Consider the following 58,428-nt stretch of genomic DNA (forward strand, 5'->3'; position numbering starts at 1 on the left):
TGTGTGTGGGGGGGGTCTCTGTGAGCCTGGGTGTGTATGTGTGTGGCTGGGTGACAGGGGGTCAGGTTGGAGAGAGTAATCTCCCCAGGATTAAGAGTGCTGCTCCTGTGTTAATGTGACTGTCAATGAGAATTAAGTCCCTGGACCGATCCTCTCCACCCGGCTCTCCTCTCCCTCTCTCACCTCTCCTGTCCGCCCTGTCACACTAATGACGCCACTCTCTGTGGAGTGCTAGTGCGGCGTGCTAAAAACAATGGGGAAATAATTACACTCTTTCAGTACAGTACAAATTGCAGAGCTGAGCCGCAGGACAAGGAGAGATATAAGCAAGGGAGAGGGATGGGGGGGAATGAGGGGATGGGAGAGGGAGAGGGAGGGGTTGAGACAAGGATGACTAACAATTACAACACGATAGGGGTTGGGTCTCATTACTGCGCCCATTAACATGCACCAAGTCATTTTCCCCCACCACTTTGTGTGTGTGCGCATGTGAAAAGAGAGAGAGAGAGAGAGAGAGAGAGAGAGAGAGAGAGAGAGAGAGAGAGAGAGAGAGAGAGAGAGAGAGAGAGAGAGAGAGTGTGTGTGTGCCCAGTAGTGTGTGCCCATTAGGTTCTGCAACACACCTCTCTGCCTCCGTGCGCAATCTGCCCAGAGAGCCCGGCGGCACCTCATTTCTCCCCCATATGTCTGAGTTCCGCGCGCGCTCCTCTCCTCTCTCCATTCCCAGTCGATCACGATCCATGCAAAAGCGATTAGAAAGGCGCGTGAAAAGAGCCCGGTCAGCAGATCAGCCTCGCAGATCACTCAATAGGTACTAAGCAGAGCCGAGCTTCGACCGATCGCTTATTTAACCTCACAGCGGTAAAAACACTGCATCAATCTCACCTCAATCTCCCTTGCGCTAACCGACAGCACGCGCGAGACACGGTCAGCGGGAATTGACGGACGTTTGAATCGGCACATCATGTGGTACATTTTTACGCATGACAATCACGCGCCGTGGGACCGCGGTCAATTGGAGATCGTTGATGAAGGTTTTTATTGGAAATCCTGATACTTTTCTTTAAGAAATCGTTCCTCAGCAAACATGTTTGCTGCGCTCTGAGCCAAGAACATCAAAGTTGCTTTCAGCTCGCAATTTAGTGAGTCAGACAATCACCAACCCTTTATCTCCATGCTGCTCATGGAACTAAAATGTTCCACATATCTACAGACAAAGTCTCCCTCTGACCCCATCCTCGTTTCATTAGCCTATTGACCGTGCGCCATGAAAAGGCACAGGGAATTCAAATGTGAATCTATACTCATTTAATTTAAATAAAAAACACCACCTTACCCAAATCTATAAACTCGATGGCATGATCACAGAGAATTGTAAAGGATCCAGGTGAGAGAGTATAGAGCGCTTTGTCACTTTCTGCTTCAACTCCACTGGTTTTGTTTTCCACTAAACGGGGCAATCCTTTTGAGCCTCCTGTCCAGTTCCGGGAGCCCGCGCACAAACACACCGAAGCAGGGGGTGAGGAGGGCTACTGCAACGCCAGAGTACCAGCCCTCCGGAGCCGGGTGAGAAAACAGAGCTCGCGCAATAGCGATGTGCTCCAATGTGCCATGACGGTGCCGCGTCCCATCTCAAAACCACACTGAGGAGAAAGTCATCAAAAGTGCGTAATTCCCCCAAAGAGACACCGGGCTGTCTCTTGCGGCCACTCCACACAAGTTCATCCCCCTTGCGCGCGACTGTCACACGGAGGCGTTGAAGTCGCCGGAGAGCCACTGATGGGAGCAATGGTATAGTGATGCAAGAGTGATAGTTGCGCTCCCGTCGCTCCTCCCGAGCAGGGATCGATTGGACATGAGAAATGCGATGCGAGCGCGTCTTCCCCATTCAGAACACGTGCAACAGCGCCCGCCCAGTTCACCAGCTCCCAAGTACACCCCCTTTTCCTCACTGATGTCATGTAGTTTACAAGTAGCACGGACCGATGAGGGGTGGGCCGTGGGGGTCATCTTAACAAGTCGTGTTTTGTCATTGTGGAATACTTGACATGTCCGTTTTTAGTTTTTTCTTTATAGTTTTTGTAATATATTGTATGGTTTGTATCATCTTAAAACGTATAGCAGGTTCAACAGATCGGGGGAAACAAGATTGCAGGGGGAGTATTTTGGATGCACAACTGGCCATGCACCGTTTAACATTGTCATACATTTTACAAGATATATTATCTTCCGAAGTGAATATATTTTTTGGTCGGAGTTTGCTTAATTGTGAAAGTGTTGACACTTCACCACTCCATTACTTGTGTATCACTTGTGTGTGTTGAGTTGAGGAGGGGTCTGGTGACTGACAGCTGCTCGATGTGCGCGAGTCGATGACCCCTGCTCATCACATAATAGTCCACCTCGCCTCCACACTTCGATCATGTTACAGATGGTGTCTGGATATCAATACTTGCGTCTGTACTTGGCTAATACGCGCGGACGGTGTAAATCTACTACCCCCCCTCCCCATCCACACACACACACACACACACACACACACACACACACACACACACACACACACACACACACACACACACACACACACACACACACACACACCGCCATGTTAAACAGAATTTAATCACCGCCGCCTCTCCGTTACGCACCAGGAGACAGCCTATCAATTATTCCATCCCCAGAATATTCTGGTGTGTTGATGGCGATTGATTGCTTTGCGCTGTATTTGCAGTCGTTAAGACTTAGAGGAGGTCGATGTCTGCTAACGACCCAAGGTGAGGAGTATCCAATACGTTCAGATGTCTTCCTTGTTTTCTTGTTGCCAGCAATGCTGGGCCATACTGCGAGGACTGTGAAGGTATTTGTTTGTTGGGATTTGTTTAAAGATGCGCAACTTTAAGTTATCGAAGCAAGACACATGAAATGTAACGAATTTCAAGACTGAAACATGGAGCACTGGCATTGATCTTACAGTATCTTGTCTGGCACTGTGCTTCCCTTATGACCATTTGCTATGATTAGTGAGTTCACCAGGACTGAGGTACAAGCAGCCTTCTAGTCGCCGGATTCAGGTACAAAAAAAACATTAAACTGAAGTAAAGATCCTAGTTTCAGCACCATGGACAGGGCCAGACGCGTTGCATATAAATAAATCCAGGGCGTTGGACAGCTCCAGACTGTCTTGTCGCCGCGCTTTCCTTTTTAGCTTACTCTGCTGTCAAGTAGCTAATCCGACAAAATAAACAAAAGCAGATGAACTGTGTCGAGTGAGCGTGAAGGGGGGGGGACACCAGAAACTTGCTAAAGCATAATATATTTGTTTGCAGAGGCAGGTGGTTGTGTCTACTGAACCCGCATGTCACAGTGGGATCTGAGGCCTTTTATCTTAAAGTGAGGCAGCTAATGGATACAACAGCCCAGAGCACTTATCTCATCTATCCATTCTCAGAGGGGCCAGGTAGTATCAGAGGAAACCACATCATGTGACGTAAACACGGACTTGAAAGTGCGAGGTTGAGCGGGGTGAAATCTAATTTACGTATACTTCCCGTCACAGTTGTGAAGTGTTACAGAGCCATCGGTTTACTTAACATGTTTCACAGCACATATCCATTTCAGCGCAAGTCAAAGGTTGCAGCCTCATCCCCTATATGTTGTGGCAAGGGTAAAAGTAGGCCGAAGTCTTCTTGGCGTGTCATGTATCAGAGGAGCAGGGTTATAGGATCTCCTCTGGGATTGTTCCTCCCAATAACCATCACCAAGGGGGAAAAAAAGAAAACACTAAGGAAATATCTGCTCACAAAATGAGCCATATTTCTTCCTCCTATATCGATATTCCTACATTTATCCCTCAGAGAGATGCAGTTTTCCTGGTTTGGTGACACCTGGAAAAGTGGGCACGGTAAAATGACCGGGTTGTGATTGATTCGTCTTCAGCGGTGACAAATGTTTGTCTTTTGAGATCAATTTAAATTGTTCTAATGATCACTTTGTAAAACGCAAAGATAAATTATCTTTGGGCAATAATACAAATAAATGGAGCCAAGAAACGCTGGCGTGGACGGAGCAGTAAGCTCAGAATATAACTGCAGATGTCAGACAAACTAAAATAGGGCAACAACAGTTAGCAGCTATGAGACGTCTCAATGAAACCGAACAACAACAACAAATCCTATTCTAAAGTGTGAATCACGGCTGAGACGTGATAATGACTTTACTCACAGCTTCCACCTCGGTGATTAAACCTCGGCCCTTTCTTGCAATCAGCTCTGCTGTCCCAACGCGTCGGCAGCCCACTTTTCTCTGCACAGGGTCTACATTAAGGGCGACAGAGATAAGCAACTCAACATTTCTGGAGGACAACACGCGATTACCCACGGCGAAACTAAACGAGGCCACCCCAGACACGGCCGTGGTGGAACTCTGGGAGGTAAACTTCCAGCGGCCCGAAGCCACGCACGTGGGGCCCATTGTGGTCCTTGGACACCACCAAGTAATTCCACCTGCGTACGTGGCTATAAGGTTATACTGTGGTTATACTGGTTATACTGTGTTGGTTATGCGCACAGCGACCGCACACAGAGGAGAGGATTTTGCTCTGAAGACTCTGTGTTTTCCTCAGGCTTCGCACTTGAAATCGAAAGGTGGGTGAGGTGATCCGATGCGTTTATTGCATCTTCTCTTCCACTCAAGTGCTCCATTTTTGGGTACAGGCAGGCTTTGCGCTGTAAAACAGGAGTTGGTCATCGATTCAGGAGCTGCCATGAAGGTTAATGAGAACAGACAGACATCTTGGTTCCTCTGCTTTTGATTGCCGTCCCCCCTGCATGAAGATTCTTCATTTCTTTACGAGGTCACTGGCAGTAACCTGAGCAGGGCCATAAATAGTGCTCACCCCAGACAGGCCCGGTGTCTGTCAATACCCCGAAATTTCAGACACAACATCCGCAAAAAAGCAGACAGGAGCACGCCTGCTGAGATCAAACATGTGAAATTGGAGCAAACACTTAAACAAACAGTGACTTCTTCATACCCAATGGATCTATTCTGGAATACATTGTTCTCACCCTCTACACTGTTTGGAACAAGTCTGCCAGGGACTATCACACTGCGCAGGGTGCCGATTTGGTCTCATGTGTGATGTTATACTGCCCCCGTGTGGCTCAGACGCGTCACTGTTCACTTAGTAGTTTTTGAGGTCATCCAGATTTATTACAGTGACAGTAAAAACTGGACTAGTGCCCTTTTGCAAAGAGCCATCTCCCTCCTCACACCTGAACTCACTAAAATAATGAAACCCACAGCAGAGAGCAGTCTGGTGTCAGCAAGAACCGGCCTTCAGTTTTTCCCCTCCAAGGTCAGCCTTCAAAGGATGATTGATTAAATTAAGATGAATTAAATTTCTGATGCCAAATACGGCCAGCAAAGACAGGAAGACATGCTTCAGCATTTTTAAGAATCATTTATTTCATAATATTACACAGCTTTTGAATATGAAATCGCCCACGAGTCAAGCAAAGCCCCGACCAAAAAGTTCTGACTGAGTTCAACTCGGTTTCATTGATAAATAAAACATCACGCTCACGGAGTGGCCAGGTAACACGAACATTATCTGATCGCTCAAACATACTCCTGTGCATTGATTGCCTCAGACTGCATGCAAATTGTGCTCATTCCATTTTAGTTGAATTTACCTTTAAATAAAAAACAACATTAAAGAATTTAGAAAAGGTAATGTCACCAGCAGCACCCTCATCATTTGACCATATTGACAATGCATCAAGCCAACAAACATACACAGGTTTAAATAAGGAATAATAAAGAAGAAGACCATGTCAACTGTTAAGAAAGACACAAGAATAAAAGGTAGATTTTAAAAGTCTCCCAGATATTTCTGATATTTCGCTGACATGACATTTTTCATCATGAATGGAGTGTTGAATTTTACTGACAAATACTTGGATGTTTGTTTTCACAGTGCTTACTACCAATGTGTTGTACAAACACTAATACTGATATAAAAGAAATCCCTCTTGGCAGTATAGGAGTGTCTCAGTTACCGTCTGTCTATCCCTTTTAGAGATATTTCGATGAGCAAAACTTAAATTTATATGTCAAACTAAATGCAAAAAACGGAATGCGGTAACCCAGCACGTGAATACTGCACATCATATCAGAATGAAGTACGCTGGATGTGCTCAGAGACTCTGGTAGGATTGTCAACAGCACTGAGGAGGCTGGCATCAAGGTGACACTGATGAAATGTGACAAGATGTCGCGTGTGAAGGGACGCCATAACAGCTGCTCATTAGCTAACTTTGTCGGCGTGGAATGAAGTAGACGCAGCAGCGGTAATGAAGAAACATAGGACACATCTTATCGCTCTCCAGATGCCACGACTGCACACGCCTCGCCTTTAACTGATTTGACACTAATAAGAGCTGGTGGAGGCTATTCAACCCTGAGGCGTCCGCCATATTACTCATCCAGACCTATCAAAGCAGCGGACAGGAAGTGACAAATACTCTCCCAGAATCACTGATGGAGGAGGCAACCTTTTTTTTTTTACATATTTAAAATGACTTAAAAGTTCTTCAGTGTCCGGATGTCTGTGTCCCACACTCACAGAGGCTCTAGAGTTCATCATGAAGGGTAGGACGCTGCCATTTGGGATGGTGCGTGACGTAATCAGCTGCCTCCAGCACAAGGCGCATGAACTCCCCCACATCAAATGAGTAGTTGGTAAACTTCGGATGGTCCCCGAGGGTTGGATGGTGACCCTGAGGGGATAGAGAAACATGTGTACATTAAATGCACATATAAAAGCCTTCAAATGTGTGTTTGTGTTGTTATGGTGTCCTTGCAATTAGGTGACAAGGGATATACCACACGTGAGAAAGGAAGTCTGTGTGTTGTTTTACATCGCTCCAATTGCCCATAATGAAATGAGTGCGTGATAGTGTAAGTGTGTGATATGTGAGATACATTGAGAAGGCTCACACTGAGGTGCTTGAGAGCTAATGACTGGTACGGGAGTTTCCCCTACCTTGTCTTGTGGGTGTACTTTGTCCATTTTCTGCCAAGTCACGTATCGAATGCCTCGTAGCCGAGCCAAATCTCGATAGCAGCTCTCATCCTGACAATTATATCTGGGAGGGACAGATGCACACACTTCATCTTTTGCTCTCCTCGGTCTGCCTCACTTTCACTCTTTCGTGCTCAATCTTTCTCTCTCTCTCTCTCTCTCTCTCTCTCTCTCTCTCTCTCTCTCTCTCTCCCTCTGTATGCACACTGTGGTTCTCGCACTGTGTCACTCACCAAAAGTGCACACAAAATACTTCCACCCATGCTCTCTCTCTCTCTCTCTCTCTCTCTCTCTCTCTCTCTCTCTCTCTCTCTCTCTCTCTCTCTCTCTCTCTCTCTCTCTCTCTCTCTCTTTCTCTCTCTCTCACACAAACACACACACTCCAAAAAGCTATTCTACCCAGGGTAGCCAGGTGTGATGAATGCCTGGTTAATTAGACAGCATTTCAAAGTCATACACCAAGTGTCTGAGGGCTACTTTGGGCGCAGCACGCTGCCATCGCTCTCCCTGCTCCCCTCTCTGCCGCTTACTGTCTTTCACTCAAACACACACTCACAGGCAGACAAAAAATGTCACTCACAGCTCAAAGATTACAGCCCAGTCTGGGAGGAAGAGGAGGTGCGTGAGACCCGCCCCGTGCATCCCGATAAAGATGTCAGAGTTGCTGGTGATCCTCAACTGGACCAGGAATGGAACATCCCTGAAAGACAGTCGGGGAGTCACACATCAATCATCTTTGTTGTGTAAAGACCGTTGCTATTACAAAAACTAAAAAGCTTAACATTGACATATTCATGTACAGCACTGTTACATTGCTGACCAATGCTAAGGAGCACTGAATACCACTGTAGTACTGTGACAAGCACTCTATAACTCACTTGTATTTGTAGTCCACCACGTTGACCTCCAGTAAAGGCACAGTCTTGAGGGCATTTACCAGCTGTAACAACAACAGAGGGACGTGTTCTCTGATCAATGAGAGAGCAAACAAATATAGGCAGAGACCATATAAATCACAAGCCTTTTTTACTCGTACTGTTTATAGCAAATACAATTTTAAATAGGCACTTAACAGATGTGGGCAGTAAATCAATGGTGGAAAGGAGGGTCTGAAGGCGTGAGAGAGTTGTGCAGCGAGAAGAAAGAGAAGGAGACAAAGAGAGAGAAAGCGAAAGACAGAGCAGGGAGAAAAAGGAGAACAGGATGGAGGGGAAAAGAGCAAGTGCAAAAAAGTTACGAGACAGAAAGGTGGAGGCAGGGTGGTGCTTCACTCACCTCCACTTGGTTTAATATCCGTCTGTATTCTGTGCTGCGTGCCAGCAGGGTGACGCGAACACGCCCCTCCTGAAAACAGCAATGTGCCCAATAATCAATCAGCCAAGGACAGAAAAGATAGGCGGCTGGCAAAAGCCTCTATTTAAAATGTGCCTTTTGTCCAGCACAGAGGAGACGACACGTCAGATACAATCCCACTACAAAGTATTTTTCAAAGTGGAACCAAAGGTTTTCTTTTCTGCTGTGCTCTTATTAGTTTATACAGCGTGTAGATGTAATATATTCTTCTACTGCCACCTTGTGCTCTGCAAGAGAATGAGACAACATGTATAACATATGGGAATAAACAATAATGATCATAACTTCATTATCTTCAAATCAAAGTTATGACACCAACAGCTTGACTTGCAACCTATTAAAACTGCTGTACACATAAAGCAGCCAAACTATGACACCTCACTTTAGGCAGTGGACATATATGTATTCAACACAGACCCCATTTATTCTCTTCTATTTAAATATGATTAAAAGTACTGAAAAATATGCCATTCTAAGAAAGTGAGCAAGTTATGACAAGGGGGCGATGGGAGGAGAGGGGCGGTGGAGGCGGATGCATGGGACACAATAGAGGAGAGCAGCAGTGTGAGTCTCTGGCGGTGCCATTAATCTGGGGATGAAAGGAGGAGGGTCAGGGCAGAGAGGACCTCTCATTCAGTCGCAGCCCTGCTATCGCCAGCAGCCCCGTGTCTCGCAGAAATGCCTTTTAGCATATTTCCAGTGAAGGCCTATGAATACCCAATGAGCTGCTCTACAGGAAGGAAGAAGTTATTGGGTCTCGCTGGTCATAAGGACACATTCAAGTGCTTCAAACCTGGGATCATAAAGCACCTGTGAAAAGTGTCGAAGAGTTATAGATGTAGGATGAATGAGGAGGTGGCTGCGGCAGTATTCAAGTGCGCACATCCATCTTTCAGAAACTAGAAGGCTACAGTCAGTGAGGAGCTCTTTCCCTGTTTATCGTAGTAATGAAATCACCTCCAGTGAAGTCTGATTGCAGTGCGTGGTAGTGACTTGGGGTCAACATAAAATAAATAACATAAATGTTTTTAAGAATCTGATCTTTGCTTAAAAACTGTCAGCAAAGATACAAATATTCTGAGATCATAGAGGGGTTGGAGCATTACAATAGTATAATGTGTTATTTCTGTTGAAACATACCAAAGCAGCAGGGATTGGACACTGATTTTAGACCATTCAAAACCTTTCACTAGGCCTGATGGCCCAGGATGGCTTTTTGTATATATTCACTGCTCAGTTACTGAAAATGTAATTTACAAATTACTACTAAGGTGTAAAATGTCTTAACAGCTCACCTCAACTGATTATCTATTCACCATTTTCTGTCATTCTCGAAAAGGGAAAAGGGAAAAGGGAATACTCTTCCTCGGACCTAAACCTTACCCTCTCGTGTGTGTTAGACCACTCCATATCTTGTCAACTGCATCACAATGTATTTCGATTTAGGAGAAATATTGTTACTTTCACAAAGTAGGAAACAGAGGTGCAAGAAAGACGAGATAAAAGTTGGTTATATTCAACAGTGACAGAAAGTCGGTGGTGGAAGGAATCAAACATTTTTTGTTAAACACTGAGCCGTTATTTGAACTTGCTAAAGACTTGTAACTTGAGATCTATCACAGCAAACAACTTACAACGTTGCCTAACAAAGTTCTGTTCTTAGCCAGTTGCTCCTTTCACTCGTGCTATTTTGGTCCAGGTGTAAAAGGACACCAAATCAGCAAACAGTCTGCTGATCTAGTGCTTTGGTTTTGGTGCTTTTACTGATCACGTTGGGTGTAATGTGACAAGGAATTTATCAAGATGGACAAAAAGGAAGTGTTCCCTGACCGGGAATCGAACCCGGGCCGCGGCGGTGAGAGCGCCGAATCCTGACCACTAGACCACCAGGGACCTGAAAAGCTATGGTAATCTAACTGTGCCATTATTAGATTAGATTAGGATGGAGGGGAATTAGATTTGATTTTTAATAAAAGGACATAAAAATAACAGGAAAATCGCATTTCAAATTTTCATTTGGATAATGGCAAGATTCGCCCAACCTGTCTTTGAAAAATCTGTGAGGTCAGTTGTTCCTCAAAGCCAGTAGAAGAACATAACATTCACTTTGCTGAAAAAGACACTATTAGCAATACTAACAGATTTCTGTCCATATGAGCCGTGTCTCTGGGGATAACTTTAAATTAACAGCAGTCTGGTTGCAGATTAGGGCTCATCTATGCTCTGTTTGGGTTTGTTCTTATCTGACTGATTGATGGCTGACACACAGAAATGTTGTTACTTTCACTGTAAGCATTGCCCTTACTATTGTTTTGTGACTTACAAACAGAACAATGATTATGCTGAATGCTTTATTTCAAGGTGAATGTAATCCATCAAAATGGACACTCGCACTACCAAAAGTCATACGATTGCAAGAGAACCTTAAGTGTAAGACTGCCTACTATATATAAAATGTTTAGAAAGGTTAGAAATTAGCATTCTAAAAACCAACAGTGGAAAGTGTCCTCGGACCCGGGCGGTGAGAGGGACAAATCCTGACCACTAGACCATCAACTTTTCGTTCTATTCACAGTGGGTCTGTTCATGTGTCTGTGGCAGGGAGTAGCTTGTGTTCTGGTGAGCACTGAGAGATTTGCAGGTGGGCTGACATGCATTTATTTAGTCTTTTCGGCATGAAGACTTTATTTATCCACGGCACCCAGGTCACGGCGGGGAAAGCCCCAAATCTGTAACACTAGACCACAAAGGGAACTGAGTTACTAAAACAACAAGCCTTCTGTGTGAAACAACATCAAATATGGTCCTTCATGGATAAACACGTGAACTAGAACCCGACTAATGGTTTTACATGTTAAAGCTAATTGACCAGAAAGTGCACACACTTTATGTTACTGCACACAATGTCCCAGTCCTGTGATTTCTTCCCTTCCAGGCATCCAGTGGTTTCCACAAAAACAGCCGGCTGTGACAATCAACTTGGAGAGACTTGAAGCTTTAGATCACAGTCTTGATTTCTTTGTCTGCGATGAGACGGAGTGAACAGCCCTGTGCTCCCTCCACAGCACTCGGTATCACCAGCCTTTTTATTTTCAGTGAAGAGCTGTTCACCATTCACCATGGCCGTGGATGTAACATCGTCAAATGAATATCACTCTGCCTTTTAGATTGTTTAACAGCATGTTAAATAAAGTTCAGTCGTTAGTTTTTTGTTGGTTGCTAAGTAAAATTCTGACCTGTAATAAACTAAACCAGGATAAATGGTGAAGATTAGCTGAGATGTGGGTGGGTGACCCGTTTATTAGTTAATCAAACAGGTTATCCTGCCCAAGTGTGTGGGGCTGAATATGTTGCTGTACTGTTTACGATTGCAACTAACGAAAGAGCTCCCTGGTGGTCTAGTGGCTAGGATTCGGCGCTCTCACCGCCGCGGCCCGGGTTCGATTCCCGGTCAGGGAAAGCCTCCTGTATGAAAGCTGCTTGACCATGAAAACTAATAAGCTTGATTTAACAACAGTCTGTGTACCACAATCTGAATTGATTGCGGTGGAATCTTCCCTCGGATCATATTTGTTACTACCTATATTATTGTGTTGGATTATAAATGTGTTCATGAAACTGGGTCCATCCCATGTATGCAAACAAGAAAAAACTGATTCCTAGAAGATGTTTTCCCTACCTTTGGCCCGTCTCGCGGGATATTCAGTCGATGAAGGACGTGCTGGGAGAACGCCCGAAACATCCCTTCACTGTAGCAGTCTGAGATCTGCCATCAACACACCACAGAAAGTGTCAAATTCACTCACATATGCAATTTATTTTTCATCCATCCCTTCAATTCAAAATAATGTATTTAAATTATGACTTTGGTTGTATATAGTCGTGCAAAAGTCAAAGAAAATTGACTCTGGTTTGAAATGAATTGAATCAGGCTACACTGCTGAATTTCACCGGGTTGAGATGAAAAACATGTAACACGCTGAGGCTCTGACAATTGTACACATATTTCTAACCCCCCTGGGATTGATATTTTATGAGCCTATGCATATCTCAAGTCCGAGACTCCTTCACATACACTGCTGCACTGCAGTTGTAAATGTGAGCGCATGAATGTAAACATGCCATGTGCTGCTGCAGTGGCAATCAAAAGCAGCAGCTTGAGGCTGAGCTATCAATATTTCACACCCCAAGGCTGGAACCACAGGACAACACATATTTACATGGTATCATCTTTATAGCAATCTCCTTGGAATTCTCATTTAAATAGCGTAAGCACTTGCTGAGCTTTTGAATGCATCACATAAATATTTGACCTGGACTGGAATGTTTGCGATTAAACCGGATATCATTGTGCATTTGGGAAAGACCAATAAATGAATTCTAGAAAGTCACAAAACGTGAGATAAAAACCTATAAATGGAAACACAAACAAGGCAATATTGAATGGGACAATTTGTTGAAAGCAAATACATGTAAAGTACATCTGGTTAGTGGCAACACACACACACACACACACACACACACACACCAATACACAAAAGGAAAACTTACAAGAGGCGTGTTGTAAAAAAGGCCATATCTCATTCTTGGGAGGAGGGAGAAGAAGGCATCTTTAAAACACACCTGTGGACAGGAGTGGACACTGAGCATACGACATGGCACAAAATCTGTTTGTGTATATGTCACACAAACATAAAAAACAACTAAAATATTGAAATGATGATGGGGGTGAACATGGACAATCAGGCAATATACAATATACAAAGCATTGTTGTTACCTGGTTTGATGGCACATCATGTTTGTTGGATTTTATATGGATGGTAATTGACTGTCTGAAGGAGGTTCTTATCAGTTCAGCCATGGTTGGTCATACTAACTTCACAGTGTCTTACATGTATATTTCATCAAGACCCTTGTTGCTGCTTGTGGATACACAAAACACAATATTTCCTGTATGCCAGAGGATTCTTCCTGTAAACAACCAACCTAGTCCCACTGGTCCGTGGCAACACTCTCAAGGCTATAATTAGCTTTCAAAGACGAAGACTACCAACCCATTATACTTGAGTAAGTGATGAGTTCAAGACTTTTATAAAAAAAAGAAGCATACAATGACCACACAGAAGTGACCATTCACCTACTCTTTTCGAGTCGTAGGTCTTCAAGTGGATGATGTCATCTTCGGAGAAGGCCCTCCATGTTTCACCGAACAGATCACCATAACCGTAAAAACTCTGGGAAAAGACATAAAAAAGAAAGAAACAAATGTTAATCAAATTAATGTTACATCTGAAATGAAAAACAAACCCATAAAATTAGAATCAACTACAGCCTTAAGCGGTGCCAGGGTCTGTCATCTGTTTTTTAAACTCTGCTGGTTGTGTTTCTCTGAAGCTGTGGTTTTATACAAAATCTGTTATCACACTATTATCTGACAGCCTGCCACTGTTTGGATGAAAGTGTTCGGTTTGTACTGAAAGGTCACTGCTTTCCTTCTCCCTGTCAGCTTTCTCTCGTTCCATGTTCCTCTTTCCCTCTGTGCACAGTTCGGGGAACAATGGACCGGATGAAGCGGTCTGTAAAGCATTCTGTTATTCAAACTGGTTTTTCCCCCTGATGTCTACATCGGGCACTGACTTATTTAACAAAAACTGTGACTGAAGTACACTGCAGACAAAATAACCGCTGGGTTATAGAACTCAAATACAATCTCACTTTTTCAGACCCTTTCTTTTCTGTTCTGTCTTGGACACAAAACTCTTTCAATTTGTATGACTCTGTGTTTTCATGTTACTTTGAACAAAAACATCAGAGAGGGTGTTTTACAGAGGGAGGAAAATATACGCCTGCATCTGACAAAATAATCTTAATAAAATTAGCCTATGCATCAGCATTTCGAGGTCTTGAGTTGTATCGCTGTGACCCAAGAACAGATCCAATGTGTGACTCTTCGTGTATTTCTTATGTTGCTAAAAGAAGGCGTCACTAATTCACTAGAAGCAGCAGGAAAAATGTAAAATCCTCCCTTGTATTTTGACAACGTACAGTATGTGCTGGTTTACCTTAAATAGAAACAACTAATTAAGAAATATCTAGGTTAGACATCGGGTACTCACCGTGTCCCACATGATGATGTTGATATCTGAGCTGAAGGAGTTGTTTATGTGCTGGGAAATGTAGAGGTTGACAAAGTCACAGAAATGGTGGTACATGTTCACCCCTGTTAGGAAAACACATAAGTATTATTTTAAGTATCAGTTTGTTTTTAGCCTTGCATCTAAAAGAAGAAAAATACTCAATCTCTCAATCCATTACTGTGATATTCCAACAAAGTTTTTAGAAAGGTGGAAACCTTGCTCTCCCATATTGTACATAAGAGCATGTGTATTGTTCTTTTTCCCGAAGATACAACTAGAGTAAAGGTTTTAGCTACTTGTTTAGGCTTCAGGACTGTAAATTAAAGGGGGGCGTATCAGTACTTGTGCACATTTATTTGGGTATCTGGAGTGCCTTCCAATCAATAAACTGTGAAATAAGACAAACCGGACAGTTTTTTGTTGGCTGCCTACATCAGAAAACATGTGATTCAACAAGCCATTCAGATTTTACTCACCTGCAGGCACATGAGAATATACCGCCACCCATCTGAGTATCTCAACACACGGCTTGGGGTGCAACGGATCACGAAACTCATGGTTCGGATCATATCCCGAATCGGCATCACGGATCACAGATTGGATCGGCACAAAATAACTAATACCAACTGCCAATCATTGATGATCCATATTGGCAGATAAGGATCCTTTTGGTTACTTTGTTTTGTTATAGCAGCTGGTCTACAACGCTCCAGATTTTTCTTTTCGCCACCATTCCAAAAATCATTTCAAACTGAAGTCGGTGTAAGTCATCAAAAACTGTAAATGCTATCCTTCTACTTTGTTAAGTAATTTATAGTGGATTTAATGATGGTCAAAATTCAAATGATCGGGAAATTAACGTTTTTTATTGATAAAAGGTAATAGTTCATCTCTAATATCTATTTATTGTCAGGGATCAGCGAATAGAAAGCATAAATGTGGATTGCCTGATGGCATATTTTTACTGAATATCGGCCAATAACGATTATCAATCAAACGTTATTTGTAATAGTTAAACTGTGTAATTAATCCGCGGTTTACATGCGTGGCGAACTGTGAGGGGGAGATCCAGACGGATTATACCACAAACTTTAAGATGCACCATATGTTAAAGTACGGGTAAATACAAGTGTATTCAGACAGACAGGATGAGAACAATACGTTAAAAAAAAATGGATCAAGTAAACATGTTCCAGTAGAAACCCAAAAATACAAGAATGAACCTGAAAATTAGCATGATATGTGACCTTTAAGTCATGTAAATGTGTATTACCTACCAGCATCCAGTTTCATGAAAACAGAGGGCTTTTCAATGACAACATCACAGTGTCCATCCTGTATGGGATGAAAGTCCAGCTCGGTGTATGTCTGCAGCTCAGCATACCTAAAAAAAAAGAACTTGTTTAAAGGTTAAAGCCTGGTCCAGCATACTGCAAAATCAATCGATTCATAAGTTCGGACACAGCATGCAGTATGTACTGTATGCTGCATACGGCCTTCATCCGTAATATTTAGAAGACAGTTTGGAAGACTGCCAATTGCTTAAAACCACAGACTGCATATAAGAAGTGGACGTAGTCACCGTGACCCGTTGGTTTGTGGACTGCCGTTATGAAGCCCGACATATGGGCTATATTCCATGTATGATGCATACAAGTCTTTTTTCTGTGTATTACCATCTGATGTTATTCTGTGTTTTGATTATTTTCAATGTGTTTGACCTGCCATTGAATTACATCATAAGAGATTATGAACTGCTATATTACGTTCACATTAAGAGCAGCTGGAAAACATTTAACGAGCCAGCCAGGAGTCGAACCTAGAATCTTCTGATCCGTAGTCAGACGCGTTATCCATTGCGCCACTGGCCCGTATGACACCCTCCATGCCGGACAGAAAAGAGAAGAATGGAGCTGACCCCACCCCCACATTCCTGACTGTCCCCATGTCCCCCTAAGGACTGCTTCATCCAGCTTCTTCAATGCATTCACTTAAGTCTCTAAGGCAGTGGAATGGGGGAGGCTACTACTCCTGCTGGGATCACACCAGATGCTTTGTGTCTTTAACTGATTTAACAGCTGTTTATCTACACTGTCCTCCCCGAGCGGTAGCTGGAGCTGGCCTGACTCAAAGTGCACACATACTATAACTACTAATTCCCCAGGCAGGACATTAACTGCCTCTAAGCTGTACAGAAGAGTAACACCTAAAGAGTCCTGTTCAGCAAAATGCTGGCAATACAGTGCACAGAGCACCAGCTAGTGGCAGTCTGTGTTACTACATTAAAAAAATCCCATACTGCCGCGTGTCACACATGCTATTCGATCCACAAAGGCATTTCCCTAGGGGTCTAGTTCTTAGGATTTGACGCTCTCACCACTGTTGCCCCGGTAAGGTTCCCAATCAGGGAACATGATGTTGGCCTTTTTTAGTAACTACAAGTCAAAAGTACATTCCTTTTGACTGTCTGATCAAACCGGTATTCAGTTGAAGAAGACGGTGCAGGAAGAGGAAGAGGATGGAATGATCTCCAGTAAAAACCACGGAAAACCTCTCTGGCTAAAGCCAACTTTATGGATGCTGTGTCCAAAGCATTCATGGCAGACGAAAAATGAATACAGAAATGAATAAACACAGAAAGAAATAAACAAATTAATAGGAAATACATTTGGAAATTAATTTGTAAATACATTAATAAATGCATAAAAACATAAATAAAATTGGATCATTAAACAGGACATAAATAAAAAAATGTTTTTCCTACATTTTTATACTACAAAATGTATTTATTTATGTATTTCTGTGTCTTTACCTTAATGAGGTAGGAGACCCTAACCTCTGTCTAAAGCAGAATCGGTCAATCAGACGAGCCAGACAGACGTGAACTATACCTGGTGAATGTGTGCGATGCTCCGGTCAATAGACATCATTCATTTCTATAACTGATTATAGCATATTCATGTCAATAAAGGGTGTAACGAGTGGACAATTATGTCTGATTGAGGGACATTTTTGCTGTTATTTTATGCATATTTATTTTTTCTCCGAGGGACACCGACATTAATGAATAGGTGAAGTCAAATGCTTAAATTAATTTAAGATATAATATAGATGAGGGAACATGCTTTTAGCCTCTTTTAGTGACTATAAACCTGTTTCTTTCTATTTCCAAGAGCTCATACCAACTTCACTGGATTAAGCTCAGTAACTGAGTGTGTGAATGTGTATGTCCTGCCTCACCAAGATTGCAAGGGGCTCTTGTGCTCTCCCTCGGCAGCAAGTGACCGCCTGTTCAGTCTGCAACAACCACCAATCTCACCCGTCTGAATGAAGTCCTCTTTGTATCTGCAACATAAACCAGGATAAGTCAGTGTCTGTTTCATGTTTTTTTCATGTACTTTCAAATATACTGACCTCTCATGACCTCTGCGCGGCTTTCGGAGGTCCAGGTAAAGGTTAGTTGCCTTACAGAAGCGAGTGTGGCTACTACATCTCAATGATGAGTCCCCCTAGAAAAATATTAGGAGTAAAAGATATTTAGTATTCAAGTGATATTAACTCTGGACCTTAGAGATTGTGAAAGCATTCTCTGTACTATACTTCCTCGACATTCTGCTTTTAAACAGCTAATTATGTTCAAGTCTATTGTCTGTGGATTCTTTTGAACACAGTGTCTGCCTGTTGTTTCTTCCTGTGGACTCGGTAGGCCCGTGGGAACTAAGGAAATGAGCAGACTTACAGGCTTGCTGGCCTTGCAGAGTGTTTTGAGCTCAGAGAGGCGTTCCTTGACGTAGCCAAAGTCCGCCTGCTTCCAGAAAAGCTCCTGGGCTGCCTCCAGAGAACGGGCCCTGACAGATCAGAGATTTAGGCAGATCAGCAAAGCCAAAAAACATAATGGTTCATCAATAATGCAAGCTATGAATAATTACACTTTTACTTTGGAAAAACAATGGCGACTGTGGTTCAGTAAATTCAATACATATGAATAAAAGATTACTATTATTTGTTAAACTTAAGATTACTGAACACCTGACACATCCTGACTGACTGCAAGAAAAATGTGGAAAGTAAATTATGTAACATGCATTATCTGAAAAGGACAAAGTAAGAACATAAAGTGCGGATATTATGCTAGGAACAGTACCATCCAGAGTCAGCTTTAGTACAGACTGGATAGCTGAAGCGTTTCCCTGGATCACAGTTCTTCTCGTAGCCCCAACAGGCAGGCAGATCCTGCAGTGCATCCTGTTGTAAAAACAAGGGTATGAAGTGTGAATACATACATGTGTGTGCATATGTAGGTATCTTAAACATGCATTTCTATAATACCGTTCTTACTACAATTGTAATTGCGACTGTAAAGAGTAAAGCCCACTCATCCAGTGCCTCAGTTTGGTTAAAACTAAATAGTAAGTTTCATGTTATGAGTCACGATCTAAATCTTAAGGCACTTGGCAGTCATAGAGCTTTTTTAGATATTTTTCTCACAGAACAGCAACACTACTCTACACTGAGAAAATATTTGAACAGTGAAAAAGTTGACAGAGTGCATATCTTACTTTAAAAGGACAGAGTGGGTCCAGGCGACATTGCTTGGCGATCCTCTTGTTGTTGTAGAGGAAGTAGGGTACGTGCTCTGGCGGCAGGGAGATTCTGCTGTGGTTGAGCGGCGGTGCTGGTGGTTCGCGGTTAATGTTCTCAGCCTTCTCGATGGTGGCCAAAGTGAAAGAAGAAATGATTCCCAGCGCTACCAAGAGCAGCATAGTCAGAATTACACAGACATGTGAAATAGCTGCTGCTCCTCTTCACAGCACTCTGAGGAGTAAAAAAAAAAGAATTAAAAAAAAAAGAAGGAGGCGAGACACAGACTCAGACGTGCACTCTGTAATCCTGGTTGAAATCTCAACACCAGTTTACAAGCATGCAGCCACAAGCAAGTGTGTGGGAACGTAGCTGCAGGGGATCTGAGCGCAAATGAGGAAAAGGTCCTGTTGCAGGATGTGTTACTGACCTTTTTCCGACTGTTGTCTGAGCAATCATGATTGAGACTGAAGGAACAAATGAAAACTGCTGGCTGGTAACAATGTGACCTGTGCAGTTCCAGGTGGCCAATAAAGTATGATTAAGTATCCATGACCCATGCAATGGACGTATCCAGTCTGCATGAGCTCACACAGCCCAGGGCCAGTTACATTATTCAATATTACAGTGACTACTGTTACTGCAGTTGCCACACTGTATGTGCGTTATAACAATGGCTCCCACACCTGTGCACACCTAAAAGGAGCTGAGGACTGGCGTTGCTGTATATAACTGTAAAACATGTATCACTATAACACTGTCTAAACAGTGGGGTTTGCCAACAAGTAGTTATTTTAATTACACATGTTTTCAAGGAGTTACTTGTCATTCTTAACGTACTTACATATAAGTTAAGTAACGGGATGTCTGTGAGATAACTTACCTCAGGAGTAAAAGCACGAGGCTGCCTCCTTATTTCAGGTTTAACATGTCGTGTTGAGTTCTTTAATATCCCTTGTCGAACTAGTTATATATATATATATATATATATATATATATATATATATATATATATATATATATATATATATATATATATAAAAGTTTATTTCCTCCCATTTTTTGTTGTCGTTCGTCGTCTCTTAGAGATGCAAACATGCTGCTATCAAACTTTAAGCTAGCGTCAATTAACGTCCGTCAACTCGTCTTTAATAAGATGACGTCAACGTTGCGACCCGTCAGCGCGAGCCGGAGACTTGATGGCCACGTGAGATAACAGTTAGTTACATCCCAAGACGCGCGGGGATAATAACGCATTACTTACTATTTCTTTCTTTCTCAGGGGGAAACGTATGCTCATACTTTATTGGAGGCTAATGTCTGAAATGTGTACGTGGCGGCTAACATGCCACGGCAGCGTTAGTTCTTGACAAAGCCAAGACCCCTGCCCGTTGATTCAAGCTGTGTTACCGATGTGGGGGCTGCGAAAGAACGGAGCAGGGGTTAAAATATGTAACGTTTCCTCGGTTTAAAGACACGTGACGGGCACGTATCTCACGACCAGTGGTCCTCTGAATGTGGTTCGCTTCAGTTGCGAGTGAAAGGAGGTTTACCTGAACGCATCGCCTGCAATTCTCCAGACTGAAGCGAGGATGTTGCCGGTGGTCGCCATAACACCGGAAACCTGATGGCGGGCTGTAATACGTAGCGACGGACGCAGGGTGGCGCTGTGTACGACACTTTGTCCTGAGAGTGCTCTTCAACCTAACAGCTAAAAGAACTCTCCAAACTATCTTTTAAGGACTAATTTAAATGATATCTAAACCCAGATGAATCGTCTATTATTAAGGTGGATAAAAGGCTGAACTCGGAAATTGGAAAACAAACTCTTTAAAAGGGTAACCGCTATTATTACAGTTTGACAAACCTTTGTTCAAAGTTACATTATTGTATCGAAATATAAATGATTAAATGTTCTCCCTCACAAAAAGTACATCAACAAAAAGTACATCAATCAATATATACTTGTCGTATATATATGTTGCACATAATAAATAAAAATGTGCATCAGTCACACCATTACAAATATGGCTACTCCTGTGTGAAACATATTGATTGGACGTCTCTATGGAACTGTTCAGAACATGGAGATGTGTGAATGTAATGAAAATGCAGACTTCTAAAGTGTGAATCCACATAATTAAAATCAAGAATCATATTATTTCTCACCACCCAAATAAATGTTTATTAATTTACATATTTATAGGGTTTAAAATCCAATCTTTCTCCCTCTGGATTTCCATCACAGACTACTCTTACGTCTACACCACATGTTGTGATTTGTAAGGGGAAAAGAACAATACATAAAATTCTCTGTACAATATTGTTTTATATATTTCTTAAACCATTCTGATTATGCATTAAGAAATGAACAATGATGAATCTGTATTGTGCAAAAAAACATGACCATCTCCCAACAGTTGTAAACTGTTTATACTATACTACTTTCATAATACTATGAAAAGGTTTAAACATGAGAAATTACAACAAAAGAAAAGTTTGGACAAAGTGCCACATATTTCAAAGGGACACCTGAATGATAAACTGTGGCTATTCTTCATACTGATTCTGTAAGAATATATTGTATGTTATGCATAATCCCAACATCCACACTTAAATATAGCATGTGATAATTAATTAAAATAAAATAGATAAAGATAAGAGTTTTCTTTTGACACAGTGATGAAACTAAATTCTCTGCAAATTCTTTTCCGGTGAATGCATGTGTGGCCATGTGAATTGATTCGTTTGTGAGAGTCCCAAAAGTAACACAGTTAGAAACGGTTTATTTCTGGTTCTTCAGCAATTCATCAATCTGGATTTTGTACATGTTCTTCACATCTTCAAGGTCCAATCGCAGCTCCTCTGCCTCTTCAGCCTTTTCTCCATACATCTGCAGGATAGTGTTGTGCCTCTGTGCCAGATCCTGCAATGCACAGACGCACCCATTAGAAGAACCCTTGCAAATACAGCATTTAGGTGTCCTGTATCTGCTTATACAGCCCTTACCTTGAGTTGAACTTTCAACGTGGGGATCTCCTGCACCATCTCCTCCATCTCATCGTTTTGATTGGTGAGTCGAACCAGCTCCTCTGCCATCACAGAACGACTCCTCTCTAGACTGGAGATCTCAAGCTGCAAAAACAGGAGGACAGAAAGAGGGTACAAAGCTGTGGCTTTTTTTTTTTTTAAATGTTAATGTTGCAGTGTTTTTAGCATATTTAAATACTTGTTTTATTTTTATTGTAAGGACACATTGTTGATTTGGCCAGCCCTTTGTCTGCAGACAGGTGGTGCAGACATGTAGCAGAACCATCCAACTAATACATACATTTTTAACAAGCTTTATGTGGCTTTGTTCTGAGTTGCTACCTGCAGTTGTGTTATCTCTCCTTCTCTGAGTTTGAGCTGAGACTGGAGGTTCTCCATGATGCTGGAGCCTCCGGACAGCCTGGCGGCCTCGTATAGGTTGGTCCCGCTCATCGACATAGACATGGTCATGTTACCCAGAGAGTGGTCTAAACAGTCATCCTGTGGAAGAATCAAACAAAAGCGCAGGGCCGGTCAGGCGACACAAATCCAAGCATGCACAGACTGACTAATCATCAATTTTCCCAGCATGTACCTGGGAAAGAATAGAGGCGTGTAGACCAGCATTGTCTGCCCCACTGATGGAGCTGGAGCGGGACAGAGAGGGTGTGGAGGAGGCTGGAGGCTCTCCTACAGAGTGGATCATGGTCCTCCGCTCCTAATGAGAAAACATACCACAACTTTTTAACAGAATTAAGACATCTTAACTTTCTAAATGGAGAAATTCTGATGAGATAAAACAGACTAAATATTGATAATCTATAAATTGTCCTAAACCTTTTCCTTGAGTGCCTCGTGTGCCAAGTAGCATTTCTTCTTCTCTTGCTCCACCTTCATCTTCTCCATCTCTAACTGATTGGTCAGCAGCAGCTGGTGGAAGAAACGAAAACAATGCGCGTGAGGGAGTCGTTTCTTCGAGGAGAACAACAAGAGGTGAGAGGGAGCATTAAGGTACCTTTTCTTTCTTGGCCTCTTCTAGCAAGCGGCTGTGTTCTCCTCGCAGATTTTCCAAATCAACGTGCTCCCTGCATAGAGATAATGAGCAACAAGTCACTACGAACAATCGGCTGTATCACGGACACACCACTGGTAAAATACCCCTGTGACATGCCTGGAAAGAAATGAGCATAAAAGTGTGCAATATAATGACAATCCTCTTTGAGCATTTCCACTGAAAAAGGAGCTACACTGTTCCCCAAGCAGCCACAAGCTGGATACAATATTAGCTTAAACATATCATATTTTCAGACAAACAGAATTTACGCCTTTCAGTAGGAGCTAAAAATGCTCCGAGGTAGCCAGGGGTCAAACGTAGTATCGTTTACTCAGTAATCAAACCATTGCACCGCTGGCCCATTAACAGCGACTTGACTTCTCACAAAAGTTAACCGTGTGGCAGAGAGTCATGCATGAGTCCCTCCGGCCTCCTCCTCTTCCCACTCTGACTCACGGATGTGTTTGTTGTGAAACAAAAAACACTCACCAGGAACCGTTAGCATTACAAGGGGAGATATTGTGACAGCATTTTACTCAACAGTCCCACAAGTTTTGTTCTACCCAGAAAAACTATGCCAATGATATTCACACATACACAAATGTATCTGTAATACATCCAACCAAAAGTTAGATAATCAGGGGGAAAATAAACAGGCAACAGGAGGTAATGAGTGAATGCAGCATAACATTCACGGTCACTAATGTTTTATAATAAGGTTTCTGGAAACAATGAAACAAATAAAACTAACTTCGGACAAGACAAAAGCATGTGGAGTCAGCGATAGAGCACGTATTGATTGTTGGCTCCTTCCTTTTGTCCTGCAACCCAAATTTGTGCAATATAAAACACACAATGAGACGTGAAGTACAAAATGTATATTTGTAGTTATATTTTAGTTATTGTTTTACCTTTTTTTACTTAGTTAATATTCTATTACTTATTTATAATATTTCTCTTACTATGTCTCTTCTTTGTACTTTTCTGTCTGCTGCTGTAATCCTGTAAATTTCCCCGCAGCAGGACTATTAAAGGATTATCTTATTTTAACACACTTTCTTTAAGGTCTAGTGGTTAAGATATAATTGATGTCATAGTTCAAATTAAACCAAATTACCCGACCATGCATCCGCTGATCCATCTAATGCCACACATTCCAAAGGCACGAATAAATGCCCTGATAAGAAACTAGTAAATGTATAGAAGAGGTTTAGTGTCGATGACTGGCTGGATGTGACCTCATCAATTAACATTGAAGCCTCAAGTTTTAAGTTGTGATTCGTTACCTGCTGCTCTCGTCCTCAAGTTTCTCTCGCTTGTTCTTCTCATCATCCAGCTTGGCCAGGAGTCGGGCCTTCTCCTGACGGAACAGGGAGTTCTGGGACTCGAGAGAGATCAGCTGGGACTTGATGGACAGAAGGTCTTCTGTTGCTGATCGCTCCTTCTCCACAGCCACAGCCAGCTGTGCCTGGGCATCGGCTGTTAAAAAGAAAAGGGACACCCAAAAAAAAAAAAAAAAAGGTCAAGCTTTTGGTTTCACTTTGTACAATACTGTATTTTGATGTTTGTTTTACACACACAGTAAAACTCCTCTTACCAAGCCTGTCTGAGATGTTCTCCTCCAGTCTTTCCCAGGATGCCGTCTGCCCGCCCAATGAGGCCTGTAAGTTCTCAATCTGTCGCAGTAGGGGTCGTGTTGCCGAGGTAACACTCTGACTGAGCTCCTGGTTCCTCGTCTCTGCCTCCTGAAGCCTCTGTGGAAGATGAAGAGGAGACAATACGGTGTGCATTAATTTAAATAAATTCTGTCAAAATTCTGTTTATTCCTACCGCTTGCCAAAGGGAACCAGCTTGGTAGGATATCTTCTAACCAGCATATGATGTTACCTGCTGCAGCTCCCTGATCTCCTCCCTCAAATAATCTTCTTTTCTTGCTTGCTGTTGCTCAGCCCTTTGCAGAGCCAGTCTCAGGTCAGCCACCTGTGCACAACATTAAAGAGTTAAGAAAGGATGCTCGGTTCAACTTTGCAGTGTTTCAAATTAATGTCTAATACAGAGATTAAGAAACAATAAATCAGAAACTTGTCAAGCTTACTTTCATCCATGTGTGAAATTAAATAAAAAAATATACCAACTCAGCATGCTTTATTGATCTTGGTAACTGACAGTTTTTATCTGGCTTAAGTAGCATTTCCAACAAAATGATCAAGAACATGCTAAAGACATTCACTAGAATTCCCAATCCAATTTTGAGAATGAAACAGGGGAACAACATCTGGATATAGTCAAGGGATCGCACACCGTCAACCATGTGTGCTTGTGTGAGTGAATAATCATAACAGGCAAATGTTTGGTTATGGGCCGCAGCATCTCCTGTACGACAGGAAATAAAACAACAACTGACTCCCCATTTGAGGATTGAGGTGTATTGAGGCTGCACCAAAGCCTGCTGTAGTGTAAACGTAACCTGTAACGCATGCAAGGTGGGCTGGTTGCTCATGCAGCAGCAAACTAGCAGGGAGGAGCCTTCAACGCTTTATTTGCATGCATATCCTGTGTTACCTGATTGGCCAAAGCCTCTTGTTGCAGCCTGGCCTCCTCCTGGGCTTTCTCCAGAGCCAGGCTCAGCTGCTCCTTAGCCTGCGTTTCCTTGCTCAGCGACACCTCTTCGGCCTCACTCGTTCTGCTGACGTGCGCCTTGTGAAGTTCAGCCAGCTCCCTAACAACAGAGGCATCGAAGTAGACCATCAACATCATAACCCTATTACAGTGCCGTCCCTATTTGTAAGAACAGTGGGACATTTGTTGTTGTTTGGCTCTGTACTTCCGCACACTGGAGATGTAATAAAAACAACAATGAGGTATTTATTTTTTAAGTGTATGCTAATGTGTATGGTTACTCTCTGTCCCCTTGTAACTGGGGGACTATGTATAAAAGTGGTTACAATTTCCCCATACTGTTCACCCATTGTAGATGGAAACGTCTTCAAATAAATGGTGGAAGGCAACGCGTTAGCCTTGATTTTCATTGCGTAATTTCAAATCCAATAAACTCAAGAACATCACAATAAATGTGTCCCTTTTTATATACTTAGTCTGCCAACCATGAAATAATACAATGAGATGTGAAGTGCAATATAATTGCTAGCTCGTGAGATTACATTTACAGTCAGAGCTCTCTTTGTTAGTATTCAGTGTCGATAGAGGGGTGTGTCTGTGTTTACTTATAAGCGTTATCCAGAGCAGCCTGGACGCTCCTGTTCGTCTCCTGCAGCTCCTCAGAGTCCGCCTGCAGCCGGCTCAGCTCCTTCTCCTGCCGCTCCACCACCGTGTTCAGCTTCTTGATGTTCTCCCTGTGCTGTTTCTCTACCTCTTCTTTCCCATCTAGAACCTAAACACACAAAAAAACACTTGACTTGCAAATCAAAATTCAAATTTAATTCAAACAATTGAAATTGAAAAAGGGGAAATCTAACTAAAATGTAGATATGAATCACAATTGAAACTGATAATGACAACTTCTTCACATATCACCAAACCTCAAAAGTGCTGAAAGCAGAAATTGCCCATTGGCAGGGAAAACATTAACTATATTGTTAAAGCAACATTTTTAACGATGTACTAAAATGTGACCTGCTGCAGCTGCCGCAGCTCCTCCTCCTGCTCCTTGGTTTTCCTCTGTTGCTTGGTGATCCTTGTGTCGCTCTCCTTCTCCTTCACTCGCAGCTTCTTGATGATGTTGCTGTGCTGTAACTGCTGCTTGGACAACTTTTCGCCTAAAAAATTAATAAAAAAAAAAACATAAGTAAACACAGATGCTGAGACGACACACACATGTGCCCGGGCAATATTTCAGTAAGAAGCTGCTCTTTCTTTCACCATCCACACTGACGTATGCGTAATTTCTTCTCTGATGAATTATTTGATATAAAATAGTATCCATTCACTCATAAGCCCAGTCCAATAATTACAGACAGAAGTCTTTTAAAGCTTAGTGCTGTCCCATGTAACTTTTTTTGATTTGGTTATAGTAAAAGCAGCTTTGGTACTATGACCTGGCTTTATGTTGAACATTTTCCTGACTGTACAGCCTGTCTGGAGTGGTATCATGTGGGTTGGTGGAGGGGAAGACTTATGGACTGTTACAAAATGTAGTCTTACCTTCTTCCAGCAGGCCTTTGATCTGCTCTTCCTTCTCTCTGATGATCTCCATTGTATCACTGGAGTGAAGTCTTGTCGAAAGCTCCTCTCGCAGGCCTTTTATTTCCTGTAGCATAGAGGAATGTCATCTTTGACGTTGGACACATTAGATTTGGGATTTCAACATAAAAGTAAATAAATATGGGTTTAGTTTAGCTCATTTACTGGATCCCCAAAATAATACATACAAAAACGTGCAAAACATAACTTGAAACAAACAGTTAAAAATAGTACAAACAGAATAAAAATAAAAATAGTACAGTCGGATGCCTAGTGCAGTAGAGGACTAGGGTGTATATTGTGCAGTGCATCCATAATGTATACAACGAAAAATCAGAAGACTAAAACGCAAAGGAAAACATCAAGTGGTAAATGTCCTGAGGTGCACCTTTAATTGTTTTTTTAAATGACAGATTATTACCTGTATGAGTTATATGAGGAGGGAGTAAATTCCAAGCAGTAATTGCACAAAAAATAACTGTATGTTTGAGGAGGTTTGTTCTTGGGGTTGGAGGCATCAAGTTACTACCTAAGATAGCTTTCCTTGTGTGATGGTTATGTCTGTCACATGTGTATTGGAACTGATTGAATAAATATTCAAGTGTCTGATTAAATACTACCTTTCTGAAAAACATGAGAACGCTGAGAAGTGAAGTTGAGTTTCCACTGAGAACCATGACAGGCGAGAGTGCATATATGCTATATTAGTTATTATTGAAAACTGGAGTGCTAATCTGGCAAGGTTAGTTGTAAAAAGAAGAGAGCCTTTTGTAGCTCTTGGAGAACTATCTCAATGTACTACTGAAGGAGTAGAATGAGAGTGAAAGCTCAGATCACTCATATGTGAATTACCTTCTTGGCTATGTCTCGTTCTTTGCATGCCAGCTGAGCCTTCCTCTCTGCATCTGCTATGCGCTGTGTGAACTCATCCTTGAGGGACTGAACAGTGGAGCTCTCCTCCTTCAGGCTTATCACTTCACTAGAGGATGAACAGACTCATTAGTGGAGGAGCTCATTGTCAAAAGCTATACAGCCTCAAAGCCAAGGTGGAGTGTAACAGCTCTGCGGGAGTAGATTATTGAAAGCATTTAACAATCACTGTGGCTTCGTGAAAAGATCACTTGAAATGTTCAGCATTATCTCTTAAGTGTAGTCACGTTAATTACATGAAAAGATAAATAAATAAAGAGCATTTAAAACAAGATTGTAGCGTATTTTACAAGTTCAACAAGTCCATTGCATTTTGTAGTTTCATAGAAACAACACAATACGGAGGCACTATGTGACCTTGTCTAATAAGGGTATCGAGAACATTAGCCCCCTGGTAAAAACAGCTTTCTTACCACCATTAATTATGCACCAGCTGTGTGCGTGTGTATGCGTGTGTTGTATACTCACTCTTTGAGATTGTCACAATGCTCCTCCAGTCTGGCCTTGTCTTTGCTGACTGCCAGCAGCTGAAACTCTCTTTTCTCAAGGCGGCCTGACAGCTCGTCAATGACCTACAACATGTTATTATGTTTAAAACAGCAGTTACACAGAAGAGCCTGAACATATAAATGTCACTCATAAGGAGAGTAGCGGTCTTGTTTGAATACTGTGAGAGTTTTACAGTTACCCTCTTCGTGTAGCATAACACATTCTGGGAGAAATACTGACATTTGAGCCAATGCTTTTGAACAAAAAAAAAAAAAAATCTGACAATATATTGGCAGATATTTTAAAATACACTATTGTTCAATTGTATTCAACCTAATGGCAAAATTCAGATTAAAGCTTTTAGACAGGTGAAACATAAAGCCTTGCTCCGGACAACAAGCTCGGCAGAATTTATAAGATGATATGGAAATGTGATCTATCTATCTATCTATCTATCTATCTATTATTTATTTTTCAAAGTGTAGCAAAGATATACAGCCCACACTGGATGTAAGGTGTTTTTTAAGTTTAACAAAAAACTTGCATATTCACCATGTTCCATGCAGCTATATGGACTTTGTCAACATACATAAACATAAATAAGTATTTTTGGTGTACACTGTCAGCTACCGAGGAAGACAATGATTAGGCTACCTTTTGAAGCTCCAAAATCTGAACTGTCGAGACACTTTTCATCTCTTCTGTGATTGGTGGAGTGATCCGTTCCTCAGATTTGGAGGTGGGATCACACAGCGTGGCATTAGCCTCAGATTCCTGTTCTGTCAACTCCTCCGGCGGCTCACTGTTGACAGGTGTAGCACTCCGCCCACTCTCCTCCATCTCATCCAGCGACTGCTCCCTCATTGTTTCAGTAAAGCCCTCTTCTTCCTCTTCCTCTTCCTCTTCCTCCTCTCCTTTCTTCTCCACCTCGCCATCCTCCTGCTTCTGGCAGACAGCTGACGACACCGTTAAAGGAGGAGGGCCTGCAGTGACAGACGCTAGTGTCCGACTGCCAGGGATATCGTCGTCTGAGTTAACCTCACTGACGCTCCGGCTATCCAATGACTGCACACTGAATGAATCTATGCGTTCAAATGCATCTGAAGATGAGCCACAGCTCTCTGTGAGCTTGGAATAGTCCTCCAGACGGGGGAAATCTTCACAGGTGGAGGCAGTGAGAAGCTGGAAGGAGCCCTGCATTAGGTGAAGGTCAGCCTTGCCTTCGCCCGTTTCTTGTCTGGAGCTGGCTGAGCTCTCACTCAACACGGACTCGTGGTCGAGCACTTCAATGTCACTGGTGGTCGAGGTTCCTGATGAGAAAGCGCTGACTGGCGGAGAGGGGGTATCATTTTGACGGTCCTCCACCTTTAAGTCTTTATGCTCTACGAGTACTTCCTTAGAGGGCGGGGAGGGCAAAGGATCACGAGGTGCAGAGCTCTCGGGTTCAGAAGTGACAGCGGCGGGTTCTGGTGACTCTGTATCCTGCTCAATCTGTTGATCTGATGGAGTCTGTGAGCGCTCCGTGTGTGTGTCTGCATAGCCAACATCTGTTTCTTCACTGCTCTTGTCACTGTCAGGGTTACAGGGGAGGTCGCTGGAAGAAGATGAAAAAACTGGCTGCAGGAGGATAGTGTCTGCATTAGGTGGCTGGAGCTCAACAGGCCAGCTCTCAGCGACTGCCTGATTCCCATGACCCTCGTCAGTCTCCGCTTCTTTTTCTGCCACAGCCTCTCCGCCGTTTTCCTCTTCCTTCTCCTGAGGCCGCCTCTGAGACTTCGCAGGAGGTACAGACACCACCTGGGCGTTGGCGACACCTTGTACGTCCCCGGGAGGCAGAAAGGTACTGAAAAAGTTTTCGGATTCATCCACAACTGTGCGGGTGACAGGCGTGGTGATGGCATCGGAGGATGGAGGAGGCGTGGTGGTCCTTTCCTCGGGGGGCGCTTCCCACTGCGTCATTCCCCATCCTCCACTGAGCGACAGCTTCCCAGGTATTGTGACGTCTGACAGAAAAAAAAATGCAGTTGTTGCAGTAATCCGACATTTGCGTATGGAAACATTAGCTTTTTACCCCACCCATGTTACCCCTACTTACCGTCAAAGGGCAGGACCACGGCGTCCCCCCACTGGTCCTCTTCCTTGATGTCCAGGACTCGGTCGATCGACTTCTGAGCTGTCGTTAACGCTTGTTTGGCGAAGCTGGACAGATGAGACGCGTTAAACCAACTCATTTTGGGCTGTTTAGGCTAACGCAGCTAGCTCTCGACCAAGTTGTGAAACGGATCTTACACGGAATTTGGCTTCACAACACAAAGTCACCGAAACAGCCTTTACATAGTTCCCCTCTCAACCTTAACCCGGTGCGAGCAATACTTCCTAAATGTCGAGCTGTCCGGTGACGCGTTGTTGACAGCCAGCTACCGCTCCGCTAGCTGTAGCCGTAGCGTCAGTGTGAAGGGACGGCATCGAGCCCAGACACAGATACCGCTCGCGGACTGCCCAGCTGGCATTTAATATCGCGTCATTTCTCCCGTAGACGTGCAGGTATCTCTAACACCGCATCCAGAACTCCACGGCGGTCAAAAGCGAAGCAACCCGGGCTCCTTCCGGCTCCCTAGCTCGGCCGTCATCGTTTGTTTTGGTCGCTCTCGACTTGTCGCCCCATTAGCCTGCTGCTCGCTACTTCCTTTTCCACGTAGCATGATGACGTCACGCCCTGTCTGGCTCCAGTCTGAGACTCTCACGTGCATTTTTTATTTGACTTCTATGAATGAATGCAATACGTGCCTGTGTGTTTGTTTCAGCTTTATTTATTTGTGACCAGAAACCGTGAAAAGATCAATGCAGTTTATATTGATGCGTTGAATCAATCTGAAGTAAAGTGAGTCTTATAGGTAAGGCTTCTCAATTCTACATGCTAATCTTGAGTGAATACGCTTTAATTCACTCAAATGTATGCGAGTGCATAAAGAAAATAGCAAGTTTGTAAGAAAAACATAATTTTATTCCAGTTCACACATTATTATTGTCTGTCAATTACCACGTCAGTGGTCACTGCAACTAAAAAAATTCTGTCGGGATAAATAAATATTCAAAACCAGAACAAGTAACCCTTTCGTCTCTTTGCTTGCATGTAGCAAGTGCAGATAAAACATAATGCAGACATCCTCAACATTTGCAGATAATGTATCACCAAAAGAAAAGACAAGGTATGAACTATGATTGTGGCTTTTCAGTGCAAAACATTAGTCAATAAGTACATTAAAACAATGAAATTACACTCATTTACACTGTGACTTAATACACTGTAAACGGTTCCAGTTTTTAGGCCATTTTAAATATGCTGCATTCATAGTTGGCCAGTAACTGGTTGTGGGAGTGCTTGAGTTCATCCTATGAGGTAAAACACAGTCTGAACAACATGGTTTGGGGTGTGGTGGCATCAGCTACAGCCAGCTCTTGTCTGTCACTCAGCCCCAGCTCTGAAAAAAACAAAAACATGTTTAGAACAGTAGTGAGTCAGCATATTCAGGGTATTCATCTCACCAATTCAGAGTGAAGGCATTGACATTTCTAGGAAACACATTCAGTAAATAAAGCACCTCACCCTTCAGGGTTTTGGACAGATTTGGCCGTGTCCTCTGTTCAATTGAAGCTACAGACTGTAAGACAAAATACCAACTGAATGTAAGCTCAAACCAAAACAGGCATGATTGCCTAATTATATTTATAATAATAAAAGCATAAGCTTAATTACCTGTAAATATAATGTTTTGTTCTTTCCTTCCACTGTTGCGGTTATAGCAGGTGATTTCATTTGTCTGAAAAAAATACAGTATTGTTGTTCAGGTTGTTGAAGGTCACGTGTAATGAACAACAAAAAAATCTAACAGCAAGCAAATATAACCATAAGGAGAAGTTAAGTAGGGTGGCACAGTGCAGTAATACACAATAAATCATAATAAGGCAGCTAAACCTACAGGGAGGCAGTCTCAGTTAGATGGTCCAGCATCTCCTGGAGTTTGGAAGATGGGGAAAAGTGCAAGTCCAGAGGTACTTGGCTGCAGGCCGAACAGTTTTCCTGCATCAGAGGTGAACGTTAACATGTGTTTTACAAAAAGGCAAATTCATCACTGAAGCAATTATGCGCTGGCAGATGAAATTCAGGGACAAACCTTCCGTTCTGCCTCAAAAGTGTAGGTGTACAGGCCGTCAACATCGTTGAAGACCATGTAGTTGTTGAGAGGTATGTAGGCACTGCAGAGGCAAAAAGCAATACCATAAATAATGGAAAGGCCTGCACGGTTTAAACAGATCTTCACTTTGTGCATATGGCTGCCAAGCAGAACCTGTAAACTCACCTTGATGCTATTTTGAAAACCTCGGTTGCGCAAGCAGCTGCGTAAAATAAATAAGGAAAAGAAACAGTTACCTCCGGGTACACCGCTCTGTTTACAGAAGGTTATTATACTCATAACTGTTTGGAAATGATTAACTCTTAAACAGCAGGGCGTACAATCTTTGATAAAGGCATCAGGTCCACAGCTCTAACACACCTTCACATGTATTCAAGCTACTTACCGGCTATCACAGCATTTGTAGATGCTACAGCAGGAATTATTCTCTTTACAACACCTGCAACATTTAAATAGAATACAGATAATATCAATTTTGTGTACTGCTAAAAATGTATATACATTTGCTGATCGCAGCAAACATCAATAAGACAAATGTTGCTGTTTTATGTTCTTTGGCTCATCTTTCAGCATTAGCAGTGTTCTGTTGGTGACGGATACATGTGCTATGTGTGCTCACCCTGGGTTAGTCTGTATGTGACCCCTGTTATGTTGAAATCTGCTGCCCTCTCCAGGGATCTCTGGTACACCCACTGGATATGCTCTGGGTCATCCCCATCCAGGACCACACCATCTAATCCACATACACACAAACAAGAAGTTTTAAAAAAAGGTCTTGAAAGTCAGGGATCATGTTTGTTGAGCCTCTTCATGATCAATCTAAACATTAGAAAGACCACTGAACAGGAATGATAACTGCAGTGTGATTCATACCTCCAAAGGGCGTCTCTTTGGGCCACAGCAGCATCCGAACATACTCAATGCAATGTTCTGGCAAACGAGGCATGGAGGCTATTGTACACATGGGGAAGTTGATCTACAAAAACAGGTTTATTTTTAATAACAACAACAAACTAACCAGAAAATTATTCTGTAAGACCTCTATGGGGTGTTATTTTCTGTAAAAATAAAATGCTACCTCACCTGAGGAGGGTAAAGCTCAAGAGTACAGTCTATGCAGGCGGTCATGCCAGGGAGGATGACTCTGGCGTTGCCTTTAAAGCCTTCCGTCCCACCATCAATTAAAGGAACAATGGAACCTGGGTCTAACACACCATCCTCATACACCAGCAAAGACAGCTGCAGAGGGTCGTTACAAAAAAATACGTTCCTTTTAGCACATGTTACAGCTTGACCATTGTAAATTCAGGCATTTATGCACAGAACATTTTGGAGATAAAAAAGCATTTGGCCAAAGTACTGAGACAGCGATTGCGGCGAAGAGCAATAACTTACCAGCATACCATTCATCCACCTCCTGGCAACGATAGAGTCCAGTCCACAGACAATTATATGGAATTCTAGATGAAAGAAAGATAAATCAATTCTAACATAATGTCTGATAACGACAAAGTCAAAGCAGTAGAGTGTAACCAAATCGTATGATGCCAAACCAAATTGCATTGTAGCACTGAAAAATGAAATGCTTTAAAATAATCGTATTAGTGGCTATATGAGCAGTCAGAAGTGCTATGAAGCAGTGTTTTAGAAAGAGAACCAGTGTTCACCAAGCAAGTTGCAAGTAAAAAAGTGTATCAAAACCGTGAGCCCCGCATAAAACCGAATTATAAGGCGACAGAATCGCTACACCCTTGGAAAGTTCCAACTGAAAAGTCTTAATGCTACTTACGTCTGTAGAATGTCTCATCTATGTCTTGAATTTTCTTAAAATGTCTGCACAAAGCATTAAGGAGAAGTTTAATCTGGTCCACTTGCTTTCACAACCCAACAACTAAGGACAGTGTCTATTCTACATTTGTAAATAGTGATTTTCTGTAAAGGGGAATAGCTGCCTGCTTTACATCTTTTAATCACGTGGTTTGGACTTTTTAAACCACTGCATTGATATCAAGCATCTGAAATCTTGCAATAGTTGTTCAATCAAAAGGATACGGGACTACACAGCATCCAGGTATGCGGTTGTTGACGAAATCAGCTGCCACGTTCGCCTTGGGTCGACCTACATCAGTTTGCCTGGTCAACATCACACACACACACACACACACACACACACACACACATTAAAAGAACATATCTGATTGCTTCAAACATTACACAAAACAATAATTAATTGACATTTCATTTTCAAGGAATTTTTCTGACCTGAAGAGAAACTGTCGATTTAGGTTTGACACATCAATGGTGTCCATGTCAACAACATGAATGTTGCGAAAGCCTGACAAAGCCTGAACCACAACAGGGACAAAAACAAAGTGTTTCATTAAAGCAGAAATCATAGCTTCCAAATAATTAAAAAATATAATAGTGATCATACCAGGTCTTTCAGCAGCTCACATCCCAGACCACCAGCACCAATGACCAGGATTTTGCAGGTTTCAAGCATAAACTGCAATGACTGTGGCGAGAAACGATGAAGACATTATATATTAAAGCAACGCAAGATGACACAGGTGACAAATAAAAAACACTTGCATAATTCCGATACCAGACATTGTTACCTCTGTGCTGGGTTCAAAGTCAGGATGCGTGAAGGGTCCCGACCTTTCCAGAAACTTTTTTATATGGTTCCACCGACCGTCCCACTCACAGGTGCGTCCACTGCCTCCATCGACCACCATCCTGGAGCCAATGAGTACATTTAGGACGTGTCATCAGCAGTATTTGAAGGCATATGCATGCATAACACTGTTTCGTTTGATATTACACAAAAGCTTCTACGTCTACTGGGATCATGCACACACACACAAATAAACAATCAATCAAACCCTAAACATAATACTGTTTACAGTTCAGAGCAGGTCATGCAACCCTTTATCAGGCGCAGAGTACTATGTTAAAATCCGCTTTTGTTTTGATGTCTGTCCTACGTCAGCGTCTGCTCTCACGTGGCTGACGTTATTTTACAGCTCCATGGAAATTATATTAACCTGAATAACATATTTCTGACAAGTGGGCGTTTCTGACCCTCTGGCCTTTTAAGGGTTATTCCCCTGACTGGACAGTTCCCGGCAGCTAGGCTAGCTGAATAGCTAGCATGTCAACTGTAAGAAGGTAGAGTAAAAACCTCTCACTTTGCACGGAGGTGAACGACGCCATTCATGTTTTACTGTACAGACGTGTTAGCTACTCACGACCGACTGCTCGGTATTCTTGACCCTAGCCTAGAGTCGCCGTACTCCCTTTATAACAAATGTCAGATATTAGCTTCTTCAGATAGCTGACGTTAACCTTCCCCCTGCCTGGTAACCTCAAATCTTCCGCCAGTTCTACCAATTCATCACTAACTTCGCAGTCAGCTCCACTACTCTCCTTCTTTTCTTCTCCCTAAAAAGAGAGAATAACAGAAGGTTCATTCATGCTGTGCTTTCAGATGTTAATGAGATTTGAAAGCATCTTTCGGGCAGTTAATGACTGTTTCTTGCTTGTTTCTTCGGCAGCTACTTACGGCTCATCCGCGTCCGCCATGTTTGGCCACTTAAACGACCTCAAATGCCGACGTCGACAGTAGTAAATACAACAGCTCGTGGGCAATAATACCCGAATTGACCCAAGGACACATGTAGGTTTAGGAGAGGTTTTTATATGATCCCAACAGAGCTATTTTGTTGTGTATCGAAGCACTGGAGAGGATAAAATGCACACAATCTAACTGAACATTAGCTATGTAGTTATAGCTGGATATTAATATTTCCCATAGTAATGAAGGCAGCATTGTTAACAGACAACTAAAAAGACGGTAGATACACCACATATCCAACAGGTGGCAGCATTTATCTTTTATTTTTGTATGGCTCAGAGACGGTACATCCGCCAATGTGCATACCTACTGTGGATGATATCAAACTGTATTTATGTCACAAATGTGCATTGTTAACGAGTGTATTTAGCATATATGTCCACATCTTGGCAGGTTTTCATTAAAAATATGCAAGTTTGTAGGAATGTAGGACATTGGAGAAGTGCGTTTAATAATAGCAAAGCCAGTTAAATAATGGACTCTACTCGTAATTACTTGATAATTGCTCTGCTCTGTATGGTTCAGCCCTATAACTTAAGCAATTACCTATAAAACCAGTTAACAGTCAAGGAGGGACAGGAAGAGAGAAAAGGCCCATTTGAGTTAAATAAAGCTGTTTCAAGAGCATACTCAAATTGTTATGGATTCAAATTGGAGCTGGATCAATAATTTAATCTTTTAACGTATTTACAGCACTTCTCATTGTGTTGTTATTATTTCATTAACTTGTAACAAACAACTGAACAAAAGGACTGTGTGAAACTGCATAAAGATTAACTTTGTCACAGATTTATTGCTTTGGGTTGCTTTATTGTGAATCGCTGCATGAAGCACTTAGCATGAATAAGACATGAAATTGAGATCCTGTTATTAAGTTTAATGACTATACTAGTGAGGGCATCTCCCTCACGTATCTGATTTACGGTGTCCACATTGTGCTAATGAATCTTGGTGTTTAATCTCTCATTATAGAATGATTAATAAACCTTGGACAGGCTTCTTTGCATTTTAAGAGACATGCCTGTGGGCACATGAACATAATTAATCCATCTGTCTGCAACCCCTCTGATATTATAGGAAATGCAGTAGATACCTTTTGCAGAGGTCATCAAATAACTGCCTAATGTATGCACCGATAGCATGGTGGTCAAATAATTTGGGATACTGGATGTGTGTGTGTGTGTGTGTGTGTGTGTGTGTGTGTGTGTGTGTGTGTGTGTGTGTGTGTGTGTGTGTGTGTGTGTGCGTGCGTGCGTGCGTGCGTGCATGCGTGTGAGAGAGAGAGAGAAAGAGAGAGAGCATGCACAGCATGATATAGAGCTTTTTTTCCCCTCAGAGTTTTGATGATTAGAATGGTTTGATAGAGTATCAAGATTTTTTTTCAGATTTTTAATAAGATGTTCCGAATGACAGCCTCCGAAAACTGATAACTAAAAATAACTGCTGCGGCCATGTCCTTCATAGCTGACTGCCTGCCATCTCGGCCCTCCTCTCTCTCTTTCTATTTGTTCTGTCTGTCTTGTCTTCTTTCATTTAACAGCTATGCTCTCATGTTAAACAAAAGGGAAATGAGATGAAATTTCATCAAAAAAAGATGGACGATAGAAGCCCACGAGACACTTAAAAATCAGTTATATTATGAATGAAGACTATTGCTGTGGGAGTATTGCTCAAAGGCACTTCAGTAGGTATGATTGGGCCCAGATCTTCATGTTCAAGCATTATTGGTTTTGCCTCCAGCATTATTCCAAAGGCCTTTAAAGCATCAAGTGTTGTTGAATTCAGGCTGGATCTAAAGTAGGGCAGAAGGGGGGATAGAAGTCAAAATATCTTCCATTGCTGACATATTTTTATAGATTCCATTGAAATGCCATCTGTCATTCCCCCCACCTTAAGCAGGGACACTCTGAATGTCACTGCCGTGCCTTTGAGGTGACCGAGCTCTCTGCCATCCATCACAGCCAGCTACAAACAGTTAGCATGTCCACGCAGAGATGGAAGAGTCCAGTGGTAAACAGACCATTACTTGAAATACTTGATCGTAGCAGGCTATCAGTAATGTGACACCTTCCTGGGAGGAAGAATTTAAGAAGAGCTGTTGATGTTTTTCACTATTTCCTCATAGCTCTTCAGTTTTTTTTACATGGGAATCAGGGTTTTGTCAGCTTTACGGCCTCATAGATCTCCATATTCATTTGCCATTTGATGGCTCTGTCAGAACGTCCAAAGTGGTGTTGATTGTGCTAATGATAATGTGTCAGCAATGTGTCCCGTGTTAGGCACAGAGCGGGATGCCAGCCAGAAGACAAGGAGACGACGCTACAGGATGAAGTTGTGTTCTGCTGTAGTAAGTGATTGATGACTTTCTCCGTTGTAGTGCTTTGATTAGGACTACGGTGATTTATAGCCACTGCTCACAATTCAATTAGACTCCATATATACACTCAACAAAACAAGGCTGTGTTGCTATATGAGCCCAATATGTGTGTGTTTGTGCACATACTTGTGTGTTATCTTCATATATTATTACATTATGTTGTGACGGTGTGCATCTAAATGCTTCCTAAATCTGTATGAATAGATTCTGCAAGAAAAAGAAGAAGAAAAAAAACTCTCCCTTCACTTTTTTCTATTGAAGCAGTAAATTTGTTGCATGGGAGGTATCTAAAAAAATATTTAATATGTGATGGATGTGTTTACCTTTAACGGAAATTGCCTGGAGTGTATCAGATAGCCAAGAAGCGTGATAAATAGATCTCATGTGCAAATGCAACCATGCTGTGTTTGATGGTCCGGGGCTGAGGGTTTCGGTTTGTCTTGATCTCCTTAGTTTGACTGAGGCAAGATAGCAGGTACCACGAGTGCAGGGTTGCGATTCATTATAAAAATGTGTTTGTTTCAAGTAAAAAATAACCACTGATAAAAAATGTCACATTGCTATTTCTAATGCAGGTGCATTCTTTTTTTAAACAGAGTATTTCAGCAATAACAAATGGGTTCCCACTGCCAATGTCTACAATAAAACATGTCGCTAAGTGAAGAGATCTTACATGGGGTTATTGCGACATCACCAAGGTGTTCAACAACACAATCCATCTTTCTTGCGTGAGGGGTGTGGCGTCATTGCTGGGTTGCACTTTGTTCTTCCTGTTTCCGATGGGCAGAGCCCCACAGACGATTTGTGCTCGGCACTTCCTGCCTCCAGAGGTAGAGGATTTGACCTTGCTTTACTTAGATTTCCCCCCGAAGAGTTATTTCTAAGACGAATTGGACCGAAAAAGTGACCATCATGTTTACACTCCCCTTCTCCACTGATGATGATATAACTCAGTGTTACTGGACTATTACACGCAGCCTCTGCATTGATTAGTGTGTGATTGATTAGAGAGAGAGAGACATTTACAAACATGAAACCAGCACTTTGCCACATCTTCATTTTATATTTGTACTCATGTTAGTTACAGATTGCAATTTACAACAACATAAGAGCAAACCTGGCAAATAAATATGCGTCTACCTTCTCAGGTGAGACAGAGACATAGATGTATGCAGAGCAAAAAGCTGAGTAAGAAAAAACTATAAACTAAAATGTCAAATCTGAGTCACAATCAACAAAGACGAATGAAAATACAGATCAGATTTTAATGTCCATCGTCTTCTGTCGAGATTAAAGTAATAATTCAACATTTTGGGAAATTTGATTTCTTGCAAGTTGTTATATGAGAGGGCAGACATGTTTACCTTTTGTCAGAGTGAGGTTTCCTGTTTCCCTCTGTTTCCAGTCTGCTGAAACCACCTATATGTTTAGAGTACAGATATCTCAGTTGTTTCAATCTTCTGATCTAATTTCTGGCAAGAAAGGGATTTTTTATTTTTTTTTCAACACAAGTCTTAACAGCTACACAATTTGTTTTAATAGCCAGCAGATTGTTAGTACAGGCTCATACACTGGACTGTACTGATTTTCCATGGTTTTAGCATTCAGACTTGTGTCCATACAATGCGCTTGTGGCTCAAATGTCACAAGACAAACAATTGAGTGGACCCATGTCTCCATTATTTTGATTTGTATCAGTGTTAATATCAACCTTGATTTATGCCTCCTATCAGATCGCTCATCTTTGGGAGAGTCTCACTCTCTGTCTTTCAAGGACAGCAGAGGAATTACTTGCAGAAGAACCTTAAGACAGTGAACGGAAATTTCCCTCTGGCTATTTCAACAACGTTTATTCCTGCTTGCGCTTCCTATTTCCTGTCCTCCTCAGCATGCTTCCTGCTCGACCATTCCTACTGTTCCTCCATCACTATTGTCCCCTCCTTGCTAAAAGGAGACATTGTGCATTGTGAAGGCAACATCCAGTTTGTCAGCAGTCACCCAAGAATGTCCTCACAGGAGTGAAACACAACTAGAAATGAAGTGGCAGAAAACAGACACTTCAGGGTTCAGATTTTCCCTCCAAAAGGATGACAGAAAGGAAGCTCTCTTTTTCCTAAAATGTATTGTGTGGTTTGTTTTTTCCAGAGTTGTAGGTTAAGTAATGCAGTTAGCACAAGTACAGTGTAAAAGTACACTAGACCAACAACACTCTGTCAACCTAAACACCGCCATGGTCACATCAAGTACCACTCTAATGTCACCTTATGGGGCAAAAATGAGTGCAAACATAACCCAAGAGTCCATTTCTCATTCTTGCCCCTGACAGAGTCTGTGGCGCAGGGAATGAGATTGTCCTTTTCCATCAAAATCTCAAAGCTCCCATTGATCCTCTACATTTTGATGTGACAAAGCAGAGCAATGACCCATTACTCATTTGATCAACGAAGGTACATTGCTTCGGGAATTTCCTCTGACTATTTTGTTTGTGGCAGCTTCATCAAGTAAATCCAATGCAGAGCAAACCAACCAACCCGGAACTCACTCGGGTTGAAGCCACGATGGATGATAGAGACAGACTGTTGCCACCCTCACGTTTATCCCCCATGGAGTTCCTCAGCCCTGCATTTTATGTTCTCCTCTTTCCTCTGCAGAGCATGGGGCAGGGTGGAGCTTTAGGAAGTGAGGTATATCCTTCCTCACCCCTGAGAATATGATTGAGGAGAGAGGCTGGAGGCCTGGATGACTGGGGCTCGGTACCAGCGATAGGACAACAGATACCACTACAGCGTATCTCCTCTGTCAGTGGACTTGCATGTTTACAAGAAAATATTCATATGAAACAGTCACAGGAGATAAAGTATCCTGAAATCTTTCCCCACTCAAGTAATAAACCGCAGTGCACCGAGCGGCCCTTAGAGTTGAATTGCCTGTAAGATTTGCACTGCAAAATTGACACCTCAAAGAAAACATGTTCTTCTGTCATAACAGCTCCATTGAAGCAATAGTGTATTAAAATGTTTTTTAGCCTGTAGTTTTCTCCGTTCGGACCAGTGATATGTTGATGATCCATCCACTAAAACAATGACTCATTTTTATGTGCACTCATAAGGGTGTTTAAGATCGTCTATATCACATAATGAAAAGCGCATCATTCTTTATTGGCTTTTCACTTTGATTCATACAAAGTGGCCAACCATACTAATAACAGCGGAGAACATTACTCATGTTGACATATCACACATTAATGAATCATAAGATTATTCATTTGTGTTTTCCTCTTGACTTAATCTTTATGGTGGCTGTACATCTGCAGCCGGCATTGTAACAATTCATAATGTATTCCATGAATACACTTTCAAATATATCACCACATTAAAGAGCCATAATGACAATATGATGTGAATGCTTGTTAACATTTCAGTGGTGGAGTAACTTGAGCCTGTTTGAATTCCTCTTAAATCCTTAAATGGATGTCATGAAAAGAATAATGCAGTTTAAAAGATACGTCAAGTTTATTCCAGCTTGGATCTTATTTTTGTAGTTTTGCAGAAAGATGTTGGCGATGTGAGATCATGGAGATAAAAAGTCATGAGGCAAATAATGTTCATGCAGTTTTTATGAAACCCCCAGGTAAGCCAAACATCAAAAGCAAATGATCAAAAACTCTCTGCCAACATCCATCACAGTTAAAAGCTTCTGTAGTCAATATTTATTTATATGGATCATTTTAGATTCTTTTGGCTCATTGTTTTGGTTTTGCAGCCAGAATTTGACTGTTTTGGTATACTGTCACCGCTCTCATCCAACCAGCTGCTGTGTTCAGTAACAGCGTCAAATGGCAGAAAGACAAAGTTGGTGAACACAGTGGAGCACTTAGCTGCGAAAGAGCCTGATATTGTTCTCAGATTTTGGTGCAGACCAAAATAGAGCTAAAAAGACATCAAATATTAGACTACGGGTCAGGTTGACACAACAATTTCTAAAAAATAATTATGTCTTTTTCTACAGGCTATTTAAATAAGCAACTGTCCGCTGGCTGTTGATAACTTATTGCCAATATTTTGTGTGTTATCACTTCAACTGAAGTTTTTGAAATGATATGACTGCGCCATGACTTTGTATGAACCTGTCTGGATGCAGCTGGTCATGTTTCATGTCACTGTGTTCCCAGATCTTAGCAACTACTTTAGTGATTGAATAATCATAGCTAATATAAATGATAGCCATAACTATGATAAATAAGACCTGTTTATGAAAACAAACATTGAACTACCCTTTATTCATCAGGAAGATACAAGATAAAACTCGTGATTTTCACAGATCTGGCTCTGTTTGATGACATAACAGAGGATCCCCTACTGTAGGGCGACTTGCCAGCCAGTGTTGAGCTCATTGCTCTCCCCAGCCCACCATAATGAATTCATTAGAGCGCAAGTCAAATGAGATCTTGATTAAAAACAATTTGACTGCTTATTTATTAAGGCGGTGGCGAAGTGGTGTTTACCAGCTCCTGTGGGCCACTCAGGGAAGTAATGGCCATCACATGACTTCGTCTACTGAATGAATAATACACACAAACACAGAGGCAGGCACCCACACATTCAGCACTTGCACACAGTTGCACACATCTCTTTTCTCAACTCAGGCCAGCTGGCACCTCATCATCACCAAACAAATTATAACTCTCTCACTCTCTCTCTTTCTCTCTCGGTCTACCTCTCCATCGTATGTCACTGTCTCCCAGCATCACCCTGAGTGATTGCCAGTCCTAACACCCACCTGCTTGTACCACTAACCCACCCAAATATCCATTTAAATGAAATGCTCCGCCGAGGTAATAAACAGAGTAAATCCTGGTTGTGTTCTTGACCGACGGCCGGGGTGTAGTGGGGGCAGGTATTACCATATTAAGCCTGGGTCAGAAGGGGATCAGAGCCCAGCACTCCCTCATTACACCTCATCTAGTGGGGATTTACTGCTTTTCCAAAAACAGCTTGCGCACAGCTGTAGTTTTAGTCCGTGCTGAGTGTGGGTCAAGTGCCAGGTAGTTCATGTTTGAGCACTAAAGAGTCATGATTTAGGGAAATAGTTTTGTGCGTTTTACTAGAAATTGTTGAAAGTGGTGGTGAAAGTCTTGCTGCTCTGCTATCATCCAATAACATGTTGGCTTTATGTGTGACAGGGTTTTGTGCATGTGGGATGGAGACAAATTCAAATCAGATCACCTGTATCAGTACAGAATGTTTAAAATAGTCTTTCTCCTGTGGGGTGTTTGTTTCTTTGACCGTAAAATCTAAAATACAAATTATAGTTAATAGTATTATAATTTTCATGTTAGTGATCATACTTCTGTCTGTTCATTAGCTCGTAAGGCAGTAAGACCAGCTTGTACAGTGACTGAAACACACATGATAAAATCATTCATTTTTAACAGATTTTCCCTCCTGATAACAGTTGTGGAGGAACAGATTAATAATGAAGTAGAAAATGAGATTATGCTGATCCATTAGGTTTATAGCTCTCTGTAGAAGTAGAAAACGGTTCTGCTAGTGAGCATAACTGTTGGCACAATGTCACCAGAATGCTTGATTATAGTCCATGAAATCTTTCTTCGCTGGGGGCCGGGTAACTTTAGTTTTATTGAACTGCAACATCAGTTTATGAGGTACCAACAGTTGTTTGTCTCTTAAAAGGGAAAGTAGTTAAAGAAAGTGAAAAAAGGCTCGGTGTGTAGGATTTGGTGGCATCTAGCTGTGAGGTTGTACCCCTCCACTCACTCCTTTCTTTCAACTTTGGTAACATTACAGTGCAAATCCGTTGCCGGTGTTTGTCCGTTCTGGGATACTGTAGAAACATGGCGATGTAACATGGCGATGTAACATGGCGATGTAACATCGTGATGTAACATAGCAATGTAACATCGTGATGTAACATGGCGATGTAACATCGTGATGTAACATGGCGATGTAACATCGTGATGTAACATGGCGATGTAACATGGCGATGTAACATGGCGATGTAACATGGCGATGTAACATCGTGATGTAACATGGCGAAGTAACATCGTGATGTAACATGGCGATGTAACATCGTGATGTAACATGGCGATGTAACATCGTGATGTAACATGGCGATGTAACATCGTGATGTAACATGGCGATGTAACATCGTGATGTAACATGGCGATGTAACATCGTGATGTAACATGGCGATGTAACATAGCAATGTAACATGTCGATGTAACATTGTGATGTAACATGGCGATGTAACATGGCGATGTAACATCGTGATGTAACATGGCGATGCAACATGGCGATGCAACATGGCGATGTAACATCGTGATGTAACATGGCGATGCAACATGGCGATGTAACATCGTGATGTAACATGGCGATGTAACATGGCGATGTAACATGGCGATGTAACATCGTGATGTAACATGGCGATGTAACATCGTGATGTAACATGGCGATGTAACATCGTGATGTAACATGGCGATGTAACATCGTGATGTAACATGGCGATGTAACATTGTGATGTAACATGGCGATGTAACATAGCAATGTAACATGGCGATGTAGCATCGTGATGTAACATGGCGATGTAACATGGTGATGTAACATGGCGATGTAACATGGCGATGTAACATCGTGATGTAACATGGCGATGTAACATGGCGATGTAACATGGCGATGTAACATGGCGATGTAACATCGTGATGTAACATGGCGATGCAACATGGCGATGCAACATGGCGATGTAACATCGTGATGTAACATGGCGATGCAACATGGCGATGTAACATGGCGATGTAACATGGCGATGTAACATGGCGATGTAACATGGCGATATGACATGGCGACCTAACACACATACTCCATGAAGAGGACCTTCTCCCCATATAAAAGGCTCATTCTAAGCTAATGAAAACACAGTTATAAATATAATATTCAATTTCTGGTTATTAGCTTAGCAATTGCTCCCCCAAAATCCTTCACACATAACTCAGTTCTACCCTCAAGATAAGACAAGAAAACACACCAATCTATAGTTTCTTATAACTCCGTCGGTTTACATTTGAAATGTCGTGTCATGAGCATTTCACTCATACCCTTTCATCACTGCTCCACAAAATGTAGCAACACTGATTCAAAGACTGTAAAAGTTTCCTGCCAGGCGTCTACTCCATTTCCACAACAAATAGACACTTTTTACTCACCCAACTTCACAAATGTCCCTGCAAACACGTAGTAAACAGCCCAGGACGGACCTACTGAAGGTTTTAGTTGTATCTATTTGTATTTTCCAGTCGTTTAACCAGGTTTAAGAGTGAAGTAATCTGTTGGCACAGCAGGGGACAAATGCTTGGCATCAAGCTATATTTTTTACGAATGAATTTACCACAGAAAATGGAAATTCTTGTAAGTATTTTGGGGCATTTGTGGAGGCGCGTTTTTAAACAATGAGAACTGTGCACAAATGCACACGTACCAATTTTACACACGACTACAGTAAAATATGAGGCAGCAGTTACAAAATGGAAACTCCTCGTTTAAAATAACGGCCTGTAAAATTCAACTAATTGCCTTGGTAAACGATTGGTGCTCTGCTCTTTCATTTCAGCTTTACCACAATAGAAAACCTTTTGTGGAACGTTGCATTTTTATTCTAAAACTAGACTCCTCGCTGACAATCTTTACCACAGATGTCTTCATCACACATAACCCACAGGCAAATATGTGTAAAGTGTTCAATCACAGTTGTCAAGATGGGGATTTAGTATGTGGGGTGTTGATGGAGGATCAATACAACTCCATCATGGCTAAGCTGTCCTCTCACTGCTAATAAACACAAACCATTCCCCACTTTATGATGTTCAGGGACAAACCAAATCCAAAACGAACTGGAATTCAGGGGAATGATATGTTAACAGAGTGGTGCTTCTGGGGACGTGATCACACACATCACAGTTGCCCATCTTGTGTATCTTTGTTTTTTTCTGCTCAATCTGCACCAAAATATCTCCAGCATTTGATGCCTCGCCTACAGCTATCTTCGTGTCGAACTGAAGCATCCCCTAAAGAAGCACAAATGCCTAATGTACATGCCTCCATATGAATGGTGAGAAATCAAATAAGAACAGGCGTACCAATGCCATGTTTTTCATTATGTGATAATGCAAGGTATATATATATATATATCTATCTGTGAGTGCAGGCCCTTGATGAAACATGGGGACCCTTAAGCTACTGTGTGATAAGAGTCATATATTTGTTTCGGTAATATTCTTCCCATGGTGATACTGAGGGTGAGAAATCACACCATGTCTTAAAGGGAAAGCGATAAAAACATAAATGGGGGTAAAACGGAGAAGATCATTGTTTATTGTGGTTTAGGATTTTTCATATTGCCTGAAACCGGTAACATAAAAAGAAATATAGATTGAGATTTCCAGTTTATATGAAACATATATAAAGTTCTCTCAGATGGGAGGCCAGTCCTGCATGTGGGTCCAGCCTCAGGTGGATCAGCACAAGATTTGCTTTGTCTCTTGATTCGAAGCCTGCAGCCGCATACTACTGCGTTACTCCTGCCCCACAAAGAGGCAGCACCTTCTCTGAGAATTTCCTCCTTTGTGTTTGGAGGGGAAAAGGTGAGAGACTGTAGTAATTAAAAGAGGAGAAGAGGAGCAAAAGACAAAGTTGCTAATGGGGGCAAAACATAAATCAAACGCATGTATTTTCTGAAAAGGAGGAATGGGATGGTGGTATTGGAAGGGGGAGGGTGTGTTTCGGAGGGAGGAGGACCATCTGTGTCTGTGCACAAAGCGGTACTGAACACTGGCATTTAAGCACATGCTCGAGTGATCACACATACTGTATATTAAATCACTCAGTGTATTTGCTGAGGTGGGATGTTCCTGTGAAAGGCTGGTGGCTCACAGGAGGTGTTGGGACTTACACTACAGTCTGTGCGACTGCTGTTTCCTAAAGCAGGGAAGGGCTGTCAGGCACATATAGCATTGTTACAAAACAATTTAAAACTTCACACTGACTCTGATTAGCTCAGAAATTAGCATAGACTTATTGTTCACCACATATCATTCCAATCCATCTGATACCATCTGACAGAAATACAGCTCATTCTGTAAACACTGCATGTATGATATTAATGTGATAAGATATTCAATGATTTTTCCCTTCATCCTTTTGCTGCTATGCAGAATGTTTTTAGCAACGCTAGCAAAGCTCTAACGCTGACCATTTACGTCCGTCATTCGCATGCTAATCCACTAAACTAAGATGGTGAACATGGTAAACATTAAAGATGCATATTACGTGCATGTTAACATTGTCTTCGTGAGCATATTGACGTCAGCATTTAGCTCAAAGCATTTAGCAAGCAGAGCGCAGCTTCACAGAGCTTGCGCGCCGACTTCTTGCCACTTTGCATAAAAAACACTATTATCAATGTATTTTCTATATCATGCCAGAGGAAAATCGTAGTTTTACTCCATAGTGGTTGGTCATCACAATGTGTACGAGTATTTAATCTGAAAGTTAACCAGGCCATTTGGATGCTAGAAATATCTACATGTTTCTCACATGTAAAATTGTGATTCTAGCTAATTACATTTGCTGACAAAGTGTGAACTAAATGTTGGCATGATATATTGTAGCCTGCCAAATCCCCCCACCTCCAACTCCATGCGTCACAGTGATTGAATAGCTTTAGAAGAATCAACAACATTCACCAATCACTTGTCTGCCAGAAGTGAAAGTCAATGGCATTACAGCTATTTATGTGTTTTGATTAATTGTTAGGAATTGCCTTTTCACTGCGCATCTCCCTGGCACTGAGAGGTGTAGCTGTTGGCAGTCATTACCATAATCATGTTAGTGTTTGGCTCTGCCCTTGTAGTGGCTCGGTCCCATTATAATTCCACACAGTAATGGATGCACATCGGAGATGAGATTGTGACAGCCTTGTCCTCTGCAGGTTAGGACACTGGTCACAGCTGAACAACACACACATCTGTTAGATAAATGTGCTCTTAACATATTAGATCTGATGCTTAAAATTTGAAAACATGCTGAAAGAGTTCCCTGTTTGTGTGCACCCCTTCAGCCTGACGTTGCTGTAGCATACTGGTGCAAATGTGTCTGTAATTTAGGTTATTCTCTGCTGGCAGTCTCTGCAGGAAGCTCAGGGGCTCTGCTGTTAGCTTGCTGTCATCTATCTGATTGAGACATCTCTTGTTCCATCTCAGCGGCCACTGAAAGCTTTATTTCCCCGCCTGCCACGGCCACAGCTCACTGTCTGCCGCAAGGACGCATTGGTTTGATAAAAGCCCCTCCGTCACGCCACATATTACATCTCATTTCACTGACACTAGTTGCGCATCTACGCTGTAAGATCCAAGCCGACCTCACCCCTTGACCTCGAGAGAAATGAAAAGTGCAGCTGTGGATAATTGTAGACCACCTCCCTGCGCACACACACACACACACACACACACACACACACACACACACACACACACACACACACACACACACACACACACACATATTCACACCTCCCAAAGGCAGGAGGGGAAACATGCTGAAAGGTGTTGTTGCTAAAGGGAGCCAGGGTTTGTTTAGCACAATAAGCATGTGTCCATCCTGAGGAGAACAGGAATCCAATAGTGAGGTTCACCCAAAGGATGATACCTCTAGTTTTATGGTCTGTTTATGTTGGCGTTTGCACAAACTTAGTAATGGAGCTCATAAAATGTGCATACTGCTTGAAGGTACATATTTTCTCACAGTGGGTACCTATTGCTGCTACAATGGAAAGAGCAGTGATGCTTGTACTTTCTGAATTGTATATTTTATATTTTATCCAAGTAATTTTATTTTCATACATTCACAACACAAATGTCAAAAAGAATCATTTCTGACAGGGAGGCATTCTTTTCAAGTCATACATACAACCATTGAGAAAAACATCTGCCGCGCAACATTGTCATCCTTATGCCAACGTTAAATCACTTTAATATGACATATATCTACAGAGCTGGAGAGGCTGTAATGATGGTACTGACAGTTGTGTTTCATTACAGTCGGCTAGCTAACTCAGTCCATTGACAGCAATGCCATTTGAATATATCTAGTTGATCCAATTAGCCACATTTCATTAGCTTAGTCTGAATTGTTGCTGCTATTGCAACATGTATTTCTCAATAACAGTCAGATATGTTTTGCCGCGACTCAGTACTTTGGGTTGAATTTGGCTTCACAACAGGGGAACCTAACTTAATAGAATAAAATATGACAAATGAATGTATGCCGCGACCATCAACACACATTACAGCCAGCTACAACCTCCAGGTGCCACTTAAACTCAACGAAGAAAAATGATAAAACACATAAAATATGTATTTGTCTACACACACACATGGAATATTAACAAATATTTCACAAATTACTCACTCAAATGCTTAAAAAAGCCACTTTCTCTACAGCAGTATATCTTTATTACCCACTTACACTTTAAGTGGCACCATCACCTGACATTTAAATCTCGGTTACTGCACTGGCGCCACAGTGCCGAATTCATAAACCAATATGATCCAGCAGAGCCGAGACCTCGCTCAAGAAAACAAGTGTGAGCGTTAAAGACAATGGCCACTGGGTCAATGAAGGGTGAGGAGAGAGAGTGAGTCCCCGGAGACGGAGCGAGAGGGATTTTCGCTGCACCAAATAATGACAACTCAGGCAATATAACCCTGCCAATGTGTTGCAACGACAATAACGATCGGTTGAGGTTCATTGTATCAGCGCTGACCCTTTTGACCTCTAGGTTGCCATGGGAACACGGGGTCTCAATAGGAGTGATAGCTGCTGATTGGCAGTGTATATAATGGCACCCGTCACTTAGGGCAGATATTACTCAAAGATAATGCAATCGTAAGCGTCCTCTCTCCCTCTTCTGCTTCCCATTGAGAGACAGTTGAACCACACCACCGGACTGGAGCAATGTTGTGGCCTGCGCATTGTTGTCGTGATAAATCGCATGATCAAATATACACGCGGAAGCATATTACACACTTTGGTGGTTTTGCTTCTTCCATAAATGAAAATTGACCGTACCGTTTGTGCTGATGTTGGGAGAAAACCCACCAGTTTGTGCATGAAGCATCCTCCCTCCCCTCCCCCCCCACACCTGCCACACCCTGCATCCCTCGAAGCTCACTGTGCATGAGAATACACGAGAGCCTGGCTTAAACCACCTCAGCGAAATATCTGACCAGAGACAGGACAGCTAGACCACTCATGTCCCATGAGAGTGCTTCACTGTGTGTGTGTGTGTGTGTGTGTGTGTGTGTGTGTGTGTGTGTGTGTGTGTGTGTGTGTGTGTGTGTGTGTATGTGAGAATAGGAAATAAAAGAAAGGAAATGAACAACGTGAATGAGGGTGTAATTGGCAATGAGGAGAGAACAAAGCAAAGGGAAACATAGATATTAGCAGTCAAATATATATTCAAGTAAGCTTCCACATGCTGCCATTAGTGCCTCCTATAGGGTCACCTTGTGTTCGCAGATTGGACATCAATGTCCAGGGAAATATAGTCACGATTCACAATGACCTACAGTCAATCAGTTCAACCCTGTCTCCTAAAAATTACGTACCCCCAGAACTAATACGCATTCCCAATTACGTTTGATCAGAAACGTATCTCCTCCCTGATTATGTTTGTGTTTGACGTATTACACATACGTTGATTATACACGTATAGGTTGATTAAACACGTATGTTGATTATACACATATTTTAGTTTTTATGTTTGTGTTTGAGGTATTACAAATACGTTTATTATCGTGTGTTTGTGTTATTGTGTTCTTGCTTTATTTAAGCATATTTTAATTTTTAAACTCTGCGGAGAAAAAAGAAAAGAGGGGCGGGGTGAGGCCAGTGACAGCCGGCCAGCTCTGAACACATTCATATCAGTTAGTATTTTGAAAACCGGATGTTGGGTCCCGTGACTCCTTCCGCCCGTTTGAATATTTTTCACATCAGATTCTGCACTTGATGTGACCACAGAGATCCGAGTGTCTGCTGATGATCGCAGTGGTTTACTGCACTAGATGGAGTTTATCACACACTTTGGGCTGCATTCACAAACAACCCGACTCAGAGAAGACCGGAGCCGGCGCGAAGGAGGCTTGACGGCTTTGACGGCCTGACGGCGACGCCAAGCGTCTGAACACCGAGCCCCGAGCCTCCCTGCTCCGGTGCGGCTGGTCCCCCCGGTGCTCGCCTCCCGGTGCGGCCGGCAGCCGGCGCCCGGCCCGGGCTGGCCGGCTGTCACTGGCCTCACCCCGCCCCTCTTTTCTTTTTTCTCCGCAGAGTTTAAAAATTAAAATATGCTTAAATAAAGCAAGAAAACAATAACACAAACACATGATTATGAACGCATTTGTAATACGTCAAACACAAACATAAAAACAATAAAACAAAAATACGTGTATAATCAACATACTGTTTAATCAAGGTATGTGTAATACGTCAAACACAAACATTATCAGGGAGGAGATACGTTTCTGATCAAACGTAATTGGGAATGCGTATTAGTTCTGGGGGAACGTTATTTTTAGGAGACAAGGTTGATCAGTTGGCATGGGTTCCATTCAGAAAGGAGATAAAAAACAAACACCCGATGGACATAGAGGACACGGGGACGTTAAAGATGAAATAAGATAGAAATTAAAACGGATGAAGGAAGAGCCTGGTTGTATTGTCATCCAAAAAAAGAGAGAACAAAACCAACAATGAATTGATGCTACTAACAAGTCCTGTCTGTGTATGCACAGCTTATTCCTCTGTGCCATAGAGCTCCATTGTTGTCCAAAACCTATTAGATGCACACCAGCGAGCAGCACTGTTGCACTGAGAGTTCCTTCTTCACCGTGAACATGGACAGTTTGAGTCAACCCCAATTACACTGTCATGGTGCTGAAAATACTTATTTGAAATTCAAAGGTGTATTGATCCACAGATAAAAATAACCCCCAAGAAAAGCTTCATTCATCCCGTTGGAGTAATATTTTCTGAAAACGACAGTGCAGGTTTTAATGGAATTTATTGAGTAAACACTCGTGACCCATTTTAAACAATCTGGTTTGAGTCTTTTCATTGTTTTTTTCTTTCATGTGCAGTCTTATCCATTTAATGATTGTATCTCTGAAAACACATGGAATGTGTAAAGATGGCCAAGCTATAAACATCGTCGACACTTGCTGTCGGAAAGCTGAGGCACAGAGATGCGTGTGACTAGAAATGTAAACAGTAAAATGAAGATTGTTTCATTTTAAAAATTGGAATCAAATTCCTTGAAATACAAATACATTTGTATCTGATTTAAATTTTGAAGTACGCTCAAACGTATGATCTGAGCATGTGTTGCATGACATGAACAACGCGTCTCATCTGAGTGCAAAACATACAAGACCAAGGAGTTAGAATGGGTCTCACATTGTTGCAAAGGCTACATCTTATTTTAATGCAGATCTCTCATTTCCTGTCTGTCACGGACCTGTCTTGATTAGAAAGGACTTAATCATTCCAAAACAAAAGCCTGGTGGAGAAACAAAAAGGGAGGTTGTGGTGCTGGCTGTTGATATTGTTCTATCAGACAGCTCGAAGGGAGGAAGTCCTCTGTCTGAGCTGCCGGGCCTGACTGTTTTTTGGGCGGGTAGGTGGGGGGGTCCTGGGGATAAGAGCCGCCCTGTTATCTTTGTGTAAAAGGTCACACAGGTCTGGCGGAAGAAGCAAAAGCAACAACCATCTGTGTTTTCCACACACTCTGGTGCGTCCATCTAGAGCACGGACGGGCCAGGCTGAGTGAACACACACACACACACACACACATGCACACAGACATCACATCGCTCACTCATATCTGTGTATATCTGTGATGAAACATGCATTGTCAGAAGAAGTTGGAAAGCCCCCAGATATGTTTTCCCTCTTGTGATGTGTGCGTGGGAGTATCATTGTTTTTGTAGCGAACACAATTTATGCACATGATATTGCTCACAGTGAATGGTCCAGATTTATCAGAGGACTTATGGTTAGTGTTGATATTGCGTGTGTTTTTTATGTATTCATGTGACATCTTCAAGGACGATATTTCGACGATATCTCAAAGGAATACATGCTTTTGCTCGACAGCGAATGCACTCCAGCATAATGACGGACACAGCCTTGTACGTGTGTTTAAATCACACAGTTTCTTTTGTTGCACGTTGTTACATAAGTCATACAATGTGCTTACACCCACAGCTAGACTTGCGTGAGACTGTACAACAGCTCTGCCAGAGACGTGCGTCTCACTAGCAGGAGTATCTGCATCCTCCCAGTCTCAAAACACTGGAGTAAATTCTGGCTCCGGGCTCTTTTTTTGTGCACAATCAGAGAGGCGATGGTGGATCACACACACACACTTGCTGTATGTACACTCATATGTACAGCCACACACCTGCATGGACACACACACGCGCGCACACACACACACACACACACACACACACACACACACACACACACACACACACACACACACACACATACGCCTTACATGTTCAGAGCATGTGTGTTACGTTGCCACGTGGGACTTGAGTATTCAAGGCCATTAAAATGGTAAACACAAACACACCGCCGAGATTAAGGAAGTATATAATGCGGTAAAACCCTACAGAGACACAGACCACCTGAACTCAACAGTCCCTCACAATGAAAAGCCTCGACGACGGTGCTCGTTTATCTGTGACGCCAAAAACCCAGTATATAATGTTTTGTCTGTGCTATTGTGCTTTATTTGGAGGGGACATAAATGCTTCTTTTCTTTTCATAGGGCTCCTTGTGAGTTTTATTTTGAACCAGTAAATCATTGTTTTTACAGTGCTGTTGGGAGGATTGTCTCTGCAGCAATAGAGAAAAAGAATAACAAAATTCATCCGTTATCAGAGTCTGACCTACTCTCTTGGCTTCTGGCTAATTAACGACAGTGTGACAGCTATTGTGCCTTCGCCATGGCCTTTTACTGCTGAGCAATAATACTTTATTTTTTTTTTGGTAATGGAGCAACGCCACTTTATCTTAGGTTAGGTTCGTATAGGCGAGACTTAACACAAACAGCTCTTCTGAAATTACAAGGTAATGGGATTAAATGAGCCACTGACACACCTCTCAATCATTATTTGGATAAGGTGCCATTTTTTAAAGTGCCTATGGGGAAAATCCACATTGTGATGACTGCAGCACTGTAACAAAAACACGCCTCGGACAATTTTGTATGTAATATAATGTTATTCAAATGACAACAATGATACGAGCAATTTTCATTGATTTGCTGTGGAGTTCTGAAGGCCCTGTGGGGAATGAAACCTTTAAGTGCTGACTTCTATGGTCCACCTGTTTACTGCAACACTGTGTGTGTGTGTGTGTGTGTGTGTGTGTGTGTGTGTGTGTGTGTGTGTGTGTGTGTGTGTGTGTGTGTGTGTGTGTGTGTGTGTGTGTGTGTGTGTGTGTGTGTGCAAAAGCAGTCACTGGGGAGGGGTTCCTGGCTTAATATTGTTGGGAGAGTGGGGTATACACTGCTGACAACAAGGTTTTCTTATTCCACTCAGGTTACACAAAACTATTTTTTATGCATAAAGACACTTGAGTTTCCTGGGCACCTGCATTTGATGAGGTTATGTGTAATACTGCATTGTCTATCTTGTAAACACAACCAAACTTAATTAAACCTAAAATAATCTCTGCCTGTGCGTTTTATTTGATATTTTTTAATAAAGTCTGCTGTCTATTGTCTTCTTATATACATATCCTCTCCTCCAAAGTCCCTTAATCAGAATCTAAAGCTCAGGGCTGTGGTCCAACCGCTAGGAATCAATAAAACATGTCAATAATGATTTGATCCGTTACAGCAGTCAAACGCTTTGCCATCCAATTACAAAGGTGTTCGGGTCACTTTAAAGAGTGAAAGCCTGATTGCCCTTGAGTATCACATAGATCAATACCTGAACTTATTGTACTATAGCTAGATTGCATAATGACGCAATTAAGTGCCTTCTTTTCTTAAAAATATTCTCTCTGTTGCAAAGCTGCCACTGAAATACATTAAAGAACACACTGTGCCACAATGGGGCAAACCCCAAAGCATGTGCTTTCCAGTAATCGGCTGCATTAAAGTGTGATGTCACATAGCTGTAGTCTCAGAGGGGAATAAAAACACTCAGCACATCCATTGAGTCCAGTGTCCAGTGGCTGGCAATGCAGGTGTTTATAGATTGTCTCAGCTCTGGGAACAAGTTGCTGACCCCTTTCCCTGATCCCTTTCCTGTTTGGCATTGTGTGAGCAGCCGAGTTGAGGGGAGATAGAGTCTGTTTGTCCCCTGCTACTATGGCATGTTTTTCCTAATGTCTCCATTCCCCTTTTCTCTTCCAGTCAAGTCATGTTCCAGGTGGGGTGACATAGCACAGCACGCAGCTACAGGCAGTCCAGGAAATTTTGTGTCCTCTGTCCAAAAACATGTTTTGACCGTCTGTGCCACATCTGGGGGGATATTTACTCCGAAAGCCATTCTTTTCTGCAGCCGCATGACACAATACTCTTGACAGGTTCTATTTGCACACCCTGCAAAAGCAAAACATATTTTGCACAAATGAAACCGAAAAAAAAGGTTGTATGTAGCAATTGTGAGTAGAATACTCTTGAGAGAGGCAATTTGGCAGAGCCAGAAGTCCAGAGAGCTATCTTTAGTCGTCCAGTTTAAACACAAAAGATTACTTTATGGCAGCTATAAATGTGCTACTACTGACACATTAAAAATTGTCTTGGCATCAACACTCCGTAATGGTAATTACAGTGTCTCATTGTAACAAGTGGAAGCAAAACAAATGACTCACAGTGATTTCATTGTTTTGGTGGTGTAGCATATTGCAAAATACATGATTCAGCATCCTATCCGCACACAAATCAACATTACATTGATTACTGCAGCAAACACAATGGTTGCATCTTCAACCGAAATCATTTCATATTCAATACCGTCTTTAGAAATGGTATCATTATATTTAGCATTTAATGAGATCCTACAAAGATAACATGTGAGGTGATATGACATGAACTCTCTCTAACTACCTCTTTGAGTCTGACAGATCTCTGCACCTGCAGCAGAGCTTAATTCTTCCTGCACCAAACCATCTGGAGTGGGAATTTTGCTGTGTGTATAATGTATGTGTCTGTATGCCGCTGCAGCAGTCCGGACCAGAGCCCCGCAGTGCTACAGCACAGCTGATACTTTTGTTGAGCTTCTCTACATTTCAACTCTGCTGGAAAAATCCCAGAAGTCTGCTCCATTGTTTGACCTTCAAGATGTGGGTGTTTCACCAGCATTGGGAGCTGACAAATGAAAGACCCCAAGTGGGAGCCGATCAGCCTCCCCGTGTGTTGAACAAGGTGCCTCCGTCCTTGAAAGCCCATGTTGGGTTCCAGACTAAAGCTGCAGGTTTGTTTGTTCCTCGAACCATCAGGGTCTGCAACACACCAGTCCATCAGCTCTGTTAGAGGTTACCTAAGGGGTTAACGCCGCCAACCTTTCCCATCTGTTGCTAAGGAAGTGTTGCCTGTTGTGCAGGAAACAGGGAGAGCGGTTTCCTGTTATGAAGAGAGGTTTTTAAAGGCTTGCATTCATTCAATCATGCAACAGATGCCGGGCCAGGAAGCCCTGCCAATAGCAAAAGCTTTGGTGTCCTAGAGAAATTGTGTTTGGAAACTGCTTTTAGGAACCTCTCTATGCACTGCTCTGGTTCAGGAAATAATAGCATGCCTAGGCAAAACAGGTTGGAGAAAACGCTGAAGAGAATACATGCTTGATTTACATACTGAATAATCCTCTTTACACACGTTTACAGTCCTTCCAAGCATAACATGTAATTACAAAAAACAATGTTTTTTTTCTGTGCATAAACATGGCTGCAGATTTAAAGCTGCCCATCATCACAAATGAAACACGGGATTAAGTCTCTCTCTTTTTTTCTCCAAATCTTTCACACTGAGTGGATTTGGTCTCAACCCGTTCTGCCTCTTATTGATATAACACCTTTGCGTAACCTCTGTAAGAGCAGTGTCCTGAAACAGCTCTTGACCCGATGTGAATGTGTGTACAATATCCCAGATAAAAAAGTGACAGAGAGAGAGAGAGAGAGTGGGTTTGGTTCGCGCCCTGCGCTGTAGGCTGGTCCTGCCTTAGGAAGCGCCGAGCGGCACCTCCCGTTTCCACACAAGAGCGCACCAGTTTACTGT

The 58,428-nt window shown here is 42.2% G+C and overlaps 3 protein-coding genes across 4 annotated transcripts; all 3 read right to left on the reverse strand.

Moving 5' to 3' along the window:
• Nucleotides 1-6,612: 6,612 nt before the first annotated feature.
• eogt (EGF domain-specific O-linked N-acetylglucosamine (GlcNAc) transferase) lies at nt 6,613-19,341 on the reverse strand (the record flags this gene model as incomplete). The annotated part of the gene is made up of 15 exons (XM_079218763.1): nt 6,613-6,782; nt 7,049-7,151; nt 7,668-7,787; nt 7,966-8,027; nt 8,363-8,431; nt 12,120-12,206; nt 12,992-13,063; nt 13,583-13,675; nt 14,558-14,661; nt 15,856-15,962; nt 17,819-17,923; nt 17,993-18,087; nt 18,318-18,426; nt 18,723-18,823; nt 19,138-19,341. The coding sequence occupies 15 exons, from the start codon at nt 19,339-19,341 to the stop codon at nt 6,636-6,638; spliced, it is 1,578 nt and encodes a 525-aa protein (XP_079074889.1). The 3' UTR covers nt 6,613-6,635.
• A 1,988-nt stretch (nt 19,342-21,329) lies between these two features.
• On the reverse strand, nt 21,330-31,337 carry tmf1 (TATA element modulatory factor 1). The gene is made up of 17 exons (XM_079218471.1): nt 30,958-31,337; nt 29,517-30,865; nt 28,842-28,945; nt 28,296-28,422; nt 27,405-27,510; nt 26,877-27,019; nt 26,468-26,634; nt 25,806-25,962; nt 25,131-25,223; nt 24,841-24,997; nt 24,530-24,722; nt 23,205-23,274; nt 23,027-23,119; nt 22,785-22,907; nt 22,532-22,690; nt 22,169-22,294; nt 21,330-22,085 (listed from the first exon to the last, which is right to left on the reverse strand). Exons 1-17 carry the CDS (start codon nt 31,091-31,093, stop codon nt 21,945-21,947), a joined length of 3,444 nt encoding a protein of 1,147 aa, XP_079074597.1. The 5' UTR covers nt 31,094-31,337; the 3' UTR covers nt 21,330-21,944.
• A 367-nt stretch (nt 31,338-31,704) lies between these two features.
• Nucleotides 31,705-36,715, reverse strand: uba3 (ubiquitin-like modifier activating enzyme 3; the record flags this gene model as incomplete). Of its 2 annotated transcripts, none has more annotated exons than XM_079218933.1 (17): nt 31,705-32,344; nt 32,470-32,524; nt 32,620-32,683; nt 32,843-32,943; nt 33,038-33,119; nt 33,224-33,260; nt 33,444-33,497; nt 33,678-33,791; nt 33,932-34,034; nt 34,142-34,297; nt 34,454-34,518; nt 34,848-34,891; nt 35,111-35,191; nt 35,321-35,403; nt 35,493-35,573; nt 35,677-35,797; nt 36,624-36,715. In XM_079218933.1, the coding sequence occupies 17 exons, from the start codon at nt 36,641-36,643 to the stop codon at nt 32,256-32,258; spliced, it is 1,350 nt and encodes a 449-aa protein (XP_079075059.1). In that variant the 3' UTR covers nt 31,705-32,255. The 2 variants fall into 2 exon arrangements, with proteins under 2 accessions (XP_079075059.1, XP_079075058.1); XM_079218932.1 differs by lacking the exon at nt 36,624-36,715 and adding an exon at nt 36,464-36,531.
• Nucleotides 36,716-58,428: the final 21,713 nt, after the last annotated feature.

The sequence above is a fragment of the Taurulus bubalis genome (assembly GCF_910589615.1).
Source record: "Taurulus bubalis genome assembly, chromosome: 5".
In the NCBI taxonomy this organism is placed as follows: Eukaryota; Metazoa; Chordata; class Actinopteri; order Perciformes; family Cottidae; genus Taurulus; species Taurulus bubalis.

Coding starts and splice junctions, on each gene's coding strand:
- tmf1 (XM_079218471.1), bottom strand. CDS start 31,093: ATGAGTTGGTTTAACGCGTCTCATCTGTCCAGCTTCGCCAAACAAGCG. Junction 22,908..23,026: donor ACGAGGCACTCAAGGAAAAG/GTTTAGGACAAT, acceptor TTTTCTCATTAG/GAGCGGAGGACCATGATCCA. Junction 22,691..22,784: donor ACGCCTCTATTCTTTCCCAG/GTACATGCTGGG, acceptor ATTCTTCCACAG/GATGACTGTTTAGACCACTC.